This window comes from Arachis hypogaea, chromosome 9 (genome assembly GCF_003086295.3).
Source record: "Arachis hypogaea cultivar Tifrunner chromosome 9, arahy.Tifrunner.gnm2.J5K5, whole genome shotgun sequence".
NCBI classification, from domain to species: domain Eukaryota; kingdom Viridiplantae; phylum Streptophyta; class Magnoliopsida; order Fabales; family Fabaceae; genus Arachis; species Arachis hypogaea.
In genome coordinates this window covers 16,461,694-16,533,782 of record NC_092044.1, presented here as the reverse complement: position 1 = coordinate 16,533,782, position 72,089 = coordinate 16,461,694, and the positions used below count along the sequence as shown (strand labels likewise).

The window sequence follows — 72,089 nt, the reverse complement described above, 5'->3', positions numbered from 1 at the left end:
GGGTAGAATGTAAGGCCCAAAATTTTTGAAAAGTCTTTTTATGATCAAGTCTCAAAATCATATAGTTATTTATAGCCTTAATTTTAGAAATTATTTTATTAAAGGTAATTAAGGCAAGTTTTGATTTATTGGATTTGAGATGAGTTATGATTGATATCCAATTTTATAATTATTGGATTATTTTCTATATTCAAATTATGAAGTTGGCAGTTACGAAAGAATAGGGATTTTATATGATGTGGACTGAATAAATTATATTTTAAGGTATTAATACTGGTGCTTTGGAAAATAAAGGATTTAATTATATTATTCCTAATTATTTGATTTGGACATTTTATTGAAAATAAAGTGTGAAATTGATGAGCAAATAGTATTTTTATACACTATTATTGTTGAATTAGAATTTATTTCTAATTACTATATTATCCCTATTTTTAAGTGAAATTACAAAATTACCCTTGTATCTAATTTCACCCTAATCCTAAAACTCAACACACACAACCCTAACCCTGAAAACCCTACCCGGTAACCCAGTTCCCCTGACCTGGTACACACTAAGGTACCTAACGCCACAGCAGCAGCAGCTGTAAACTAATTGAAGGAAAGAAAAGAAGAAGGGGGAGGCAGGGGAGGGGTTTTGCAGAATCAGGGGAGAGGGGAGAAGAGGGAGGCGGCGCGGTGGGTGCCACTGCCACCATCGCCGCCGTCGCTAACAAAGGGGAGGGGAGATCTGAATGAGAAGAGAGAGTGACGCGAAGGAGGGAGATGAGGCCTCACTGCTGCCACACTCTGCCGCCATCGCGCCGTCGCCTGACTGAGGGAGAAGACCGTCGCGCCTCACTGCCTCGCCACCGCCGAACTCGCGCGCAGAGAGAGAGAAGATGCGCGAAAGGGAGCCACCGCGGGGAAGCCATCACCGCCTGTCACCGTCGCCGAGCGTGGGGCCTTCGCCGTTCTCCTCGTCGCCAACCAGCTTGTCGTGTCGCCGCTGTCGCGCCGTCACCGCGCCGTCATCCTCGTCACAGAGCCAGCCACCGTCGAGCTTCCACAGCCGCCGCGTTTCACCGCGGTTGAGGGCGTCTCCACCACCGCACCTTGGCCGACGGTGCTGCTGTCTGTTGCTCCGCAGTGCCTAACTTGAGCTTCTGTTGCTAATGACGGAGGTCGGTGATTGTCGGAAGACACAATTGTTGTTGCTGCCGGAGGAGAGAGAAGCCGTGCCGCTGTTCTGGCCGCCGGGAGCAGTCTTGTGGCCGCCAGAAACACCGCCGGAGATGCCGTCACTGGGGTCAGTCACTCCTTGGTTGCGGTAAGGATTTTGTTTTTGGCTTTGGTCCTTTTTGAATTCTCAGAATGCTGTAGTTACTGAATGTTGCTGTAGCCGCCCCTATCGCCGGAAACAGCCACCGAGTCCCCTGTTTTGGGATGTGGATTTGTGCTTGCATTCCGTGCTCGGAGTTTGCAGCTGCCTCGTTTTGTCGTTCCAGTAGAGCTATTTATGTTGCTGCGAAAATGTGTGGGACTTTGCTTTGAAGTTGCCTTTGGTTTGGGTTGAGACGAAAAGAACTTTATGAGGCGTTTGGACTATGGTTTTGCGTTGAGGTAGGGGCGCTTTCCGAAAACTATAGTTTATTATTGGAATTATTACATATGGATACTGATGTGAGATATTATGTATTTGGTGATTGTATCTGCCTTATGTATTATTTGATTGACTCGAATGATTATGGATGTTGGTTTGGCTGAATTGTTGTGCGGCTTTGTGAATTGTAATGTTTAAAGTCGATTCTTTAAGGATTTGAAATCTAAGTTTAATTCGTTGAGGATTGATTTGATTTGAGTTAATTATTTTGATGATTTGAGAAGTCGAATGCACTTTTGAATTCAGCCTGGTTTACTTTAATTGACTTGGTTTTGGACAAATGATTTGTTATTGAGCCATTTCTTTACAGCTTTGGAAATGAGTTAAATTGGTTGATATTGAGTTGATTTTGAAATGGTTTCCTTGAGATATGCCACTGAGGCGACTGTTGAATTTAGCTTGCTTTTGAATCAATTTCTGGTTTTGAGCTGTTAAAAAGGAGTGAGAAACGGTTTAGTTGGGACCCGAACCGGGTGGCAAAAGTCCAAGTTTTAGGGGAGGTGCTGTCGAAATTTCTACAAAATCCTAGTCTTATTTGAAAAGTTATTTAAAAGGGGTTGGATTTGAGAAACTGTATTATTTGATATATTAAGAGGATATCTATGTTTTCAAGCTTAATTTATTTAATGAACCTTATGCGTTGAGTTCGGCTTATTCAGAAATGAACTATTTTTACCGTTTGAATCATTGAAGGGAAGAATGGTGCTCTAATATTGATTTCAATATATAAAGGAGCTTTTAGTGGTTTAAAAGGAAATCAGACTTTTGATTGAGTAATTAAGCTTGAGGCATTCTGGAAGAGTTAGAAAAATGGGTTCCAAAAAGAAATCTGAAAGCAGTTTGATTCAAATGAACCGGTTCCATTTCAAATGAGTTGATTTTTGGACCGGGTTGGAACTTATAATTTTGTATGGTTCGGTTTCATAATAAATTCAGCTTTATTTACTTGAGCCAAGAATCTATGATTTTAAGAGTTTCAATGAATCTTAAAGAATTGTATAGATTGACCTTCCCTAAAGACTTGGAACTTTGTGAGGAAACTTTTGTTATAAAATTCCATTGTTGGATGGGTGATTTTGAATACTTTGAAATAAATCCTTAACTTGCCATGGTTTTGGAAGTTTTGGAAAGAGGATGCCGAGGGTGGCTTTGTTTTAAAAAGGGAACTCACTTTGAGTAAATTTGGCTTATGAGCTTGAGATGAATTGAGAAATGAGATCTTTAAAGCCAAGGCTGAAAAGAGTTAAAATTTGATTTCAAAGTGAAATGGCTTAGAAAAGTGATTTATGGCTTAAATGCCGATTTTATGAATTTGATGATGTCGAATGGTAGAAGTGCTATTTTGTTATGAGCCGAAATGGCTGTGTATGCTATTGAACTATGGCTGATTGCCGAATGAGTTGTGAGCCGTATGGCTGATTATGAATTATGAATTTAAGCCGAGGGGCTGTATTTATTGATAAATTGGCTGGTTCTGGATTGAACCGTGAGCCGGATGGCTGAGATGGATGGTGATCCATGGTTGAGTACAAATGCATGTATGCAATTGAATGAATTGTGAATTTAAGCCGGATGGCTGAGATGAATGTTGTATGCGAGTATGCTTGTGTTTTCTCTCTGGTTGTAAGGGTGACAAGGCACCGATACCCTCTAATGGCGACAGGGCGCAGATACCCTCTAATGGCGACAGGGCGCAGATACCCTCTAATGATAATAATGCGCAACAGAGAGACTGTGTCCGGGTTAGCTACCGGATACGTCGGGTTGGCTTGGTAACCAACAAATGATATCATCAGTCACTAGGACAGGCATGCATCATATGCATCTATGTGACATTGTTTGGGTGTGCATATTGTACTTGGTTTGCCTTTGTGATTAACTGCTAATTGTTCTACTTGCTGTAACTGTTTGTTTGTGCTTGAACTCCCTTTCTGTGTTTGCAACTGGGATTCTGATGGATTGTGGTGATTTGATTGATGGTTGGATTGCTTGGGCCTAGGGCCGTGGTTGGATTGAGATGGACCGACGGTTGGTTTCGGTTTTGTGTTTCTGGTTTGGAAAAATATGAAAGGCTATTTTGGTTCAGTATAGATAAACCTTTTGAAAGGCTTTTGATGTTCTTGAGAATTGAACGGTTCCTCTTTTAGAAAATATTTCCGACTTTACTTTTATTGTAAACCATTATTTTTTAAAAGAGGCATAAGATGATTATTAATCACTAGTACGATTTATCTTCACGTATCCTATTACAGTAATTCTCAAAAACCCCCTACTGAGAACCCTTTCGAGGATGATGTTCTCACCCCCTATATTTTTCCCCTTTTAGGATATGGGCGCGGAAGTCATGAAGAGTTTATTTAATTGTTGTTGAGATGCTCTATATTGTTTTAGCTTATTATTTATTGTACCATCGCCTTTCTCCTGATATACTTTGTAAGAGGGATATGGATTGTATTGGTTAATATTTGTAATGTTATATATATATATATATATATATATATATATATATATATATATATATATATATATATATATATATATATATGGATGTACTCTTTATGAGTTTTTGTAAGTTGTATGGCATGTATGGATGTTCGCTGTATAGTAAAAGTATTTTTGGGAGCGGTATTGCGGTTTAAAATATAAAACAGGCTCATATTTTAGTATTAAATAGAATAAGTGTCGTCGTAATGTCCGAGCTATCAGAGTTGCGCAGCCGGAAGCGTGAGCTTTGGTAGTTAGGGTGTTACATATACTCTACTTGTGAGTACCCAATCTGACTCTATTCGGTCGGGTAGGAATGTCAACCCGATCTGCAGTGGATAAGGTAGACTTCTTGTGTGGGTTGGGTGGGGTGCGGATTGAGTTTCAACCCTACCCAACCAACCCGCACTCTATATATGTATATATTATATAGTTATACAAAAATATGTTTTAAGTGGATGTTGAACGAAAGACCTCTTACTAAATTCAAAAGTTAGTTCTATTTTAAATTATCATCAAGTTATATAATAATGTTGTATCTTTTTTGTAACTCGCGGGTAGGATCGAATACTCGCGAGTTAAGAGCGAGTAGGATTAGAATTGGAATCTTTTTAACCCGCGAATAGGGTAGGATTGAATTTATATAAAAATCTTAACCCGCGAATAGGGTTAGGATTAGATCCAAACCCTACCTTACCCTACCCATTGCCACCCCTAGTTTAGCTCCACCAATTTTGACGTAGATCGAGCAAGTTGCCCTTCCCAATTTTCTCACACATCAGACTCAAAACACCCCCTCCAATTTTGTGTGTAACCCCAAATCCAGCTTGCTTTATAAAGATCACCCTAGTCCACTATATTCTTTCCATCTATTCCATCTTAATTCTTATGTCTAGTATAAAATGAACTCAAATTTCTTAAATATCACTCGTATCCCTTCATTACACCAAAAAGATTTAAGAAATAAAAATAAATATATCATATTTAGTTTTACTCGATCCATATTTGTTCACCTTCCAATTGAAGTCAATTGTCTAACAAGTTTAAAAATTCCATTATGCGCGCAATAGATCAACAAAATACAAAACAAGTGAAAAAAATATTAAAGATATCCGATAGGAATTGATGAAACTTTTTATTCCAAAAGGTATTATGTTGTTCATTATTATTATTCATAGAGTACAAAGCAATATTTGTTTTATAATTTGGATAGAACTTACCGTTGTTTCATATAGGTACTAGTTTCGCAATGATGGTTAGGTTAAGTTAGTTTTGTAGTGAAATTTCTGTCATCCAGCGGTTTATGTGTTGGAGATTTTTGTATTTGAATAATATAGAAAAAGAAAATTCTTCATATGTTAATTTTGATACCCAATCAAGTGCCACAACTAGAACAAATATTAGAAGAATAATGATTGATTTGAATACAACACTCAAGAATAGAGATGGCAATTTTCCTCAACAAAGCAGGTATTCGCGGCAATTTATCCGTCGGAAAATGCATATGGAAGAATTTTTCTACCCGTGGGGGACAAGGACCCATTAAATAAATAGGGTGTACGGGAACCCGGGGGGAGAAAAAGAGGTTCCCACTATGTGGGTATTTGTATAATACCTATTAATATACAATTACTAAATATCCCTTATATATATAGGTGTAGTCTATGGTGGCCACAAGTTTTGGTGCCTATGGTGGCTATGGACTTCACAAAATGATATTTTTAACCAAATAAAATGAAAAATTGAAGCACGTTTTAGTTTTATTAATAAATAATGACATGTTTATGAGTGTAAATAAAAGAAAAAATTAAACCATTTATCATATTTTTTGACAAAAAAAATGATCTATCGTTTTTTCTGGACTGGGGCTGGTATTGTGCTCGAGGCACAAATTCACTCACGCGTACACGTTCCTGACGCGTGCGCGTCCTTTTTTCCACACCTGGCCACCCACGCGTCCGCGCATTATGCGCTTCCGTGCCCTTACATTTCTCTCCATGCACGCATATGCGCACCGTAAGCGTGCGCAAAGATTGAGCCGCCGGCTTTCACGTTTCTCTCTTTCCTTCTCATCCTTATTCTCTTTCATTCTCTTTTGCTTACTGCATTTGCATACTTTCCTTCATTGCATTTTAATTTTATTCATATTTTTATCTCCTTTTCTAATTTTCTATTTTATCATTGGTGTTAAATATTTTTATTCAACTGTTGTATCTTTTCTGGTATTATTTTGGTGCTCAGTGACTTGTTTTACACTGTTGGGTGATATTATTTATCTGACAATGCCAATCTTTTATGATACCTATGTTCCTTTTGCATTGACATGAATTTATATTGTCTTTCCTTACCCACTCTCTTCCCCATTGTTGCAAATTTTGTACCACTGGTATGCCATGTGCTTCTATTGTTTTCTCACTTGCATGTTGTAGCTACCATGTAATTGAGACCCCCATTATTTGGCATTGACCCACCCATACTTCATTTATTTTCTTCTCTTTATTCCTGGGTTACTTTTTTTCTTTTTCCTCTTCTTTCAGGATAGCCACCGAGGAAGGGAAATGAAAAACCTTTACATGGGGCAACAAACAAGTTCCATCTGCACAAATCTTTGGAGAAAAGCATCAGTATAGCAACCAGTCCACTTGCACATCTTAGCTTGCACCGAGAACGGTGCAATCGTTAGGTGTGGGGAGGTCGATACCGATCTCCGTGGGTTAGTTACTCTCCACTCTCAACACCAATGTTTAATTTTCTTTGTTAAATTAGTTGTTGCATTTGTATATTTGATTGCATACTTTACCAACTACTTGGTTGAAGTAATATTTTTTCAAGAAAATTTTTAGAGCATTTCACTAATTTGAATTAAAAAAATTTTGTTGAACTTGTTTGAAGAAATATTATTTTGGAACATGGTTTAGAGCTCGAACACAAAAACCAACGAGATTTTGAGCCTAATTGATTGGTTGCATCTTATCAACCAATATTTTAATTTTGGTGTGTGTTGTTCTCTTTAAAATTGTGATCTTTGTCTTGCTTAATTCTATATTTCCATGGTTTAACGTATGCATATACTTATATGATTGAGGCTTTGTTTCACTTGGCTTACATACCCATATGGCCTTACCCTTTCATTATCCTTTGCAAACCAATTTGAGCCTATTTTACCCTATTTGTTCTTTACTTTAGCTCATCACTAACTCTAAGCGGAAAACAATAATGTCCTTAATTTGAATCCTTGGTTAGCTTAGACTAGCAAGAGTGCTCATGAATTAAGTGTGGGGAAAGTGGGTTTGGAAACGTTTGGTTTGGAAATTGAGTATGTTAGACTTTTTGTGAGAATGTGAAAAATGTTGAGGACATGTTTATGCATTCAATACCTTAATCATATGCATTGTGAAAAAAGAAAGGAAAAGAAAAAAATACAAGAAAAATAAAAGAAAAAAAAAAGAAAAAAAAGAGCAAGTAATAAAAAGGGGGACAAAATGACCCAAGTTAAGTAATAATATCAATGCATATGAGTTGTATTTAAATTTTGGGATGCATGAATATGTGGTGAACATAGTTAATAGGTAGTTGGATTTTGCATTGTAATTACATGGAATGTCTTAGGCTACGTGAGAAGTTTAGGTTAATCAAGGATTTGAATTTCAGTCCACTTAACCAAATACATTCCTACCTTGACCCTAACCCCATTACAACCCTTGAAAAGACCTCTTGATATGTGTATTTGTGCATTAAATTTTTGTTGATTGGTCGAAGAAGAGCAAGCCTTAGAAAGCAAGATTAGTAGAGAACCGAGAGACTCGACCCTTAAACACTTGAGTGATTAAAGTGTATACACTTCCGGTGAGGGTTTGATGCTCGATTCCTTGTTTCCAGCTTTCATGAGCTATTTTCTTCTGCAAGTCTATTTGTACTTTATTTTCATGATTTGAATTAGTGAAATTCAGTTCATATTTATTCTTGAAAGGTTTATTTGCTTTTAACCAAGTAGGTAAAATCATTTTTGCATGTAGTTACATTCATATAAATAAGTTGCATCTCATACCTTTTACCATTCCTCTTCACTCTTATAGCTTCTCTTGAGCTTAGCATGAGGACATGCTAATGTTTAAGTGTGGGGAGATTTGATGCACCACTATTTCATGGTACATCCTGTGCCTAATTGAGCAGATTTTATCCACTATTCTTACACTTATTCATAGAAGTCGCATGTTTTACATTTTCCTTCCTGATTTTGTGCTATGATTGAAAACATGTTTCTTTGGCCTTAAATTTGCTATGTTTAATCCTCTCTCATTACCATTTGATGCCTTGATATGTGTGTTAAATGTTTTCAGAGATTACAGGGCAGAAATGGCCTAGAGGATGAAAAAGAAGCATGCAAAAGTGGAAGGAATACAAGAAGCTGAAGGAACTGCAAAGCTGTCAACCCTGACCTCTTCATATTGAATCGATCATAACTGGAGCTACAAAGGTCCAAATGAGGCGTTTTCAGTTGCGTTAGAAGGCTAACATCCGGGGCTTCCCAACGATATATAATTTGTCATAGTTGCTTTGGTGTTTAGGGAGGTGCACGCGTAAAGCACGCGTACGCATGGATAGTGCGCAGACAAGCGATGCGTACACACACATGGCGCGTATGCGCGCATGAGCCACGTGCTATACGTATCAGAAATCGTCTCCAGCGATTTCTGGGCTGTTTTTCACCCAGTTCTCGGTCCAGAAAACATAGATTAGAGGTTGTAGAGTGGTGAAATCAGTGAGACACTTCTCATTATTCACAATTTAGGTTTTAGATGTAGTTTCTAGAGATTTAGGATTTAGGATTTAGGATTTCTCTTAATTTTAGGATTATTTCTTCCCAATTTCAAGTTCAATGTTCCTTTAATTTAGTTTCTCTTCTACTTTTATTTATTCTATTACTTTAATTTATGAATTCTCATGTTAGATTTGATTTCTCTTATTAATGCAATTTGAGGTATTTCATGTTTATTGTTTGTTTCTCTATTTATTGTTATTGAATCTCTTGGCTTTGGTTGAGCAATTAGTGACACTTGAGTTATCAAACTCCTTTGTTGATGGATAATTGTTATGTTTGCTAGTTGATTTGAATTTCACTAACTCTAGTCTTTCCATAGGAGTTGACTAGGACCTGGAAAATCAAATTGATTTATCCACTTGACATACCTTCATAGTTAGAGGTTGACCAAGTGGGAGCAATGAATAATTCTCATCACAATTGATAAGGGTAACTAGGATAGGATATCTAGTTCTCATACCTTGCCAAGAGCTTTTCTAGTTATTAGTTTATTCCTTTTGCAATTCACAATTCTTGCTTCTTATCTTAAAAACCTCAAAATATACCTTTACATAACCAATAACAAGAACACTTCCCTGCAATTCCTTGAGAGACGACCTGAGGTTTAAATACTCCGATTATCAATTTTATTAGGGGTTTGCTACTTGTGACAACCAAACTTTTGCACAAAAGGATTTTTGTTGTTTAGAAGCTATACTTTCAACGAGCTTTTATTTCTAAATTCTAGACCACACAATAGTCCGTTCGTCATCTCCCTCTGTACATTTTGCAATGCAGTCGTCGTACTCTGTTATAACATGTTCACTTTTCTTAGTCTCCACACCTTCCTCCACAGTCTCTGAATCTCCAGAATAGAGATGCCTCGCAAAATTTTAGTTGTTTCTAAATTATTTATTTTTATTTTCTAATTTTATCTTGTTATAGTTTATCACATTTCATATTTTGAATTTTGAACAAAATCTAAACTAACTTGCATTGTAAATTTATTTATGGGGTTGCTTAAGGCCGATGAATAAAATTTATATTCCTAGGGTTGCTACTAAACTTATTTTTATTTGGATCTAAACTTATTTTTTCATCTAATTTTTAGTTATGAATTATGTGTTCTTTCTACTGATTTTTGGGATAGAAATTTGGTTATGTTCTAAGTTTTGGTTTCTGATTTTCACAAATCAATGAATCAGACAATGTTCATTATCTCTGACTAGCTTTTTTTTTCTAATTTTTTCAATTTTTTCCAAATCTATGGGTTCCTTGGAGATCCAGATATCTGGCGGACACGGGTATCCCATTACTTGTCGTGGGTACAAGGAGTGTTTTGGGGGGCACAGGGGCAGGGGCGGGGGGCATGTCCCGTCCTCATGGGATCCTTGCCATCCCTACTCAAGAGTAGCATGAAGGATTCAAATTTGAATCTAAATGTGCTCCTAGATGAGTCTATACAAAGAGATTTCAATGACCAAAAGAAGTCTATAATTGTCATAGAGTCAAAGATTGATCCTTATCTAATAATTAATCCTATCTATCTATTTATCTGTTTATCTATATGTGTGTCTATCTATCTATTCGTCTGTTTAATTTATCTATTAATCTCTCTGTCTATCTATTTGTCTATTTGTCTGTATGTTTCTTTATCTATCTATCTATCTATTTATCTATCTATCTATGTGCGTATTTTGTGTATGCACGCACGCATGAAATGAACATTCAAATATGTTATTTATAAAAGTATAAGTGAACACAAGTCCTTTTTCAATTTATATGTATAATTAAACAATGAGTTACTTTAACTAGCTGATTGTGTTAATTAACATACTGATCTTAACTTTCTTCCTTCAAATATGTCTTACATTTATTATGAGAGTTTTGGAAGAAAATTTATTATATCCTATAAAATAGATCATTAAGATCTAATGAGTATATCTTATCACATTTTAAAAGTTAGGTATTATTGTATTAAGATGAGAAATTTTTAAAGTTTTATGAAAATTTTATCTTAAAATGATTATTTTTTGTGGACATGAAACTTGTTATATGTTACTAAAAAATATTTATATCATTTACTAAACAATATGAATTTCTAACAAAATGATCAGATAATATTACTATTGTAGATGAAAAATCATAAGAAAAAATATAATAATTAGATATAGCAAATTAGTAAAATTATAGCACCAATATTAGGATATAGATGAAAAAACAATTTTCTTTTTTTTTTGTCCACTAGGGTTTGGTTTCGTTGATCGACAGGAGTTATATGCTATGCACCCATGGTTCTAAGATCAAATAAATCGGCTTATTTAACCATGTTAATTGAGAATCAATCAATTGTCCGATCCAATTGACATATAGAACCTGTCTGTAGAAGATCGACAAAAAATTAATAAAACTAGAAAAAAAATGGCGAACTGTTCAAACCTACAATTATTTTTCTTTGGGTTTTGTTGGCATCCTATTTGCCATGCTTACAATGGCCGCCAATGGTCAATCTGTTCAACAAAACAAATTTGGGTCCTTTTTGGCCAGTCTATTAACATCATAATCTACTTCCATGTCGTCTTCTAGATTTGTATAATCTTGCTTTCACTACAAGAATTCCAGCAGATTGCAGCGATTCTGAAGTCAGATAGCAACAATTGGATAACTACTCCAAAATAAGACGTTGTTAAATCTTTAGCAGTAGTTTTTTGAAAATGAGACTGCCTAACCTAACTGCTTTAAAATACCACTAGTCTTTTAAAAATTTAGCGTTCTTTTTGCCCTGCAAAATTCTTTATTTTCATTTTTTTGTTGGTTTAATTGAATTTTTTTTTTGTATGTCATAATCAATGTTTTTGTATCTTTTATTTTGCATCATTCAAATGTTGGTATAATTTATTAAAAATTAGTTAAAATAAATAATGCTCAATCAAATTATAAAACAAATACTAGAATGAACAAATAAATAAATATATATATAATAGCAATTTTTCATAAGTGCATTAATACCTATAAACTTAAAAAAAATAATGTTAGGTAAATAAACAGTGAACACAAAAAAAATAAAATTCTATAGTATCTATTTCAATACTCATAGTTTTCATTGTTGGTCGTGATTGCAAGAAAAAGATGGCCGTGCGTGCGATAAAGTTAGTGCACTCTCCAAAGAATCCAGCTTTACGGCAACGTCAAGTGGAAAATTATCTCCTTGCTATTGGATTAGGTATCTCAAAAGATTCTCCATCGTCTATCTCTTCGCCTTCTCTTCTGCTGCCTTTGTCTTTAATTTGGGCAATTGTCTTCTGATATTTCTCAATTTGCACACCAGAGTCTGACTATTGTGCAGTATTACCAAAAAAATGGGTTGGGCATGGTCCAAAACCTAGACCATGAACTCGTTCTGGGTGCTCCTTTCCAAGAACTTGTGCAATTGAATCATTTTGTGAAAGCTCCTTGAAAGATTCATCTTGACTCTCAATATTCGCAATTGCTTCCTACAGACATACTAGAATTAGGTTATAATGATTCTAAATTTAGCAATATAAATACAAAAAATGAAGTAGAAAATTTTAAAACAATACTTACACCAACAACACACATCTCATCATGGATATACAAGTAATCATTATTTTTGCGAATCATATTTCCTATAACAACATTCGAATTAACACAAGCATATAACTAATAATTGAATGTTACAAAAAATGAAAAAATATTTAAAACAAGATAGAATTTGATTACCTCTTCATCTCTTCGTCTTGTCAATCTCTTGGAACCTCCAAGGTGTAAGATTGCTTCGAATGATTTAAAGCATTTTGTTCGTACCTCTCCTATAAATAAAGAGACATACAAATGAGCATGGATTAAATTAACAAAGCTTAAGGAGTCTTTTATGTAGGCATATTTGGGTTAGAAAAAAATTTAAAGTGAGGGTATTTTGGGCTTTAATAGTTATCACAGTCAAGTAAGCATCTTAAGCAGTAATTCAAAAGAGTTTAAAATTAGATAGAATGAAATACCAATTTATTTTTTGGTCTCTTTGGTAGCCGAGACAGCATCCTTGGCATCATTCAACAACACTTCCTTCTCCTTCTTCATCTTGGCAACCTCAGCCCTTAAATTCTCTGCCTCATCCAGCAAAGAAGAAGCCCTAGACTCGGCATGAGATGACTGCTTGTGTTCACCCTGGGAGAGAAGCGAAGTCTCCAACTTGAAAAGATAAAGAATCTCAGAAATGGCATCCTCAACATCTTTCACGACTTTCAAATGATCCGTCTCTGCCGCCTCCAACTTCTCCTTTGGCTTCCTAGATTCTGCCTGAGATGACGAAGCTTGTCATCAAGAGCCCTACTTGAGTCAACACCGGCTCTGCCTTACGGACGATAACAACTGAATGAAGAAGGGCCCAATACATGGACTTCGCCTGACTGGCGACATTGCAGTCATGGAGTGTCAAAACTCTGGTCCATCACGAACGGCACATGCTCCTCTTATTCCACATTCTCCCCGCTACTCCCCTCCAACGCCCTCTTCCGTTTCTTGCTGGCATCAGGAGTCGGGACCACTAGGACCTCCTCATCAACCTCAACACTGATTACCAAATCAAGAAAACACCATCTACCCCGCTCAAAACCATCTCCTAAGAGACAGTCTGGGAATCCATCTAAGACTGGAATTGAGGCGTTGATGGCGAAGCCCCACCACCCTCGCTCTCAGCATCATGGGTCATAGCGGCCTTCAGCCTCACAAGGGTAGTTAAACCGCCTACCATCTCAACTGAAAATGAAGAGAAGAAATCACATCAAGAGTCAAACTCGAGAAACAAAGATAAAAATTAAACAAAAGAAAATGAAAAACAAAAAAGCTACCAACATAAGTCCGGCATGCCACCAAATCACCCATGACATCCCAGGGATTCAATGGCTAATCTCCGAAAACTGACCACAAGACATTAGCAACGTCTTTGTTTTCGGGAGACAAACCCTCATAAGTAACTCTCGTCAAGTACGACGCACCAGCCCCAAAATTCTAGTATGTCGCGAACCGACGCTCCCCCTCTTGGGTCAGCCAAAAGGGATGGTGCCCCCGAGGTGGGCGCACCTTAAAATATTATCTCTTGAAACCATGAAAAGAATCCTCAAACATCCCAAAGATCTACCAATTTGGCTAGGCCTAGAACGACACGTACCATTTTTTATGCTTCCCTTCCTTGGTCGAAAGGGTGCACAAAAAGAGGAAGAGAAAAGCCTCCACCCAAGATGGGAGCTCCAGGTAGAATCAGGGTTTATATAACAAACCCGCTTGTCCACCCAGGCAAGCACAATCTCGTACTGACACTTTGCCTCACCACCTCCGCAAATCGTACCCTCGTCACGGAGTCTTTGGAGGCTCTCCTCCGTAACCCAGGATGGCGTTCCCCACACATCAAAAATCACCTAGTGATAAGCATTGGGGACACCACTATTCGGGACAACAGGAGCCCTAGCACCTCCATTCCTCTGCCAGACCATACCTAAAAAAGAGGGGAACCACCGTTACCCCACTTTCCAGGAAAAGAGAACCATCCAAAAGACTTTACTAAACACACCTAAAGGATGTCCAAAAAATAGCGGCACCTCCCCCATTTCTCTACCACTACCACAATCATGAAACTACATTAAAAATAGTGGCACCCTCCTGATTTTCCACTGTTCCTACCTAGGAAAACAAACCAAAAAAGAAGGCAAGCAGCAGCAAATAAACAAAAGAAAAACACATAATAAACAAAGCAGAAATGAAGGGAACATCAACCTGATTCTCGAAGTAAATAGAGAAAATGATACAATGTGAAACGAAGAACGAACGAACGTGCAATGCACAAAGGACCAGGCAAAAGAGCAAGCAGCGAATGGAGAAATAGGAGAAGTGACAGAAGAAAAAGAAGTTATGAACCAGAGAGATATAAAAAGAGAGATAAGCGGTTACAAAATAAAACCCCAAACGTTTCAAAAGAAATACAAAGGGGCGAAGGGCAAAATTAGAAAGAAAACCCAAAATTTTCTTTTGCATTAAAATGTCATTATGACGCTCAGAGAACCGCAATTGGCAAAACACCCTTTCGGGAAAGGCAAAAAATAATTGACGGGATGGCCAAGCAATCCCTGGAATTCCAACCTCGACCAGGGAACCCAGACGATGCCCTCCATGCCATGCTCGTAGCCGCATGGCAAGATCAAAGCCCCTTCAGTGATGAGACTGAGCCCACTCACTCTCTCACTCCAGGGGCAACCGCTCCGGTCTCAATCCTTGAGTCTTTCATCATAGCAGTTTTCGACCCAGTTGCCCAGGTCTGGGTCTCCCTCACGGCCCGAACCGATCCATAATTCCTAACCAATATTAAAAATCAAATATCTCTCTTATCTTAACTAATAAGATAAGATAAGATAACAAACTCCGACTATATAAAGGGCCAAGGGCTCCGTCAAATATGTGATACACTCTTAATTCACACATACACACCTCTAAGATCTATTTTGACTTGAGGGTCGGAGTGTTTTTATAGGTATTACACCTCGCCGCTTTAGAAGTTCGATCACATCACCCCCTTGGTCGGTGAGTCCCTGATCCATCTCATAACCCGTACCGACAACTTCTTGTACACACTATAAATTCAAAAAAAAATACATAGTAGGTCCTTGTAATTTCGCAGCGGTTTAAAAGAAAACTGCTGCTAAATAAACTAAATTAGCGAGTGTTGAGTCGAAACCGCTGCAAAATCTAAACAAATTTGGCAACCCGCACTTTTCCGCCACATTGATTGCCACCAAATATCTTTTTTTTGTAGTGGTTCGAGTCAAACTGTCGCTAAAGCTTCGCTACGTTGTAGTGTCGGTATAGTTCGCCGCTACATTTCTTTTTGCAGCGATTTCGGTGAACCACCACCAAATTTTTACCGCTATCTGCCGGATTTGTTGTAGTATTTGCTAATGTTGTATCTACTCCTGACTTTGTTCTTGTCGATGTCGCGATCTACAAAAGCTTACCTCTAGAAGCTAGTCATTGCCATATTTGCAAAAGCTCGCTATGAGCCACTATCAAAGTCCGAATCTGCTACTCCTTGCTCCTTTTCGTGATTTGCTTCTGGACTTGGCTTCGATCCTCTATTGTTCTTCTCATATACCTGTGAGTAGTAGAATAGAATAAGAAGGAATGGGAGAACGAGAGTAAGAAGACATGGACTAGTATAAAGAAGAAGAGCAAAAGGTAAGAGAGTGTGAGAGTGATACTGAAAGACTATAAATCTAAAAGAGTGATAATGAGACTGTGAAAGGGGGTGGATCTCATGTTGTGGCTTATGATTTTAGGGTTTCATTAATTAACTTAAAAATATTTTCATTAAATCAAGTTAAAAATTTTAAAATACTAGTAAAAATTGTTTAATATAATATTCAAAATATATTTTAATTTTATATTATTAGATTTTTAATATTTTTATGATGTATTTAACTAAAAGGATTCAACATGATCTAATTACAGTTAGATTGTTATAATATTGAATCTATTTTGACAAGTTCACTCACCAACTCAGTTTTTGTAATCTTGATATCATTAATAAAATTCAGATGCAAGTATTTGTAGTAATAAAAAAAACAAATAAATAAATTAAACAGATAAATAATTAAGGTCTTAACTTAATTGTTAACAAATGTTTAAGTGTTAAAAAATGTAAAATTAAAATAAGGAAAAATCTAGGGGGTTAATAATTTTTGTGTTTTTTGGCTAGCACTTAACTATCAAAATAAAAATGAGTGATCTCCCACTATTAAATGTAATCTCACACTATTAAAAACACTATTAATAACTAATTGATGGTTATAAAATACCAAAATTACTGACCTCTAGCATTCCTCTTAAAATAATCCTTCTATATTTGTTTAGCCAATACCTTTTTAATATTCTTTAGTTGAATCCCAAAAAAAAAAAGGATTTTAAAAGAAAAGGTGAAACCCACTTTTATGTGAATAGAAAGAGATTGATCTATTCCTACTTCCTAGGAGGGTATGTGGTATGCCTGACGTTATTGTATTGTATAATTTTAAAATACACAAATTGCTAAAAACCAACAATAATGTTGGTCCGAATAAATAAAAACATTGTAACTAAAAAACAAAATGAGACTAATCTGGATTGGTCCTAAAATATGGCTCCTAATCCAAAGAATGCCATGTTGAGACAGACTAGCAGTAACATTTTATTTGGATGTTTGATAGAAAATGAAAAGAAAAAAATGAAAGAAAAAAAATAAAAAAAATATTTTTTTTGTATGTTATTTGGATGTAGAGAAAATAAATAAAAAAATTATAATAGAATAAAATTAATTTATTACTCTTATATATATTATATATAAATTATAATTTATTAATCTATTTAAATTATTTTTTAATAAAAAAATTTTCAAATTATTTTTTAAAATTTTAAATATCATAAACAAAAAGTTATATATTTGTTTTTCAAACAAGTACATATAATAAAACATCAATTAAAAGAAAAAATTAAAGTGAGTTAGGAATTTTATTTTTGTTATTGAAAAGGTAAATATGAAATTTTAACATTGTTTATCCATCTCTTTTTAATTTTCATGGCAGCAATGAAAAGAAAAAAATTATATAAACCTCACACCTACTTTTAAGAAAAATAGATTTTTTTTATTCATTTTCTCTCCTTTTATTTCCTTCTTTTCAAAATCTACAGTTCTAAACACTGTGTAAAATGTGACATAGAATATCTGAATATATATATATATTCAAAAAAAGTTAAAGATCAGATTTTGATATAAATTTTTGTAATTATTATTAAAAAATATATTTTTATCTTTAAAATTTGATAATTTTATGTCAAGTGATTTTTTAAATTTTTCTTATGATCGATGACTTTTTTTTAAAAAAATATAAAAAGAAAAGTCATCTAGAGATTAGATTTTATTCTGAATTTTTTATACAAGTTCTAAATATTTATTTAAATATTACCATAAAATTCAAATCAAATAATAGATAAGTCATTTGTTAAATATAAATTTTTTGTCGTTTATTAAAACTATCATATTTATTCGATATTTTTAACACATTGTTAACTCATTTAATAACTGTTTTGTCCATAATTTATTTCAAGAACTTTTTTTTGTCAACGGGCTATTTCTTCCAAACACCAAATTGGTAGTTAACTATATAAAAGTGTATTTTATGAGGATAAAATTTTTATATGAAAATATGAGAATGTAACTCTAATTATTGAATTAATTTAAACAGTTAAAATTAGATATACCTAATAAAAAAGAAAAAATTAAGTGGTGACAAAATTTATAACAGGGTCGAATAGTATTTTATGATTCTCAACATAATTTATACTTTTCTTACTTGTTTGATATTAGTTCAAACTTTGTGAAAATTTTCTACTCTTTTATTATTATGCAATACATAAACAATATTTGTGGGAACGTTTGTCCATTAGATACAGTCTGCTGTTTCAAAAAATTTATAATAACTAATTATTTTTGTTTATAATATAAAAAAATCTATTACAAAAAAGTAAATGGTTGAAAATGTTTTTAAAGTATAGCTATTAAATATAATCCAATAGGTATAAATAATTTTGAGTGTAAGAACTAATAAGTGGAGGGAATGGCGATAGCATTGACCAATGACAATTCTCCGAGATACAATAGGAACCCTACCTGTTTTTATTTTCTATTATTTTTTTTAATGAGAATTGTATGGGGCATGGAAAGGGAAGTTAGAGAGCCTTCAAGACAAACCTCTCTGGCTGGCTGGCTGCCTATCCATATTCATGTGCATTCATTAATTAATATAGATGAAATAAAAAGCAAAGCAAACCCGCCAAAATGGGAAGAAGAAAAAGACATGATTCATGGGGTTTATGAGATAAGAGTTCCATTCTCCTTCTTTCTATATATATATATATATAAAATAATTTCATATATGTATCTAATTATGTAATATTATATGGTCAAAATAATTATTTACTCTCATATTAACTACATAAATAAATAATCATAAAAAACATAAATATAATTATATAATTATATAAAACAAAATTAAACTTTTATATATATATATATATATATATATATCAAGAATAATTTAACACTCTATAACTATTTTATTATTAGTAATTTATATTGATTTTGGATCAAATTCATTATGTAACTCTACTATGACTGGAGATGAAAATAAATCAGATGATTTACTTTTAACATATATATTAGGTTTATAATATAGTTAATTTTTAAAGCATTTAAAATAGATAAGAGTATTTATATAATAAAGCATAATAAATTTAAAATTTAATAATTTTTAATTATGAAAAAACATTTATATATTTATTTATATTTTAATAAACTACAAATCTGACAAGACTAAATAGATTTCACAGACTAATTAGACTAATTTTTAATGTTGAATTGAATTTATTAGTAAATTTAAATTTTTAAACTATCTTAATTCTGGACCTATTATTCTATGATAAATCAGACTTTAATTTGTAAGTCTCTGACAAATTATCTGACTTATTTTTACTCTTAACGATGACCATAAGTGAATTTAATATGATTATTTGATTTATGCATGTTCGACAACTATTTCTTAAAAGAAAAAAGATTTGGAGTTAATTTTTTCCAGCAGATAATCAATTAATATTTTTTTTTTACTGCTATTAATACTAGCAACTCAACCTCCTCCCTCAAATTAGAAGAATATACTAACGTAGTACAAATACTATGGTGAAGAGATCTGATGTTTGGTTTAGGGATTGCAAATATGTATGAGGTTGATTGACTTTCACAAAACAAATTGATAAACACGCTGTTTAGGATTTGTATCTACAAATGCGATGGTCAGGAAATGGATTTTTTTTACTACTAACACTTGAGAGAATAAAGTGTGATTTTTTATCTTTAATTTTATAAATGGGACTAAAATTAAATAGGAGAGAAAAAATAATAAAGGATAAAATCTTTTACTGGACACTATCTAATTTTTTTTCCACTGAAAATGATCCACTCCCGCAATGATCATTGTCATTGGTAGAACTACAAAAGAGAAGACATTAGCTATAGTGACAGGGCAAACTGCAACAACTTCTTATAGCACACCGTTTTTTTGCTTCTTATAGTGGCGACATTTTTATACCAATAAAATTGTGGCTACTGTATTTTTCAGTTAATTTATGTGACAATTATATCTATTTGTCATTATTATCGTAATGGCAGATATATGATTTTTGTGACTATCAAAAAATATTTTACGGGTAATTGTTATTATTGTTGAAAATCTTTTTAATTACAAAACATAAAATAACAAATGTCTAATATAGATAAATGTATTAGCGTTTATTTTTCCGTTAAAGAAAACAAAAATTGGAACTTATTTTAAAGCGACGGAGGAGAAACCGATGGTAGAAAGAAAGAATGAACAAGAGAACAAAGAAACCGCTTCTAGGTCACCTTAGTGAGAGTCGTAGGAAATCACTCCTGAGTATACATGTTTTTCTTCGGCGCAAACCTAACAATCCACAAACAAAATCAACCTAAATCCACTATACATGAATCAATTAGCATGAACTTTTATCAATAAAATTATTCATAATCATTGAAACTTAAAAATACAAGCTAGCCAACCAAATCAACCTAAATCCACTAAATAGAAATCAGGAACTTTCAGCAACAACCATAATTTTTGAAATAGAAAATACTAAACAGGAAACCAAATCAACCTAAATTCACTAGACAGGAATAAACTATCAGGAACTTTCAGCAACAAAGTTAACCATAATCATTGAAACTTCAAAACACTAACCAGTATTCATTCCTAAATCCGTTAAACTAGAATCAATTTTCAGGTACTTTCAGTGATAACCATAAAAAAGAAATATATGAGACTTAACTTGATACTTACCCTGTGTCGCCATCAGGCAAAATCTTCAACTGTACGATGGGAGGTGGTGGTGGGGCATCAACTACTGCCTCATTGTCGTGGCTGGAGTTCGGGGCCGTGGCATCCATCGCTGGAGGTGGTGTCGACGTGAATGTGAGCTGCTAAGCGATAGGAGACGGCGACGTCGCCGTAGACAGAGGCACGTAGTTGGGATTAGGAACTATGATGAGTGGCTAGCCTGCTAAACCCCCAACTTGTGGCGTCATCGGAGTGGTCGGAGTAGTGGGAGAGGAGCCAGAAGTCCTGGGATTACCGGAAGAAACTCTCCCTCTACTTCAACCACGGCTACGACCATAATCAGCAGCCTAATCCGCAGCACCTCTACCTGTCGACATGTCTATAAATATCAAATTATCAAACAATGTCAGCAATAATTTCTCAGGAAAACAGTCATCAACGTAGCAATTAACACAATTAGATAATTTCAAACACTTCAACGATTCAAAACCTAATGTGTATTGAATCTAATCTAACTTAATAAACCTAAATCCACTAAGATTAGAAAACTAAACTAAACTAACTTTAAAACCAATTGAAAATTAAAATTGAAATTCTAATCAAACCTAAACTAAATTAAACCTCAAACATTTAAAATTTAAAAACATCGGTCAATAAAAAAAATAAATCAAATTCCATCAATACAAATAGTCAAAATAAGAGGAGAACAAGCAATTATTTCAAGGGATTGACCAACATTTTCAAGAAAAAGCGATATTTATAAATATTTGGCATCCAAAATAGTAAATGACATAACTTAGCATTAACAAGTAATATTTGCAACACCAATTCACAAAATTCAACATCAATGATACAAAAAAAAGCTAGCACGTTGATAATAAATTTATTAGACAGTAGTCTAATTAATTCAAAATAGTAAAACAACAAAACAACAATTAACACAGTAAATGAGCACAATCAACAATTAACCAAATAAACTCAACAGTAATTTTTTCATTAATTTAATCATCAAACTCGGAATAGTTCCAGACACTTTCAGCAACAATTCAAAACCTATAAATCTAAACTAAACTATCATAATCACTTAAATCTACTAAAATAGAAAATTAAACTAACTAAACTAATTAAACCAGTCTAATAAACTAAAACTAACTAACAGGATTTGAAAAAAAAATATAATTCAAACAAAGAACTTTGAATGCAGGGTGCAGAAAGCTTCAAAGAAGGAGGGAGAAAAGCGACAGCACCGAGTTGTTGTCAGCGCTAGAGGGGGCGGTCGTGAGCCACCAGAGCAGGGAGCTAGAGGCTATGGGCTGATAAAGGCAAAAAGAGAAGGAGGAAAGGACCGTGGTGATGCCTGAGAGGGAGGAAAAGAAGGAGAAGAAAGAGGCGTTGGCAGTGGAGGTTGACAGCGACGGAGAAGGTGTGGCAATAGTGGTGGTCTCGATGGCAGCGGTTGGAACGAGAGAGAGAGAGAGAGAGAGAGAGAGAGAGAGAGAGAGAGAGAGAGAGAGAGAGAGAGAGAGAGAGAGAGTTGGTGGTGAGGGAGAAGGAGTTCGTGATTTGAATTTATCCCACTTTTACAATCGGATTTACCATAAAAAAATTCTGATGGTAAACCATTGCGAGTCACCAAAATGTGTCGTTTCACTAAATTCAGTTACCGTTGGATTAATCTGACGTTACACCTGATGGTAAAGGACACGCCAATTTAATTTATTTTTCCTTAAAAATTACTGGCGGATTTATCGTCGAAAAATAGAATCCGCTGGTAATTAAAAAGCCTTATGAATTCAACGTGGTTATTGCCAGTAAATCCGACGGTACTCAGCATTTTTCTTGTAGTGATAAGACGAGCAGAGATGGATCATGGATTAATATCTTTAATTCTAAAGAATTTTTTTTATAGATGTGTGCAGATAACTCTAACTATGTAGAATTATTTTTTTTAAAGTAGATATATGCTAATGATTTTAATTATGAAGAATTATTCTTATTAAAATTTGTCTATGATTGTACAATATTATTCTTTTGGTCATTGTTACTCTTTTGCTATTTTATTATATGTTTACAAAAATTTTATATGATTTTTTTTATCGTATGTAATAAAAAAGAAATACTACTAATTTTTAATGTTAATATTGTGTTTTTTTATAAAGTCGGTCTAATGACACTTGTCCTTAAATATAATTCAAGAAATTAACGATGCAACTTATAAGTAGTTTATAAAATTATTTATTTGTATTTGTTTGAGAAACTGTTCTACAAAATATTGTGTATTTGTATTGTTAATAAAGATAATAGGTTTAATTATTCTTTTGTTTTCTATAGTTTTATTAAATTTTTAATTAGGTTCTTATATTTGTTTTTAATTGAGTCCCATACTACTTTTAATTTTGTAATTATGTTCTTTTTATTATGTTAAAAATGTAAAAATTAACATAATACTTTTACCTAAATATATATGGTCAAGGATTTAATTAAGTTTTTTATTATAAATACCTTCAATTTGTAAATAAATATTCAGTTAACTCTAATATTTTTTACACTAAAAAAGACTTAATTACAAAATTAAAGCAGTATAGAACCCAATTGAAAAAAAAATATAAAAACTTAATTAAAAATTTGGTAAAACTATAAATACCAATAGAGTAGTTAAACCAAGATAATATATTAAAATATTAAAAGTTAAATTAAATAAATTTTTTTTGAGAAGATGACCTAAATACATTAATAAATTATAATATATATATATATAATATAGATAAGTATATTAATGTAATTTTATGTTTTTATAATTTTTTTTTCTTATTTTTTTTATTCAAACAAAAAAAAATTATTTTTTTCATATATTTTCTCTTAATTCAAACAACATACAAAAAAAAATCTACTTTTTTTGTTTTATTTTTTTCAATTTCTTTCCTATATCCATAGGAAGTGCAAATGAGTTATATAATGGACCCAGTCTGAATTTATTTTGTTTAGGAAATGCAACCTTGATAGGTCACATGGAGTGGGTTAAGATGTGATTTTTGTAATTTAGAACTTCATTGGGATAAATTCATCTTGAAATGTAAGTATCATATCGAGATCGATATTTTGCATCATGGTCTCTTTGTTTCATTATGTTCGAAATGAGCCTGACATGTTAGGTTTATGTACGAATAATGTTAAGTTTGTTAAAAAGAAAATATACTTTTTATATTTTAGTGTGTTTGATGAAATTTTAATACTCAAAATAAAAATACTAAAAAAATTAAAAAATATCTTTTTTATTTTTAAAAAATATTTTATCATCATAACTAAACAAAAAATATTATATTATTGAACCTAAACATAATTAATAAATAAAAATATATTTTTATACGAAATATTCAAATAACAAATTATTTTTATTTTTTTAAATATTTTTTTTAAATACTAATAAAATATTTTTTAAAAAATTTACCCAAATAAATTCTAAATCCATAAAATCGAATAAATATGCTTAAAAAGAAACTAGAACCATTTGTCGAAAAGAAAACAAAAACTTTGTATTTTTTTTTTTTTAATGGAAACTTTGCTCTACTTATTTTAGGTATTAGTTGAAAGATCATATGAAAGTAAAAGTAGGAATGTAGGATCATGACCGTGATATTGGGTGATTGCTGTTGCTGATGATCATTCTCGTGTTTCAATAATATCTACCTATTTATCAATCATCATAGCTCCGGTGATTATGGCGGTATGAAAAGTTGCAAAATCGGAACAATCATTAACGCGAAAAGCAAAGATTATTTATTTTCTAGTCTGAAATTGAATCCGTGATCAGTTTACATTTATTTTCTTGATACAGGATCCGATCCATTATTTATGAGCAATGATGATGGTAACAATGCCTGAAATTATGTTGGATATTTTTTAAAAGTAAAATGATTCTTAAATGAAATAGAACAATCATGTGGCTATTTATCAACTAAAAGGAACAAAATTAAACATTTTGTTAGACAATTTTGGCTAATATGTATCGTTATTTGTTACATAGTATTCAGCAATTTAGTAGAATCTAGCATTTAGATAATTAATCTTGAAAATCACATCACATGTGAAGATACTATTTCTTCACATATCTACTATATTCTCAACCTCGTTGAATTATTTGAGTTAACCATGGGTGTTATCCAAAAGAGACAATAAAATGATCAATTAATATGTGCTTTTTAAGGTACGTATTAAGATTATCATTAACGAAAGTTTTTAAATTTTTTATTAATAAATTTATAATAAATGTACTAAATATTTAAAAATGTGTTTATTTTTTATAAAAAAAATTCAATTATTAACCTTATTAGCATATGTTTTTGTGACATATACTAGCTGCTAGAGTCATACACGTATTGCCCATTTACTGAAATGGATGTACAAGGCAAGTAGGCAACGAACCCGAAAAGGCTAAAGCGATAATTTCAAGGTGGTCCAAAGTAACTATAAACATGTTTTTTTATATTCTCTTTAATTCTCGATGAATTTTGTTCATTAAAACACTTTACAGTCCTTTTTTTTTTCTTTTTGTGACAGTGAAAGAAAGCAAATGACCAAATGTTTATCCGTTTCAAATACAGCAGGGAATAGAACGCTCTTTAAAAAATAATTTATTATTAAAAATATATAATTTATTTATATTTTTAAAAAGATAATTAACACCTAATACACAGGTTATACACTTTTAAATCTCAACAGATATATAAATGTAAAAGATAAAGTTTAAATTAATTTAAATAATAAAAATTCCAATACTTCTTACCTGACACTTTTTTTTAGAGGTTGGAAAATGTTTACATGTTTTTTTTCAATAAATCTTTGTTAGATTTAATAACTCGCTTGTGTAATTCTAAGAAAAATATGGGAAATTAACTTTGCTTTAATTTTAAAAATTTTCAGGTTTTTAAAAAATTTAAAGATAATACATTTGATCTCTAAACTTGCACACAATCCTCAATTTAGTTCATAAATTTTTAATTATTTTTATTTAATCTCTATAACAATTTTTGACAAACAGAATGTTAATGTCAATAGTCAAAAGCCACTTTAGATTCATTATTTTAGTTTAGTCACGTTTGCAAAATTTAGTAAAACTAAACAAAGTCAATTGATATTTTAAGAATTAAATTGAGTCTTATATACAAGTTTAATGACGAAATTAAATATTAACTTAAACATTTATGATTCATAGTTTAAAGTTAACTTTATGATTCAATATCTAAAATTTAATATAAATAAAATAATTTAAAAAAAATTAATCAGTAACAAATGAAAGAAATTGACTCCTGATATTACTCTAATTTAGTCTTCAAATCACCATTCTTGACTTTTCTTTCCCCAGGGGTTGAATCCAAGGCCGCCCCGTGATGGCTAGATCACCGGATATATCCATTCAAAACCTTGATCTTACTTGCCTAGTGAACCAGTTGTATATGACAGGTACACTTAGTTTTGTTTTTTCTCTCTGTTATTAATTTATAATATCAATTTTATTTACCACTACTCTATAGTTATTAAGGCTTTAAACAGCTTTTGGTATAAAGAATAAAGTTCTAACATTTCCACGTATTTAATAAACTCAAAAGTTTGAAAACTTATTATTATCAAATGTTAACATAATATGCATTATTTATTAAGAAAATATAGTCATAAATTTTAGCGTCATAAACCTACAACTAACATGGCCATAGTATCGAAGTGGGTAAGAGAGATGGTGTAATACACTAATGCCAACTACGCATTTGAATGACGGAGGAATGGAGATTGGAGGCTTTACATAAGGGTCAAAGCTGTCAATATACATCTTTCTAGCCTTTTTTATTTTTTTGAAAAATATAAATAGACAATAAAAATACTAAATAATGTGAATAGGTGTGTAAATGGTTATTCTAATATTAAGATTTATGTAGGTAATTTAAAAGTGTAATATATTTTGATTTGATTGGTGGTTATTGATGTTGTTAAAAAAATTATTAGCTAGCATAACCTTTTTTTATATATATAATATAATATATCTCGCTCCTGTTATTTATTGATTAGTCTATAAACGAATATCATAGTGTGATAAGTTGTTGGGATATAAAACCCCTCATTGTTCTTCTCCATTCGCCCCTACCCCATCCTCCCCCTCATTCTCATTTTCTCTAGAAATTATAAAGCTGTGTTGGGGAAGGAGGAGGAGGAGGGAAAATAACCAAAAAAATAAAATAAAATAAAAATAGAAGAATAAAAGGAAAGAAAGACAGGGGAGGGGTGTGTTTCATATTTTGATGGTCCAAGATTGAATCTTGTATGCTACCAACGCAACAACGTTAACACCACCACCATCCACACTAACGTCACAACAATATGGCTGTCACCACTGAAAAGAAGCACTGGTGGCTCACCAACCGAAGGGTAGGAAAAAGGAAGAATTTCTTAATATTAATTAAAAAATAAGATAAAAAAAATATATTAGTCACTTATCATTTTTTTTTTCTTATTTGCAGATTGTTGAGAAATACATAAAGGACGCTCGTAGCCTCATTGCAACGCAAGAGGAGAGCGAGATCATTTCCGCTCTGAGTTTGTTGGACGCCGCTCTAGCCTTATCTCCAAGACTAGAGCAAGCGCTGGAACTCAGAGCGAGGTGTCTACTTTTCTTACGGAGGTTCAAAGACGTAGCAGATATGCTTCAGGATTACATCCCAAGCCTCAGAATTTCCGACGAAGATTCTTCTTCTTCTGATAGCGGTTTCTCTTCGCAGAGTCTTTCAAGAGAAGGCGTGAAGCTTCTTTCTTCTTCGTCCTTTTCTTCTTCATCTGATTCTTCTTCTTGTTCTTTTTCTCCTTCACCTGGTAGAGATCAGAGCTTCACGTGCTTCTCTGTTTCGCACTTGAAGAAGAAGCTCATGGCTGCGATCTGTAAGAGTTGCGAGAAGGAAGGGCATTGGAGGTAAGATAAAAATAAAAAAATTAGCTAATATATATTTTAAAAACACGTCATAAAATTATCAAAATTTAAAATTTTTTAATAAAAATAATATATCTAAAACAATTTTTTTTATTTGTAATAGTTTTTTTAATTTATAATATTAATATGTAATTTTAGAACTCAAAATAAATAAATTAAAAAAAATCTTGACGAAAAGAAAAGGAAATTTAAGTATCATTATTGCTTTTCATTGGTTTGGAATCTATCAGTTCTATTCTGAATTTTTATTCATTAATTTTTTTATTTTAGTTTTAGAAAAAAGAAAAATTACTTTTACTCCTCATCTTTCATGCAGCATATATTTTTTAGATCTTAATGATTTAAAATAATTTTTATGAGTTATTTTATTTTTTATTAATTTTCGAAAGAATTAATTCATGTTAAAAATTAATTCAATTCCTATTTTTTATTTATTAATATCTATTAGGATAAAAAAATCAAAATTATTTACACACACATACATATATATATATATATATATATATATATGTTAAGAGACGATTCTCTTTACTCTCCGTTGAGTGTTGACATTATTAGATAGAGTGAAATAAATAAATAAATATCACACCTCTTATTTTATAGATAAGCTTTCCGTGACTTTAATTTTATATTACTAAGCCAACTAAACTAACTTTTTTTTATATAATAAATCTATTTTTTAATTAATTAATTAAAGTTAGCTTCACTCCTAGCAGAACCGTTATATTATACATGGGGATCGAGTAAATGCTCGTGCCAGCTGTAACAAAATGCTTCCGAACTTTTGATACTGTTCGATAAAATAATCCAATTTAATTAGATTTTCCATAAAAAGTACAACTATACCATTTTTTAATTGGCTCAAACCCAAATCTAAATCTAAATCTAAACTTATGATATAAACATGGCAGGAGTTACTTTTGTCACATGAGGAAATTATTTTTTTTTTCAAAGGAGGAAATTATATATATAATTGCCTAAAAGGATTCCACAAAATAGCTTATTTCATAAGTTTATAGTTTGACTTTTTATTATTCTCTATAGATTTCTATAAAAAAAAATAGACTTTATATTTAAAAATAATTGGATCATCAACTTTAAACAATAGGATTTTACTGTCTTGTATCTTTAAAGAACATTTCAAAGTACTATAGAAAAAAATATTTTACAAAAATTATTAAAAAAATTTTAACTTTTTTATTAGAGTTTAGCTAATATATGTATATGATAAGTATATTACTAGTAAAAAATTTTAAATATTTTTATTTAATAAATACAAAATAAATATATTAAAACTTAAATTTTTATATTTTTAACAAAAAAAATTATTTTATAATTTTAACATTTTTTTATTATTATACCCTTAGAATATCTCCTTCAAACATAAAATAATTAAATCCTAAATAACAATAATAACAAATTCTTATCATCACAATGAACTAAAATAATTGTCTTGAATTTTAGTAGTGAAAATATTCTTTCTTAACTTTTAACTAAGTTTGTAAAGAAAAAAAAATATCAACATAAACATCTAATCTTCTCTCATTTCTATAAACTTTTATGTATTAGAGACTAAATTAATTTAAATTTACAGATACTTAGTACTTGGCAAAGCATGCTACCACTTAGGCCTAATGGAAGATGCAATGATTCTCCTCCAAACCGGCAAGCGCCTAGCTACGGCCGCCTTCCGCCGCGAAAGCATCTGCTGGTCTGACGACAGCTTCTCCCTCTCCCTCTCCACCGCCGCCGCAGCACCACCGTCCACCCCTCTTACCGAATCGGAGTCCATAACCCAGCTCCTGTCCCACATCAAGCTCCTCCTCCGTCGTCGGGCCGCAGCACTGGCCGCCCTTGACGCCGGGGTCCACACGGAGGCCATCCGCCACTTCTCGAAGATCATCGAGTCTCGGCGCGGTGTGACGCCACAGGGCTTCCTCTCGCAGTGCTACGCGCATCGTGCCTCCGCCCAGCGGCACGCATGGCGAATAGCGGACGCAATCGCGGACTGTAACCGCGCGCTGGCGCTGGAAGCGACGAGCATCGAAGCACTCCACACACGCGCGTCGGTGCTTGAAATGATTAAGTGCCTTCCTGATTCTCTGCATGACCTTGAACACCTAAAGCTTCTCTACAACTCCATTCTTCGTGACCGCAAGCTCCCTGGACCCGCCTGGAAGCACCACAATGTTAGGTACTCCCGTCAACCCACAACTGTCTCGTTTTCTTTTCTATTTTTTTTTTTTTTTAGTTTTCAGGATTTTATAAAAAAAATTATAAAATAGTAAAATTGTGTTCTCTATTGGACTTTTTTAAAAGTTGAGGATAAAAACTAAGAAGATAATCGGATACTTTAAAGTTTGTTTAGTTTCTATTGTTATTTTTATATTTAAGAATGTTTTCATAATTGTGTAAAAAGAAAAATGAAAATAAAGAATAAAAATAGATTTTTTTATTCTTTATTTTTTATATAAAATTTTGGAAATAAAATCAGTGTGAATGAAAACATAAAATATTTCCTTAAATCAAAGAAATTATTCATTTTTAAAATAAAAAAGATTTTACAAATAATAAAGCACCCGCTTTCTGTATTTTATTAATAAGATAATGATATTGTCACTCTTATTTTTTATACTATTATTTCATACATATCTTTTATTTTATATTTACATAAATTTAAAAAAAATGACATTATTAATATAAGAATAATAATATTCATTTCATGCGATAATAAAAGTATAAGAGTGAAAGTTACTTATAATTTTTGTTAAAAGTTTTAGATTATAATTAATTAATATATATTAAAGTTTCTGAAGAGACTAATATAATATAGGAATAGCAACGGGACAAAAGCGGGATATATCTTTCTGTTTTTCGTCTCCATCTCTAGATTTATTTCTTGTTTTTGTTTTAATTTTTTGTCGTGGAAGAGTATTATTTTCTATCTTTATTTTTTGGGATTTGGCTCCTCTGAAGTTGTTTATGTACTTTAGAGAAAAAAATAACGTAATCTAAGCCATTGATAACATAAACGATTTTGATCATCTTAAATAAATAAATAATAAATAAATACATTAAAATAATCTTAAAAATCGTGCAACCAAATTGTGTAAGTAGCAGTTTCTAAAACTGCGTGATTTTAATCTTTCATTTTTTTGAATCCTGAATAATTTTTTGAAAAAATTAATAAAAAAATAAAATTAATTAATTTAAATTGAGTCAAAAATATTTTTTTATTTTTTATTTTAATATAAAAAAATACTCATGTAAATGTACTAAATTTTTTTTAGATAAATGTACTCAAATTTTTTTGTAATCCATTGTTTTGTTTATATTTTTTATTATTTGTCTATTCTGATGATAATATATTTTTTTTAACCAGTCATACATTTAAATTTAAACTACAACATTAGACATAAAACAAGCATCATAAACATATAAAAACACATAAAAATATAAATAAATTAATTTAATGTATATCAATATAAATTTAGTAGAGATCTATTAAACCAACATCACATCATTAGTTATTCTAAACACTCTTTAGTTTGTTCTCAATTAGATTCTTATTTTAAGTATAAACAAAAAAAATTGAGTACATTTATCTAAAAAAAATTAGTACATTTATATGAGTATTTTTTTATATTAAAATAAAAAATAAAAAAATATTTTTGACCCAATTTAAATTAATGAATTTTATTTTTTTATTAAATTTTTTAAAAAATTATTCAGGATTCAAAAAAGATGAAAGATTAAAATCACGCAGTTTTGGAAACTGCTGCTTGCACGATTTGGTTGCACGATTTTCAAAGTTCTTTTAATGTATTTATTTATTATTTATTTATTTAAGATGATCAAAACCGTTTATGTTATCAATGGCTTAGATTGCGTTACTTTTCTCTCTAAAGTAAATAAACAACTTCAGAGGAGCCAAATCCTATTTTTTGTGGACTTCTATTTTCTGCAGAACTCATTCTTCATACTCCTATATTAATCATTTATATAAAAATTTTAATAAAATATTTTTTAAATTTATATAAATATAAAATAATTACAACATATAAAGACACAGTCATGCAGCGGTGAAAAAGTAAAAAGACACCGCGATCAGAGATAATGAGAAAGTGAAAGAGTGACGACACAATAAACACTGAGCAAGAATGGCAAAGAATATAGTTGTGAGGTTATATGAGATTGGATCGGATTTACGAGTTCTAGTCTTTTGGAGTGATTAGAGAGTGGAATGATGCAGTGTTAGTGTTATGGAAAAAAGAAAAGACACTTTTAAAATTAGGGTTAGATTTTTTACAATATATACATATATAGTATTTGGTATGTGAAATGACTAAGAGTTTTATATTAGAAATAAATAATTAAAGGCATTTAAGTAAATTTAATAATTCAGAAATTAGTGAAAGTGGATTGGAAATCTCTGCTCGAGTCTCCATGTCTGCCTCAAGAGAATTTTGGCCTCCATCTCTGTTTCCGCGAAAAAAATTTTCCGTTTTCAATCCCCATTTAAAGCAATTTCCGCGAAAATCTCCACATTTCAAAAGTTTTGTCATCCCTTATAATAACCTCTCTCGTAGTTTGAATCATTTTACCCTTTTCATTGATTATTTACAACTAACTTAAATGCTTTTATTTCAAAAATAATATTTGCACATTAAAATTAATCACTAAAATATACTACTAATATATTTATTATAAATATATGTGTGGTTTAATTTATTTTTAAAATATATTTTTATTTTAACATATATTTTATATTTATAATGGCGGATTTTAGTGTAAACTTTTGATAAATGTTTTATTTTTATACTAAACAGGTACGTAGAGATCCCAGGGAGGCTCTGCACTCTGAGCACCAAGATCAAAGAACTCAAGCAGAGAGTGGCAAATGGCGAAACAGGAAACAATGTTGATTACTACGCTTTGATTGGTTTGAGGCGTGGGTGTTCTCGGTCAGAGCTTCAGAGGGCACATCTTTTGCTCTGTTTGAAGCATAAGCATGAGAAGGCTCTGAGTTTCATTGATCGTTGTGAGCTTGCGGACAAACGAGACATTGAAAATGTTAAGGAAAAGGCCAAAATGTCTGCAACGTTATTGTACAGATTGATTCAGAAGGGTTATGCTGAAATTATGGCGAATATCACAAAAGAGGAAGCTTTGAAAGAACAGAGGAAGAGGACTTTGCATAATGATAATAGTAATGAAGATAGTAATGAGAGTGTGTTGTTTTGTTCATCTGCTTCGACTACAAATCCTTCGTTGCTTCAAGGAATGTTTTGTAGGGACCTATCTATGGTTGGAAACTTGCTTTCTCAAGCTGGGTTTAACCCTTCTATTCCCATGAAGTATGAGGCTTTGAGTTGCTAGCTAGTTCAATCATGGTTCGCACCAAAAGATTAAAGATGAGAAAAATTGCAGAAAGAATATCTGATTTCAATAACTTAACTATCTTGTATAAAAGGGTTGATAAATTTGAAGAGTACCACCGGAAAATTTTGTAACCTTTTGTTTTGTTATTTTATATTTATATAAGATGTTGTATAGAGTATATTTATGAATGAAATTGAAACGTAGTTTAATTATCATTTAATTTGACTTCTACTTTTAAAGATATTTAGGTATAGAATTTTATTTAATCGATTATTTATTATATACTATTAATTTTATAATTAAAATATATCATATGTCATTTTTTTATTGTAATTAAAATTAACTTTTTTTCTAAAATTAAAAAATTCTCTCATTTTCTCTTTTCCTTTTTCTGTATCTCATTCATTCACTCACTTTATCTTTTTTATATATCATTATCAATAATTAATTACAAATTTAATAATCAAATTGTGTAACATAACACTCTCTAATTGTAATTAAAATCAAACTAAAATTAAAATATTAAAATTCAAAGCTATATTACTAATTTGATTAACAACCAAAATATGTTACACGACACTTTTTAATTAAATATGAGATAAAATATTTTCTTCTAAAATTAATAAATTCCTTTTCTCTATCATTTCCACTATATATATATAACTTATAATTTATAATTTATATTTTATATTACTAATTTGACAAATCAAAATATGTTACGAAATATTTTTTATTACAATTAAAATAAAATATTTTCCTCTAAAATTAACAAATTCCATCTCTCCTTCTTCTTTATCTTTCTCTCTCTTTTCTCTCTTATTTTCTATATCTATCTACCTTTCTCTTTCACAAATAAATAAATTTAATAAAATAATATAATTCAAATAAATTCATAATTATAAGAAATACATTAAATTTAAAATTAAATATAACTAAAAAATAATTGTGTAATATTATTACATAAAAAATATATTACTATTATAATTATTATATACATACTATTTTAGTTTTTTTTATTAAGTTTTAAATTTTTATCATTTATTTTTTTATTCTATATATTTTTTTAAATATTTATTATTTATAATTTGAAGAGAAAATCTTGAAAATATAGGATACACATACAGACAATCCATTCATGTTCTAATTCTGAAATTACACGGAATCTGTTGGTTTAGATTGGGATATTTTTCTAGTATCATGGCTATTTAGTTGTCCACTCTAAAAAAATGCACACAACAAAATTCTAAAATCATTTTAGTTTTAAAAAAAGCATTGTTATTATATGTGTAATTTATGCACCACATAGACCTTATGCACATTATTTATATTAGAACTCCTTTGTTTATACTTTTTGAACTTTGAACCTTTATCATCAATTCTTGAATTCTACATACAAACATCTCATATAACATGATTAAGTAAGTATAATTTTAACTAAATAAAAATAAAATGTATATGTAATAAAATCTAAAAATAAAATATATATGTAATAAAATGGCCACAGATTACTATATTTGAAAAAAAAATATTTTTTAAGAAAGTTAAACACTTCAGGTTAAACAAAGAAATAAAGATAGAAAAAAATGGAAAAATAGAAAGTCAGGTTTATATATTAAAATCGACATTAACATACTCATTAGCCTTAACTTCATTCTTATTCTGTTGTATAGTTAATTCATTTGTTTCATTGTCACTAAAATATATGTAATGTATACTGTGAACATTACTTTTATGTTTTATCATTGTTTTGGTGATTTGTATTTTCCTGACAATAATTCTACAATATAATAAAATATATTAGACAATATTTAAATAAATAAGTAAAAAAATTTTAAAAATTTGATAAAACAAAAAATTAAAATTATCTTCACATCATTCAGATCATCGTTAGTGATGATCAGTATGTTAGATGCTTTTATTACATAACTCTAGACACCTTTAAATCGTATGACCACAACGTGTATAATGAAAACACTTACGAAATTTTGTCACTCAGTTATTTTGACGAGGAGATTCTTTTGTCTTCACAACAATATAATTCGATCACTGACCAAACCCGCATTAGAAAGAATCTTGGGGTCAGGATCACGTTTCTTTTTAAACTTTTAGATTAGTCCAAAAATGTCATCTCTAATCTCCATGAAGTCATCTTAGTTCTTTGATGCCAATTCATACAATGTGAAACACAATGTTACTAGAGCACCATATCTAATACCAGCAATATTTTTAGAGTCAGTATCCTCGAATGTCACAACTAGAAAATTGCTTAATACAGATAGATTTACAGACGTATTTGGTCTTTATTACAGACGGATTTTCGGTTACCGACGAATTTTGTCACTCTGTAAAGGCCTCGTCGAAAATTATTTACCGACAGATTTTTTTCGTCGGTAATTTACCGACAAATTTTTATCAGTTACTGACAGATTTTTTCTCGGTAAATTCTCCCCTCCATTTCCCTAGAACGTCAAACTTTCCGATGAATATTTTATCGATAATTAGAGACAGATTTTCTGATAGATTTTTCGTCGGTTATTAGAGACAGATTTTCCGACGAATTTTTCATCAGTAATTAGAGACAGATATTCTGACGGATTTTCCGTCGGTAATTAGAACCTTGAAAAAGTATTCCAAACTCTGAATACAAACAAAAAATCAGTTTGTAAATCCGTTAGTAAAATAAAATAGAATTTTTTATAGATTTTTTCATTACAAAATAAACCTGTTTTCATACAAAATAAATATAAATTTAATAAATACAAATTTTTATCTAATTTGTATTCGAATATTTATAATATTTCAAAAAATAAACAAATTCATCGTATTATCAGACTAAAAGAAAAGTACTATATACATGTAAGTCAATATAATTCAAAACATAAATAAAGTGTATTGATACATCAACTATAATTCTCAGTATATTATTCAACCATACTAAAACTATCGGCTATAGTTTTCAGTGTCATCTTCATCCTCATCATCATCATAGTCCTCATCCGAAGAGATTGAGGATGGCAGCCGTGGCGGTGGTAGTGGAACAGCACTTGTGCACATCATTCCGGCAAAGAATAAGATCCTGAGTAGTAGAATGAATGCATTGTTTGTTAGACCTAGCACTTGTAGAGTTTGTAGTTACTACGACTACTTATCAACCAAATTGGAAACTGAAGAACAAAAAGTACAATAAAGTTCAGGAAAACGATGTGTTATTAGTTTTTACATACAGATTATGGCATGTTTTAGTTTATAGCAACAGAAAATGAAGAATGAAAATTATTTACTTCTTTTGCAAATTGATACGCATCTAGACATTACACACCAACCTGGACTCAATCCTTTGTCACACTCATTCAAGTAGACTTCAAGCTACCATGTTAGAATAACATGTAACTGAGTAAATTTTGTCTGAATACCCATCATTCCTACCAACAAAAATTCATACGTTATAATGACACAAGTGAAGTACCAATATCCACCAAATAAAAGATAAAGATATCTACTGTGATACACAGCCAAAATGAATCTGGAACTTCTCAAGAACCGATCCTATAAGATTACTTCTCAGTACTCTGGAAACAATTCAACAATTGAGGATCAAAAAGGCATTGCTATCAGCTTTCTCCCATTGCTAAGAGCATTTCTTAGTGAGGCATTATTAACTCATAAAATAAAAAATAAAAAGAAAAAGAAAAAAGATGCAAGCCAGGGTCAGGGGATTAATATTGAACTTTTCTTTTATGGATTAAATTTTAATATGAGCAATATAGAGGACTTAAGAACCTGGAGAAACAAGTTGAACTTGCATCACTTAAGAACCTGGACCCAAGGTAATTAATTAAAGTAAATTTCCATGGTTTTTAATAATGAAAATTCTAGATCTAATAATTGAACTTGGGCTTAAATATTAAATAATCAGTGGAATCAAATTAATAATAGTTTTGTGTTTTATGATGGTCATCACAGGTTGTACTTATCATGAGGAAGCATAATCTATTTAAAAGCAAGAAGGAGAGTATAAGTACCTTGCTTAAATATTAAAATAGATATATTTTTACCCTTGCCAACATTGGATCATGTGTTTTATTGGGAGAGTCAGCAGACACTTCACGTTCTGTTGAAGGAAGAAAACTTCTATCACAAAATTAAATATATAGAAGATTATAGACAGTGACATTTTGCGCAAAAGCAGAGTTAACTTTCTGCTAACATGATGCTAACTAAAGAGGGAAGGAAATGCCATAAACTATTAACAATAACAATAACAATAAGCATAATATTTGAGTCCTATTAATTATTAAGGATAAGAACAGAGTGTAGTAAAGGCTGATGAAGAGACTGATAAAAGTTGAAAGGGCAGAAAAGCAAAGGCGCAGAGATAATTTAACTATTTAAGAATAATGACACACCAGATGCATTAAATAATTTTTCTGGGCCAATCCCTTCCATTATTGGAAAATTAGTAAATGGAATAGATCAAAGAAGTGGATAATTTTGGTGAATAATTATAGAATAATACAAGTTCTATTATTAAAGTTGCCTGGCCATATAACTATTCATAATTTTGGTGAATAAAGGGCTATTTAAGTTGCCTGGCCAGACAAACAACATTTCTAAAGCCAGATCCCATATAACTATTCATAGCAAAATTCAGAACTTAATGCTGAGGTAGAAAACATCACCTTTATGACCTCTGCCTCTGTCAATGCTGAGGTACCACCAATAATGTCAAAATCTCCCTGCGAGAAATGATTTCATAATGAAGGGTCTTAAGATACAATAAACCACCCCTCAAGAATCTTGTGTTTCAAGTATAGATATATAGTACACGTTGCATGCAAGCAGGATGTATTGACTTAGTCTTTTTCCTAAGATGTAATGTGTAGCTTTGGAAACATAACACATCCTTGCAGGTCCAATTTCCAACTTGAGAAAAATAAAATGCCTATTACAAGTCTTCCAAAGCACAAGCAAACCATCAAAATATTAACCAAAGATGTGTATAGAAAATGGTTTAGAATACCGAAAAAAATTATCTGAGAAATATGGAAGTACAGAAATACCAAGGTTGTAAGTGAAGGATTACCATGTGTTCATAACACGCAGCGGAAGAAAGGAAGGTAATCCTTAAAGATCTATTTTGTGCTTAAATTTTTATTTCAATAATAAATCTCATACTATATATAGGTATGCCAAGAGTAGAGGTAAACATGAGAAAGATAGAGAGAATAACAAGGGTTGTTATTCCTTTACCTCTATGCACATAAATGTATGTGAGACTAATTCTTAGAGAAGAATTTTATGGTGTGCAAAGAGTTGTAAGATGTTTCTCAATTTAGATTAGATGTCCATTGGTCAAGGGGTTGACAGCAAATGTTGGTCTCGGTGTGGATACGCATAGTGCCTTCGTACCATCGAAGGAGAAACAGATTTTTACTAGCGTACTCAGGTATTTAAATCTGATATACTATTATATTATATTATAGGAATAAAGTTTACGCACAAAATAGATCTTTAAGAATTACTTTCTTTTCTTCCGCTGCGTGTTATGAACACATGGTAATCCTTCAGTGGTATCAGAGCTTTGGCTTTTTGTGTTTAAATTTTTATTCCTATTTTCTTAAAGTTTGTGAATTAATATGATTAATTCAAATTATTTGTTAAGCATGTGATGTATTTATTTTCATTGAGATAGTTTTTTTTAATAAATTAATAGTTAATTTATTTTAATTATTTAATTGTGATTAAATGATCATTCTTTTAATATAAAAGTTATATTTATAATAAAATATTTTGTTTAATTTTATTTATTAAATTTTAGTGTGATTTTGATCACAATAAAAGGAATAAGATGCAAAATATCAAACGTTAGTACATGAAAAATCAAATTTTGATTTGATTGATGTGTTTTGAACACTATAATTTTAGAAATTAGTTTTTTCTAATATTCTTGATTATAAAGAGCGGCCTGACAACCAGGAGTTTTATTTTCAAAATAATAATCAGTGTATACATTTGATGTATTAAGGATTAAATTTTATTGTTTTTCCTAGACAACCTGGGAGTATAAAAATTTAATCCAAGAATATTGGTAGAAATTCTCTAACAATTGAGATAAATTCTAAAAGTTAGGATATTGTCAAAAATAAATTTATCTTTTATTTACAAGGAACGACCTGACAACCAGAAGACTTGTAATCACGGATAGAATTTATTCATATATATGATGATGCATAAGGAGAATTAATTTTATACTTGAACCTAGACAACCTAGGAGTATAAAGTATAATTCAGTTAAATAATTGTCTGACAACCAGATAATTATTTGAGATTATAATTATATGGGATATAATTTAATCATGTTTATTTGGAATAGGTATGAGTAACAACTTGACAACCTGACTCTGATACCACTGAAGGATTACCATGTGTTCATAACACGCAGCGGAAGAAAAGAAGGTAATCCTTAAAGATCTATTTTGTGCTTAAATTTTAAAATCAACAACAAATCTCATACTATATATAGGTATGCCAAGAGTAGAGGTAAACATGGGAAAGATAGAGAGAATAACAAGGGTTGTTATTCCTTTACCTCTATGCACATAAATGTATGTGAGACTAATTCTTAGAGAAGAATTTTATGGTGTGCAAAGAGTTGTAAGATGTTTCTCAATTTAGATCAGATGTCCATTGGTCAAGGGGTTGACAGCAAATGTTGGTCTCGGTGTGAATACGCATAGTGCCTTCGTACCATCGAAGGAGAAACAGATTTTTACTAGCGTACTCAGGTATTTAAATCTGATCTACTATTATATTATATTATAAGAATAAAGTTTACGCACAAAATAGATCTTTAAGGATTACTTTCTTTTCTTCCGCTGCGTGTTATGAACACATGGTAATCCTTCAGTAAGAACTGGACCGATCATTAAACCAGTCGAGTGACTGGTTTAATGGTTTAATAGTTCAACCAAGGTAAAAACTGTGATTGAACTAATTTAATTCAATATAAAATAAAATTATAAAATATTCAATATATAATTTCAAAAATTTAAATTTAATTATTTTTAAACTAACAAAATTTAAAATTTAATAATTTTACAAAATAAATTATCCATAATTTATCATTAAAAAGTCATAAACAATTTCAAATATTAAAGTTTATAACTAAAGAAAATCTTATCATTTGGAGTAACATTATTAGTTGATGAATCATTAGCAGCTTTAAGGGTAACGTTATCGCTAAGCTCTTTTAATAAAATTATTCTTTCAGAAAATAGCTCTTGAAACATATCATTAGGTAGAAAAAGTATTGCATATAGTGGATATAGATAAAAAAAAAAAAATTCAGCAATAGACTGTGGAATATAAAAGTCACTACTATCTAATAATGGATATCGATTATCTTTAAATAATTCTTCACTAGGATATCTAACTCAACTTGTTCTAATGGAACACATTCACAAAATTCTTCGTATGATTTGAAAAGTAGTGCAAATCATTCTCACTATTTTCTTGATTTCCCATATCTTTCATTGTTAAAAAAAAAATATAGCAAATTATGAGTTACTTGATGTATTGTTAAACAAAGAGGCAGACAAAGAAAAGAAGTCAAGCAATTGTAAATTATAACTTTTTTTTTATAGGATATGTATAAATATAAAAAAATTAAATTTAATTTTGTTGATCATGCAACAAAAAGATAAAGATAAAAATACAATAAGATAGTCATAACAAATTAAATTAAAAAGATAAAATCTTTTAGTTAAAATTTAAATTATTTTATTTTAAAACTAATTTATTAAATTATCTTATACATACACTTCATATAACGAAATTAATGAAAATGGTAACTTCCCATTTAAGTGATTGTTTCTCAACATCCACACTTGAAGTTGCAAACAAGACGAATCTACGTTGGAGAGTGTGGGGTGTCCCATTAAAATTTTATAGAGTTACATGTAGTATATGAAATAAAAATTTATTTGTCTCTACTCAATAAATAAATTTGACTCCTTTATAATTTTTTTTAATCTATCTTTGTTTTCATAATATATAAAGAAAAGATTTCACTATTTTATAATAGAGAAATGTTATTTGTCCTTTAAATTTTTTTGTCTTTAGTCGGCCTTTTAATTTAAATAATATTATTTAATTAATTTAAATACTCATTTTTATAGAAAGTTACTTATTTTTTTTAGAAGTTACTGATTTTTTAATTTCTCTTTTTTCTAAAGGTTGAATGATGGACACTTTTTAAAAATATGTAGTTGCACTATTTATAATAATATCGTATTGATATAAAAATAATTAAATAATAATAAAAAGATAATTAAAAATTAAGTCAATAATTTAAATTTAAGTACTAAAAGCATAATTTTTTATGCTCTCGAAAATTCTATTTTTTTTCTTATTGTTTGTTCTTGACTTTTTGCCTCTTAGTAAGACTCCTTAACTTCATTCTTTAATTTTTTTTTATTCAATGACAGATTTATTTTTATTTATTTATATTTTTTAATTCATTCAATTATTTTGTATTTTATTTTATAGTTATATTATTATATATTTTTTATTACATGGCTAAATATTATTGAATAATAAGATCCATTAGTAATTTAAATTTTGAAATATAGTAATATTAACAAACAATAAAAAATAATTAAAATAAAAAGTAAGATCTAAATATACGGATATCTATTGATATTTTTTCTTTCGAAGTTAACTCTAATTTTGTTAGTAATAACGATAGAAATTAAAAAAATTTAATTATAAATATTATAAAGAGTCAATTTCGTAATCTTATAAGAGATGAATTTTTAAATAATTATTTAGTGATATATATAAAAAATGAAATATTTAATTGTATTAACAATGAAAGAATTATTCAACATTTTTAAAATATCAAATTTAAAAAAATAAAATTCTAAGTTATATGTTATTATTTAAATTACTATATAAGTGTTTTAATTTATTAGTTAAATAGTTAGAAGATTAATTATAAAATATAATTATAAAATTATTATCATGTTACACATATTTTGTCTCCACTAATAAAATTTTTTGGATTCGTCACTCGTTGAAAAGCTTATCTCATTAAACAAGGTAGAAAAAATTGAGATTTTACGTGAAATAGAAAAAATAAATTAAGAACATAAGACGTAAAATCTTAATAAGATTTAAATCGTAAAATTATTAGATTTAATACAATTTGATAAAATCGATAAACTCATTTAAAATCGTAATATCAAAAAAATTTAAGAGTTAAATTGAAATTCTAACTATTATGTCATTAAAGTAGAAACTTTAACAGACAAATTATTATTACTCAAATCTATATAGATTACCCCATACCTACTAAGATCCAGGTAAAAATCACATGGAACAACATTTGAAAACAAACGCAAACACAAATACTTCGTTAGCTCACATTTAAAGGATATCTTTGCTTAAAAAAAAAAAAGAGAAGAGAATAAGGTAATACTTAGAACAAACAAGTTTTCATAGCAAATCACAACTCTTTTGTCATTCTCTCCCTTGTTGATTCATCTTTCTCTTATCTTTCTTTTTTTCACACAATATACAATTTTAAATAAATAATTATTTGTATCTATAAAAGATGAAACACTGATATATGTATTTATATTAGATCGAAATTAAACTTGTACCCACGCAAGATGCTTTTTGTGTGACAAAAGTATTCTACGTGGCACTCCAACCCTCCAAAAACAGGATACTTTTGTCGCACTAAAAACATCTTACATGAATACAAGTTTAGTTTAGATTTAATATGAGTACATATATCAACATTTTCATCTTTCATAATTGTTACTTTTTGTATTAAAATATTTAAGAGGAGTATTCTAAATCGATTCTTAAAAAATTTTTAGTTGAATAATTTAATTATTAACAAATTTTAATTCCCACATCAAATTTTGATATAAAAAAATGGTTTAATTACTCTGCAGATTCCTATAGTTTCACCGAATTTTCAATTAGGTCTTTATATTTTTTTTTTTCAATTGGGTCCCTATACCTTAATTTTTTTCAATTAAGTTCCTACCGTCAGTATAACGTTTGAGATAACAAAATATTCTTGATAAAAAAAGAATATTCTTGTCATCTAGTTGGAGTGACTAGGTGAACTAATCTGAATTTTTCCCAAATACCCAAAGAACTCCTCGCATTTCATTCCTAAGAAAACAAGGAAACCCTAAGTTGCTCTCGTCTCCTGCATCTCTTGCGTTGGTCCGTCGTCGGCGTCTGTGTCTGGCATCGACTGCAAAGGACGCTTGCTGGTGTGCTCTCTGTCGCCTTTCCTCTGTGATGGGCCTATCTGCGTAACTGCGTTGTTGTTGTCGGAGGTCTTCTCCACTGTTTGTCCGGTCAACGCGTCTCCGCCCCTCGCAGTGAAGCCCCTCGCCTGGAGTCACCGCGCCGTACATTGCCGAGCCTCCGAGCGCCTGGCCTCCCGTCCCCGCATTGTGTCTCTGCTCCATCCCCCTGCACTCGAACTTTCTGCAAGTAGGTGACAAAAAAAAGCCTCCTTTTTTCAGTTTAAAAGTTGATGTTTATATTTTTTTAAATATGGCATTGGTTGACTATTGTTGCTGTGATGGTGCTGCTTTAAATGGATTCTGCTTCTGTTTTTATTAAATAGATTCTGCTTTCAATGGAGATTTCTGAAAGTGTGATTTGTGAAAGTGTGAAAGTGTGATTTGCAATAGTTTAATTTTGTGAAGATGTATAAATTGACGGTTCCTTTTTCATGTTTTGGGTTACGGAATTAAGCAAGATAGGAAGATGTATCGCAAGATTTGAGCTGGAAATTTATGTTATGATAGGTTTCATGTTCAAATAATATATTGTGTTGATGGTTTCACACTCATTGCCTTGATTCTTTTCCATATTCTGGATGTATGCTAAACTGGGATGACTTCAATTCTGAACCTATTTTTCTAATTATGTGCTTGAATGGAGCTACTATGGCATTGGATGATGAATTTTATTTATTCTTGAATGTTGATTGTTGTGGCTGTGATGATGTTGTTTTAAATGGATTATGTTTCTGTTTTTAATACCTGTAGTGATGGAGGACTCAAATTTCACCATAGACATACATCATGGTGGCAAGTTTCATGATTTAGGGAACGAGCTAGGATATTTGGGAGGAAAGGTGTTGGAAGATATGCATTATGAGCTCAATGAATGGAGTTTGCAAGAAATAGTTAGTGCCAGGATCTGATACTGTGAACCAGACTGTCAATTGAGCTCGAATTTTAGAGAGTTGATAAGTGATGGAGATGCCATGAGAATGGGTAGGTTATTAGTGTCGCAAGCTGTTAAGCATTGCTCAGTGTATGTTCATACAACTCTAACACATACTCTATTTAAGAGTATCAATTGTCTCTAATAAAACCTGAACTCAAATGCAGCTTATTAAGAAATATCACGATAAACCACTCAATTAAAGCTTCAGCTGCGTGGTTATTTTATTTTATTTTTTATTTTTTAGATTTCTCACGGTATAAGTCAAGCATTAATCTGCCGCGGTACTGAGTTTTAGATTTCTCATGGTATAGGTCAAGCAACACAAAGTCTGGGTCCTAAACTTAAGAAACAAGTTGATCTGAAAAATACACCTGGACATGGATACAAGTTAGCAACACCCCAATTGATGCAGCTTAAAGCTGTTAAGCCTCCAAGGTAAATAAGCAGTTATCATATTCATAGTGTATCTATGTATGTTTTATTATGTTTTTTGGGAATTAATTGATATAAGTGCCTTATTGCAATGCTTTGTCTAGGAAGAAAGGAAAGGTTGTCCTTGGAACTCCTTGTAAACTAAGTGTTATTCTTGAAAAGCCTTTAAAGATTGCGAAGCCAAAGGACACAGCAAAGTCATGTCAAAATGATGCTTCTTCACCCACAAGTAACGGTGCTACTTCCAATTCAAAACTTTGTTCACGAGGAAGGAGGACTTTAACTGTTCCAAAGGAACCAAAGTTTCATAGTCTCCATGTACCAAGGAGCTGTACCATCAGGAATCCTACATAGGGGGCTCCTATGGGGTATTAGAGAGATTTGTTCAATATCATCATTGAATTTTTAGTGGTTTTGGTGTAATATTGAAGAAAAGGGTGAATGTGTGTTTTTGTTGTATCTTCATTGATTTGTGTAATAATAGGATTCTTTACAGTACCAAATTTACAACAATTTATGTAATGCCATTGATTTGTGTTTTGTGTTAAGTAAATCAATAGACCACATTCAGGATCATAAATTTATAATAAATTAAACTCTCTCCCATTTCCTTTCAAACAATGATGAAAGAAAATTTCGGAGTTATGGTGCAGTATGCTTAGTATTTTGAAACAAACAATTCCCAATAGGATAACAATATCATAAACCAGAAATGTTTGCAGCATGCGGATGATTAGTCTCCCGTTGCGCATCTTTTTTCTTCGTTTATTTGTTGAGTAACTTCAGTTCCCTTTATTCTTGATTATGTTTTTTAGTTTTGCATTTGCAGCCACTAGTTCAGCAGTTATCCCTTGTTCATTGGCTGAAGGTCCCCTTTATTCTTCGTTTGTTTGTTGAGTAACTTCAGTTCCTTTTATTCTTGATTATGTTTTTTAGTTTCTCATTTGCAGCCACTAGTTCAGCAGCTATGGCTGGTTCATTGGTCCCGCATCAGTAACAACTTGCTTCATAGCATGATTCATTAGACAGAATTACGATTAGAATTCAAAGTCTATACCGAAAAACCAATGCAACTAACATTCTAGTCATACCCTAAAATCTGCCTCTGTCCAAGCTTTATGAAGATTCAAGCTGACAAAATTATGAAACACTCTATGTAACAAGGTCTTTCCTTTTCCTTTGGCTACCCATTCTTTGCACCGTCATCAACCTCAATCCAATCAAAATCATCAATCCACTAAAAAAAGTTGCATTTTGGTATCTTCTCACAAGTAACATACCTCCTACCATGGTTAGAAACGGCTGAGAAACGGCGGACGGTTACTGCCTTTCCACAGAAACACAGCTTCCCAAAGAGAGAATGAATGATGTTCCGTAACTTTGAGCCATAAATTTGGGGAATATGAAAACTGAAAATGGAAAAGGAAGAAGAAGATAAACCTCAGATAGTTCAACGAGAGTGTTTATAGGGAGAAGACAGGGGTAAATAAGTCATTTCACAACTCCCTAATGTTTTTTTGAATGTTGTTAACAGGGACTTAATTGAAAAAAAATTAAGGTACAGGGACCCAATTGAAAAGAAAAAAAAGTATAGACCTAATTGAAAATTCGATAAAACTATAGGGACCTGTAAAGTAATTAAACCAAAAAAAATTTAGACAAACCAATTTATATTATTATTTGATAAAGATATAATCATTTCTAAATTTTTTAAAATTTTTTATGTATTTGAATCAAATCAAATCGATTAAAAATAGATTGGTTCGATTTGAGTAATTGGGTACCCAATAAAACAAAATTCATTAAAAAATGAAATTTTTAACTTAAAAATTTTGTAAATACAATAAACATGTAAAATCAATAGAAATAATCCAAATATGTTAAACACCAAACACATTAAAAACTAAACATATTAAAATTCAAATATATAATATTTTAAATTTTTATTTTTTTATTTAATTATCATATAGTCGGATCTAAAAGTTGGTTCGGGTTCCATACCTCCAGCAAACTAATTATTTAAAAGAGTCATTGTTTTGATTCGGATTTAATCTAATTACTAGTTAGTTTCAGAAAAATTTAATTAATTTGGTTCGAATTTAAACGAGTAATTAGATACTCAATATCCGGAATCACCTCTATTTTTTTGTCATATTAAATTGCATGCTCTTGTATTATTCATCACATTCATGTAAATTATTTTTATTGATGTAATATTATATAATTAAATATCGATAATTATTTTATAGTGTATTAAAATTAAATTATATTACAAATAAGACGTTTGAATAAAAAATATAAATTAAATGTAATTTTTTATATGTTAAATAAAATTATTAAATATTTATATTTATATTTTCTCAACTAATGTGTTTAAATATTCTGAGTAAATCCAGTTAGGTTACTTTTTAATTAAGTAAGTATTAGAATTTAAGAGATACCGTAAGAAGTAAAAAAAAAACTTTAACTAAATTCTAAAATTAATGTTAATTAAAAATAAAAATAATTAAATGGGTTTTCATAGTTGACCTCGTTTCATGTTTTTTAACCAAAAAAAAGAGAGAACCCACGTCCCAACCCGTCAGCACTAGGGGTGTTTAAAACCGATCCGGACCGAACTAAACCGACGAACTGAATCGAAATAATCGAAAACCGAACAAATCGAAAACCGAAAAAACCGACAAAAACTTATTTTGCTGTTTTTTATGCGGTTCGGTTCGGTTTTCGGTTCTTATCATGAAAACCCTAACCGAACCGAACCGAACCGGTTTAACAAAACCTTAAAAATTACCAACCCCACCCCCCAGACCCCCATCTCCCCCCAAACGAATGCTAGTGTGCTACTGCTGCAGCGCTGCGCGTCCCTAACCCTAACCCCCAATCAAAACCTAACCCAGCCTCTCTCTTCTCCAAATCTCGCCCACCGCGCACCCACCACCCAGCCATGGAGCCAGCCACCGATTGACCCACGTCCTTGAGTCTCGAGGCTGGCGGCACCCACGTCCCTCCCACCACCTCGAAGCCTTCCTCCGAAGTCCCAACGCCGAAGCCTTCCTCTTCGCGGACAGAGCAGAGATCCCCCACCGCCGGTGCACCACGAACACAAAGCCGTCGCAGGATAACGCCACTGACCCACTGACCCAACAGCCAGGATAACGCCACCACCCACCCCCAAACGAACCCTAGCCCCTCTCTCCCTACTCCCTTGGTCTCACAACCTCTCTCTCTGCACTATCCATCGCAGGTGAGAGACCTCCTCCCACTACCTCGCAGCTGCCGCCGACCTTCCTCCTATCGCCGCTCTTCCACTGCTCCCACCCAGGACCTCCTCGCGGACAGAGCAGCCTAGCACTATAGCACACAGCCAGCCACAGCCAGTGCCCAACAGCTTGGCACCACCCTTGCAAGTCGCACCCACCACCACCCTCAAGTATGTAACTTGACTGAAATTGCTGTTCTGTTTGTTGTTCATTTCCAATTGCTTCAACTGCTTCTGGTTTGTTTTTTTTTTTTGCTATTCTGTCTTATTATTGAATTAATTTTGAAGTGAATTACTGAATTACTGAATTGCTGTTCTGGTATTTTTGCTGTTCTGTTGAATTACTAAATTGTTGAATTACTTTCTTGTGTTATAATTTTTAAATCTGTTAAGACTTGAGAGTTGATATATTATTCTGATGTGAAGTATTATGTGATTTATGATGAATTCTGATATGACAATGACCATGATGCTGTAATATTGTTGGAACAAGTCACTCTCTGATCTTCAATTATTCAATTATACTAGATGTCAAGTGTAAGTTCCAATATAATATCTTCTTTGAGCAGAAGGTGGTGTTAGGGGTAGTTAATTTACTAGATTATCATAATCTGTTAGCTGATTTATTATATTTCCATTGATTTTTGAACTATAAGGCTCATGTTTGGGGGTAATTTTGCTTATGTTATGAAGGACGTAAGCTTGTCATTGAAACAACTTATCTTAGAGATTATGGCATCAAGGATGGTGACCAGGTTAATGAATTTTAAGGCTTACAATTTCAGTGAGGGTAGCTGGGATGCTGGATTGATAGAAACATGAATGGTTAATTTTTAATCTGTTATTAAAAAGAAGTTTGATTAAAGTTGTACGTGAATATCCCCATGATTTTATTCAATTCTGATACATTGTTACCCTGCTATTAATCCATTCATCTCAATGTCTGTTGTACTTACTCCATTTCTCTTGAATCATGATATCTATATATTCAATTCTAATACATTGTTACCCTGCTATTAATCCATTCATCTCAATGTCTCTTTATTATTAGAATGTATAACTCATCTCAATGTCTCTTTATTATTAGAATGTATAACTATTAGAATGTATACCTAGATTAGAATGCTTTTTCACTAGTGCTATATTATTATTATTACTATTACTATTGTTAGCTATTGTGTATTTGTGTTTGTCGATTTCAATGTTATGACTTTGTGAAAAGTATGGTAGTATTTTTTTTGAATTGATTGAAAAAACCGAACAAACCGAACCAAACCAAACTGAATTTAATTGGTTTGGTTTGGTTCGGATGGCTTTGAGAAAAAAACCGAACCGCACTTTAATTAAACGATTGGATCGGATGATTTTTCTTTCAAAAACCGAACCAAACCGCACCGCGAACACCCCTAGTCAGCACCCCCCTTCACCCCCCTCATTTGTGAACTCACCCCCCCCCCCCCCCCCCCAAAACTCCTCTCTGAAGCAAAGCAAATTAGTACCAAACCAAAACCCTTCCGTAGCTTCCCTTGCACTCAAAGTTCGCCGGCCATCCGTCTATCTAGCTTCCATCGTGCTCCAAGTCTTCAACCCCTGTTCGCTGTCACCGATCGTAGCTGCTTCTTTGAGCTCGGCGTCTGTCGTCTTTGTCTGTTCAGCCGCGCTTCAGCCACCGTTTGTTTGCCGCACTCAACATGTTTGATGAAATGCTTTAACCATATTTCTGGTTGGTTTTATAATTTCTAGCTTTTAGAAACTTAGTAAGTTGATTGCATGTGAACTTAGAATAATTGGATCTTAGTAATTAGGAAATTTTAGCTGCACAAATAGCATTTTTGCAGAAAACATATTAGCATGATGATTCCACTTGCATTAGTTTCTTCTGGTAAATTTTAACTGTTATTGTGAACTTGTTAATTTGCTAATTGTTCTTGTGTTGTTGTTCTTCTGTTATTTTTAATTTTTTTTTTTGTTTTTGTTTTTGTTGTGATTTTCTGTTCTTGAACTTGTTAAATTGATAATTTGCTAAATTGTTGGGATGCTGTTGTTTTAATTTGCTAAATTGTTAGGTTGCTGCGATTTAATTTGTTGGATTTTCTATTTAGGTCTTGTTCTTGTTTATTTGCTAAATTATTGTTATGTATTTATTGTTGTCTTTGAGATTATTGCTGGATATTGGTGATCATTGATTTATTATACGCTTCATGTTTTCATTGTTTTCTTCTTCTGAAAAAAAAAATTCAGTTTTCATTGTTTTGATGAGTGTTTGTGTTGTTTCAAAAATCAATTTTTTGTGATCAGTGCTCAAACTTTGAATGCTGTTCTGCTGGTTTTGCTGTGTTTATTTTCTTTCAGAAATCAATTTTTTGTGATCAATGTTCAGACTCTGAATGTTGTTCTGCTGTTTTTGTTTTGTTTCAGAGATCAATTTTTTGTGATCAATGCTCAAATTCTGAACCTTGTTCTGTTGATTTTGTTGTTTCAGAAATCAGTTTTGTGATCAATGCTCATACTCTGAATATTGTTTTGTTTTGTTTTAAGGCTGTGTTTGGAAGAGGTGATTGATTTCTGAATGTTGTTTTGTTTTTGTTTTAAGGCCGTGTGTTGTGTTCAATTTTCATTTTGTAAGAAATTCTGAGGTATATAAGAATTAAGGAGGATTATTTCAATGGTATTACTCTGGTGATTCTGGTCTACTACAAGCTTGAAGATAGAATTGAAGAGAGAAACCCTTTACTATTTCATCATTGGCCTATTTTTGGCATTGCATATCATTGTAGTTTGTTTATTCATAGAACTAGTTGTTTATGATCCTCTTTTGAAGTAAAAAAATGCAGGAGAAGAGTGTTTAGAACCAGTTGCTTTATTCATTGAATTTTTATTGAATCAGGTGTTTATTATAAACGGTTTTTCCGGTTGAACCAATGAACCAGTAATTAGAGTAGGTTGATGACCAGTCCGATTTTCATAACCTTGATTATATGAAACTGAAAAACTTTGAATTTTATTAACTTAAAAATCATTGAAATTTAATAATTTAATTGTATATTTAATTAAAGTAGTTTAACCACGGTATGACTTACCTTGTTCCTTCCTCTATTTCATGACTACTCATTCGTCTCTCCTGCAGTAGGAGCAGCAGCAGCATCAACCACGCAACAATGGCTACCAATGATTCAAACCGGGTCGGATTAGTAATATCCACCACCGAATCAATTAGGGTTTTCCTCTCTGGAGCCTCTCAAGACCCTAATCTCTCCCACCACCTCCGACACACATCCGCTGATCTTCTCTCCCAATCTGAGCTTTCCTACGAGCCTCTCCGCTCTGTCTGGATGGCCTCTGATCCATCCACCCGACCCGAATTGACCCAACTCTTCTCCGGCACACGATTCGTCTTCTCTAGCCCGAAGCCCAGGCAGAAGGTCAAAAGTCAAAACTCTAGTTCCCATTTTTCAATTTAATTTCTCAATTTAAATTTCGATTATTATGGCTGTCCTAATTTTTGTTTCTCAAATCTTCCAGCTTCAAAATTTGTACTTGATCTTGTTTAACCCTAAAAATTGTTACTTAGATAGGAAGAACAATTGGAATTTCGAAAATTAGGTGGTGCATTACTGTATTTGTCTCCAATTCATGGTGAAATTTCATCATATGAGTGATTATTGTGTTATTCCTTCGGTTTGTGAAGAGTGAAGAATTGAAGTCAAGGCTGAAAAAGTTGCAAGACTTGGCTGAAAGGAAAGCTTATCAAGAGCTAGTGAAGGACATTGCACCAAAGAAGGAAGTTGAGGAACCATTCTCTTCTTACAAGGACCAATTAGGGTTCGGTAATTACCTTTCCAATTAAGTCTTATCTCTTGGACTATAGTTTGTAATATCATAGTCTAGTCTAGTGTTTTATGTAGCTATAGATCCTTCTTTGTTTGTTAGTTTTGTTATTTGTGAAATGAGAAAGTATTACTTTTGCTTTCATGATTTGCTTCCCATGTTACTAAAATGAAACATGGATCAATTCAACTGTTTAAGTTGTGCCTTTTGAAGTTGTGGAAGCTTTGGTTTTTTAACTTACTCGCATGAATGTCTTTGGTGGGATACTTGGATTTGGTAGTATGATTTACCTTAAAATCCTATTTTGGCTGTAATTGGAGGTGAAAAGGAGCTTGGGGTACTGGATTGCCTTTTTTTTCATTGGATTACGTTCAAGATAATTATTTGTAATCTAATAGCTGAAAACTTTCGGAAGGATAAAACTTTAGACAAATGCTTAGTGACAATTTCACAAGTTCAAATACGTTCTGTTTAGTTTACTTTCGATATTTGTTCCTTTTCCATTATAAGATGACAATAACTTTTCCCTGTCGATTCAACTCTCTTTTGTGATTGGGAGTTCTGATATTATTTAAAAATTAGTCCCTTGAATATTCTATTTGTTATACTATGAAATAAGGAAATAAAATTTAGATGACCGAAATCTATAGTTTTCTGCCTTTTCTTTTAAGCATGTTATTTGGCAAATATTCATCTATACATGTTGTATTACTAACCATTTATTTTTTATTATTGAACATTTTTTCAGGATTACATGTGGTTGTTACCATGTTTACCGGCTATCTTGTTGGTTATGCTGCATTTAGAGCATTGTTTAATCACAGTCCTGCCATGGTACCCTCTAAAATCTGTTTTTCATTATTATCCATTTATCCTCAGTAAGTTTAGTTTTAGTCGTTAGCCAAGTGGAATCTCCTCTTGACTATCCTTTTTCTTTCTTCCTCTATTGTCTATGTTACAGAATGCTGCTGGAGGAATTCTTGGGTTAGTGGTGGCCATGCTTGTTGAGACTTTCCTTTTCATTATTAGAAGTTCCAATCTGGATGCCAGTAAAACAAGGTCCAGTCAAACACCGAAATCAGCCTTTTCCGCATCCAGTCTCAAGAAAAACCAGTAGTGTTGATCAGGTTGGTTGTTTCCAACTTTACATTGATATGAAAATTCACCAACAAAATTATATAGCTTAGTCCATTGAGATTATACTGTTATAAACAGAACATGAAAGTGGCTGTTACTCGATGAATCATGGCATGCCTTCTTGGTTTTTGTCCTGCCAAGGCTTAAAATATAGTTTATGAAAGTGGCATTTGCCTTGCATTCGACGAAGGATATTCTGTCCTATCTGGTGAACACATTGCTCCATTACCATATCATCCAATCACCTCTTAAGAAATCATCTTCACTTTTTAGACCGATCGAGGATTTCATGGGATGTAGCTACTAAGGATTACGCATAGGATTTTTTCTTTTCTAGTTTTCCTATCTATTGATACTGGATTGTAATTAGAGAGTTACATGAAATGCATCCTTATTTTGTCATCATTAGTTTTGATAATCAACCCTTGCACATAGCCATGTTTCTCGTACTGATTCCTGTTGTGTTTTTACTTTTTAGTTAAGAAAGCTGCGCCAATGTGCAAATACTGCTATTGGTTTTTGAATATCCAATACATGTTGCCTCTTTTGATCAATGGCTATAGCATACGCATCTAATCGTTTCCTTACACTTCTTGCCAATACCCTTGGACACATCAGAAGATCAAAAACCAAGTTAATATGAAACAATCTCTAGGGTGGATTGGCTTTTGTTTCTATTTTTTGTTTTCATTTTCCGTTTTCAGGATTTTGTGAAGTTAAAAGAGAAAATAGGATTGTTTTTACTTCTTGTTTTTATCTTTTATCTTGATAATTTTAAAAATAAAAAAAGAAAATGAAAACACAAATTAAATGTACCTAATATTGTGAAAAGAGGTCTATTACCTCAATGTAGCTCCAACCATCACTTTGAGGAGTTTTTCAACTCTAATGTTGTCACAAGCACAGTTGTGCTCCGACTGCAAGACTCCAACTAGAGATATTCAATTTTGACATGTGACAATCAAAAGAACTATACAAACCAATACAAATGCTATGAAATAACAAATGAGATATGGATTGTAGCAGGAGGAAAATAACGCGCTACAATAGCCTCCCATAGTCCAGAAAGAAAGCTGGAAAAGTGGAGTGGCCGTTGTCTAGCGGGACTAGACAAAGACGACAAGCTGGCAACCCCATGAGAGGAACAAGGCTTGGAAAAGAATCAAATGAATGGTGGCGCTGGGGTTCATGAACAAGAGATGGGGATATTAAGGTTACCTATATAGGGATTCACCACATGAGGGGCTCTAAATTGGTGATAGTCTCTGACCATATTGTCGTCGCCTCTGGCTCGGCAGCCACCACTGCCTAGAATTGCTGTCTCTAGCTCGTCAACCTCCAGGACCGGAGCACCACCACACCGGTTCTGCTTCTGCAATGCCCTTTTTAGAGGGGCTCCTGTGACTTTTTGATTCATTTATCTATTTTCAATTGTCTAAGGTTATTATGGTTGCTTTTGGGTGAATTTTATACTTTGTTGTTTGCGGAATGGAGAATGAAGACCTGAGTGGAAGTGAGAAAGAGAAAACCAACTGGATTGAAACAAGGAGACAGAACATTCGGAGAAGGTAAGAATGTAACTGTTGTTGATAGCTTTAAGAGATGAAAGAAAGAAGGGCAAAGAAAAAAAAAAAGCTTAAGAGAAAAAGTTATGGACATTGATAGAGATTCTAAGGGCGACATGGACTTTATATATGACAGTATAGAAGGTAACGAAAGAAATGAATCTCTCAAAACATAGAGAACTGGATTTTAGCTAAATTTGTACTATTGTAAAGAAGAAGCAATAGTGGAGTATCTTTTTTAGAAAGAAATGGAAGAAGGAAATAGGGATGTCAACGAGGCAAGGTGGGGGCGGGGGACGCCTCCCTGCTCTCTATCCCCGTCCCCATTCCCCGCCGTGAGGGAATATTGCTTTCCATCCCCATTTCCCATGGGGCCCCATTCTCCGCGAGGACCCCATTTCTCATTTATCTGATAGTTCTAACTAATTATTAATTTTCATATGATTAGAGCTGCAAGTATTCATCATATACAAAAATAGCAAGATTTTATACAAAAAGTCTAAATGACACGATGGTAACTTCTTTCGAAATGACGCAATAGGGGGATGCAACGACGAGTCAAAGGACAAAGCAGTGGACGAGGTGGGAGACGCGGCAACAAAGAGAAGAATGGATACGACGGCAGAGTTACAAAAATGAACGCCACAAATAGAAAGCACGATGCGGTGAGGGTGATGACATAGTGAGGTGTGACGATGAGAAGGGAGAGTGGCGAGGGGTGGCTGCAGAGAGGTTAGATGGAGTATGAACAGTGTTAGGGATTTCTGAATTAAAGAAATGTTATGTAAATGAATATTAAGAGTTTTGGGTTTATATGAGAAATGACTAAAAAATATATATATGAGAAACAAACTATTAAAGATAATTCAGTAAATTTATAAATTTCAGGAAATAGCGGGGATGGGGCGAGGATCCCCGCTTGGGTCCCGCGCTTGCCTCGGGAGAACTTTATCCCCATCTTCATCTTCGTTGGAAAAATTTTCCACAGTCGGATTCCCATTCAAAGCATTTTCCACAGAAATTTTCGCGTCTCAGGATGTTTTGCCATCTCTAGAAGGAAACAAGAGGAGATTAGTATTGATATAAGAGCAAGAAGAAGAAAGAAGGTATCTCAATCCAGCACAAAATAAATCATAACGTGATTCTGGTAACTTTTGGTGGTTTTGTTTCAGAAATAGTAAGAATGCTACTATCGTTTTTAGAGGTTGAGAATATTTACCAACTATTGAAAAAAATACGCAGGACTCCAAATACAACATAAAAAATTAAGTATGTCAATGATAATAATTTCCTAAAAGAAAAAAAGAAAAAAGAAAATGATAATGGATTCAGTTTTAAAATTAATTTGAGTGTGAATTTGTGGTGACAAATAATAACTATAAAATTTTATTAATTAAATCTTATAAATAAGTTACAGCTCTCATAAGCTCTTAAAAAAAAGTAATATCTTAAATCAGTATTTGAGAAATTTTAGCCTAGATACTTTAGTCTCCAAATATTTAAAATATACAAATTGATTCCTAAAGTTAGATAAAATAATGGTTTGATGGTCCCAATAATATTAAAAACTTATTGTATGAGTATTATAGTTTATTTTCAAATTTTAGATTTTTTTTAATATATATTGATATTCATGTAATTCATCAAATTGGTGATAGTACATTTTATGCTACATCTTTAGTTCTTTTGGTCTAGACGATGAAAATGGAAATAAACGTGAAAATGATCATAGTGAAGCAAATCTCCAGCTATTTTTGCGGATTTAATTTTGACGATGGATCAAGTTCTTCTAAAATGAAAATTTGATAAAATAACAAAATAAAGATCTAATTAGTTTTAAATTAAGATAATAAAATTCACATCACTCTTAACTCTCATTTTATCATTTTAATAATATCTTTACTCTAATTTTTTTCCTTTCAATAATTGATGATAAATTTTTATATTGACTTTCGATATTTGGCTATTCACTATATAAGTCTTTTATTGTGTATTTACATGAGACTTTAGTTGATACTTCATTTTTAATTAATGTATTTTTAGAATTTTATTTTAAATATATATTTATAATTTTATATATTATTTTATTATAATTCAATCATTCAGTTAAATCATAATTAAATCAGGGCCATAAATCAGTTGCACTTTTGCATCATTAATCACAACAATTCGATGAACAATTCACTTCTCACTTTCTCAGAACCCCACAAACATAAGGTCTTGAGTCAGAAAAATTTAAAAGTTGATGTTTGAAAGAAAAGGAACATTTAAAAGAGGGTTAGTCGTGGCCAGATACAAAGGTGCTACTGGCATCATGTGATTTTGAAAGAGATATGAGTGGCAATGGCCTTCTGTGTTGGATGAATTATCTGACAAATTATTGTCACATTATCCATTTCAATATATAGTCATTCATTATTCTTTATTCTAACTAATAATGCAATGGAAGGATTGGTTGTTTTTTTATTCTAAGTTTCTGGGACGTGGAGAACGAATCGAATTTAATTGTTAATTATTAAAATAAATAAAATAGAGATGGATTTTATTGAGATCTTGAGTCTGATGAGTCACCTGTGATTCCGTTAACATAGTTACATGCATGCAAGCTAGTCTATCCAATTAATTCGCTAATTAAGTTATGAGTAATTATTCAAATCAATCTCTAAAAATTTTAAAAGTAGACATTTTAGTCTTTAAAAAAAATTAATACACAGATCAATTTTTAATTTTTTTTTGTCGGATATAACAATTTATAATCTATTTTCTGACGTGACCCACTAACATAGAACAAAACAGTTATTGGTAGTGAGGACAAAACAATCTCTAATAACTTTCTTCTTCCTCCTCTTTTTCGTTGTCATCACCGTCTTTTCAGTTCAGAAATCATTCAAACCAAAAGTACACGATGATGTTGTCATCGTCTTCGAATACGGTGTTGTCTCAGTTAACGACTATAACAGAGAAATCCAAAACAAAAGGTGATTGCAGTGGGAAGAGAGGGATGAAGGACAATCCAATTTGAGGAAGAAAGTAGAAATAAAGGAGAAGAGAAAGTGCGAAACGGTGATGTTTTGGCATGGGTTGAAGCCGATAGTGAATTGTATGGACACGCGTCTTCGTAGCTCGCCACCGGTGGCAGTGTGGGTGACGGTGTTGTATGGTATGAGACCGTAGGTGTTGTTGTTGCATCCTGGGCAGGGAGGGGCATTTCTGGTGCCACAGGAGGTGAAGCCGGCGAGGAAGCAATGGGCGGAGCCACAGCGGGCAGCCAGTAGGTGGAGGAGACGTAGTTTTTGTCGCAGTAGTCACTGGGATGACCAATGCTTTTGGTTTGAATAATTTCTGAGTTGAAGAGACGGTGATGGCGCGAAAAAGAGGAGAAAGAAGAAAGTTACCAGAGATTGTTTTGTTCTTCTTGCCAGGAACTATTTTGTTCTTCGTTAGTGAGTCACACTAAAAAATAAATTGAAAATTATTATGTCAGACAAAAAAAAAAAAACATTGAAGATTGATCTATGTATTAATTTGTTTTAGGAATTAAAATATTCGTTTTTAAAATTTTTAAGAATTGATTTAAGTAATTACTCTTTAAGTTAATTATTTTCGAAGAATAATGGTCTAAAGGACTACCGTGAAAAATAAAACTAACGCCTATGTGAATTCAAATCTCATTTATTAATATCTCAGGATATGACTAATAAAACAAGAATAAGCAAGGTTTTGAAAACCAAATCAATTATCGAACCGTTTTATTTATTGATTTATTGGTTTAATTGGTTTGACTGTGGTTCAACTAAAAAAATTGTTTTATAATAAAATAATAAATAAAATATAAATAAATATACTAAAATATAATTCAATATCCAAAAACTACTAGTAATCCAATAACAATATCACAAACTTACAGCAACTCAATAATCTCAACAATCAACATAGATAATTACACAATAAACAAAAATAACAACAAGGTTCTATTTCCAAAGATACAACAACAGCAGCAGCAGCAGCAACAACAAAGTTTTGTCCCACTAGGTGGGGTCGGCTACATGAATCAAACGATGCCATTGTGATCTGTCATGTATCATGTTTACAAAGAGACCGTTTACATGTAGATCTCGTTTGACTACCTCATGAATGGACTTCTTAGGTCTTTCTCTGCCTTTCACCCCTTGTCCATCTTCCATCTCATCTACTCTCCTGATTGGGTGTTCTATCGGTCTTCTTCTCACATGTCCAAATCACCTGAGACGCGATTCAACCATCTTTTCCACAATGGGTGCTACTCCAACTCTCTCTCTTATATCTTTGTTCCTTATTTTATCCAATCGCATATGACCACTCATTCATCTCAACATCTTCATCTCTGCCACACTCAACTTATGTTCGTGCTCCCCTTTGGCCACCCAACACTCCGTACCATAAAAACATAGCCAGTCTTATAGCGATGCGATAGAATTTACCTATAAGTTTTAAAGGCACTTTTTTGTCGCATATAAAATCAGATGCACTCCGCCATTTTGACCAACCTGCTTGGATCCTATGATTTACATCCTGTTCAATCTCTCTATTATCCTATATGATGCACCCAAGATACTTAAAACTTTTAACTTTTTGTAGGATGTTTTCTCCAATCTTCACCTCTATATTAGGGTTTTCCCTTCTCAAACTGAACTTACATTCCATATATTCTGTCTTGCTACGGCTTATGCGCAAACCATACACTTCTAGAGCTTCTCTCCATAAGTCAAACTTCTTATTTAGGTCTTCCCTTGACTCTCTCATAAGGACGATATCATTGGCAAAAAGCATGCACCATGGCATAGGCTCTTGGATGTACTCTGTGAGTATTTCCAAGACTAATGTGAAAAGGTATGGACTTAAGGATGATCCCTGGTGTAATCCTATACCAATAGGAAATTTCTCTGTCACACCACCTTGAGTCTTTACACTAATTGTGGCCCCATCATACATGTCTTTAATTGCACGAATATATGCGATCCTTACTCTCCTCTTTTCTAAAACCTTCGATAAGACCTCCCTTGGCACCTTGTCATATGCTTTTTCCAAATCAATAAACACCATATGTAGATCCCTTTTATTATTACGATACCTCTCCATCATCCTTCTTAATAGGTATATCGCTTCAGTGGTAGATCTTGTAGAACCTATGCACAATTACTCAAGAGGGGGGTGAATTGAGTAATGCAACAACAATTTATCTTTTTGCGAAATTTAAAAACAATATATAAAAGTGTTATTGTACTAGTATTTTTCCAAGAGCTTAACTCAATTGCTAAGCATTTATAAGGAGCTTTTACTTTCCAATAGACACCGACTCAAATAAATTGATCAAGATTTTCACCAATCGGACTTAAGCCACTCCTTAAGTACTTACGAAGCTACTTTTCGATCACAATTTATTTGCTCAAAAGTAAAGAGACAATATTATTGAAAAGATGAGTTTAGAGAGAAGCAAACGCTATTTAGAGTGGTTCGGCACAATCTTTGTCCTACGTCCACTTTCTTTCTCAATCGCAATTGAGAAGTTCCACTATTGCCAAGCTTCAAGGTGCTCGCGCAAAACCTTTTACAATCTGAGTCCTTAGTTTCTAACACCTCACGGTATGTGATCACCACTCGTATACTAACCTACTCCACTTAGAGATACCTTCTCTAAGATTTTCCTTGAGTACTTAGTATACCTTTTTGGTATCCTCACCGACTATAGTGTTTATAATCCTTGACTCAACCTTGGAGATCACACTCCAATTCACAAGGTGTACAAGAAAAACAATTCTCAAAGAATTGTTGAGATGAAGTGAGTGCTCTCTAGAAGAGTGTGTGATTACAAGTTTTTGCACTATTGAACCAATAAATATTACTCTCTCAAAATGTGTATTAAATCACTTGAAAATGTGTAGAATGTAAGAATATGAATGAGGTATTTTCCTAAATAAAAAAAAAACGTTATGAAATAAGGCTTCAATCCATCCATTTATAGATTTCCCAATCCTTAGAAACGTTGGGGAATTAATGGGATGGAGCATTTATGTCAAAACTAGCCGTTTTTTTTTTATGTTTTTGAATTATTTGCATCGATGCATAACACTTTGCATCGATGCAAATGTGTCTTTGATGCTGAAATTTAAAATTTCAGCTAGGTTGCATCGATGCAAGCATCTTTGCATCGATGCAACAAGTCGTTGCATGCTTTGCATCGATGCAAGATGAGTGTGCATCGATGCAAACCTCAAAGAATGGTTTAAAAACACTTCAAAATGCTTAGGATTGAACTCAAAACTTGTTGGAGTCAATTCCTATGCTTTTGTACCTTTGAAAACAAGTTTTTAAAACCTTTTGGCTAGCATTGAATTGCAAGATGTGCATCAAAATATTTTGTGAGTGTGTGTTGAGAGATTTAACAATTGGTTCTTAACAAGAAGTTACCTAAGTCCTAAGACTCTATACTTGTCTTCAGAAGTTGTGGACTTGAGTTTCTTGTTGTTTGTTGTGTTTGCTTTCAACTCTTCATGTTTGTTCATTCAAGATGTTTGTTGATTTGTCCTTTCATGTCGTTTGTTTGGTTTGTCATTCATCAAAACCTACGAATACAAACTTTGCATACAAGCAACATGATTTACAATTTCCCCCTTTTTGATAATGACAAACCAGTTTTGAGGATATGTATTTATAAATGATTTTGAAAGCAACTATAATGCACTTGGTTTTATAGAAAACTTTGGAGAAGACCTTTTTTAAGAAAAAGAAAACTTTTGCAAGAGTTCCCCCTAAATATGTGCATTTGTTCTTTTAAAAGGGTGTTTATTAAAGGAAAAAGATTTTGATATCAAAGTTTTAGCGGAAGTCCTTTTTGAAATCATTGTTTTGCAAAATTTTTCCTTCTTTTCAATTCCTCAAACTTCTCTCCCTTTTTAAATCTTCAAATATTTCAAATCTTCAAATATCCTCAAATTTTTCTTCCCCCTTTTGACATTATCAAAAAGAAGAGAGTTTGATTTCCTCTTTTTTATATATGATAAACATGCATATTTCCCCCTAAAGAAGTGAAATATATCAAAGCATGCATATTAACTTAAAATAGGGGTACCAAGCCTATTTTGAGTCATTTACCAAAAAAAATACAAGCATTAATCATTAAACAGCTATCAAAGTATTAAATCATAAAAAAAAACTTTAGCTTACTAGGAGTTAGCTCAACAGTTCATATAATCATTAAAACATAAAGCAATAAAAAAAAATGACTTGATGAAGAGGAGATAATCAATCTTGGTCTTCATTATCATCAGTATCCTCTTCATATGGTAGGTGGATGCCAAAATGCTCATATAAGTCATCAATACGACGATCCAAGCGACCCGTGCGATGATCTACACGAGACACACGACGATTAAGTGCTTCAAGTTGCCTACCATGCTCTACTTCAATCCTTTGGATGTTTTGGTTGATGGATTGTAATTCTCTCATGACATCAACCAAGGAGGGTGGTTCTTGAGCTTGAGGTGCTTGTGGAGGAGCTTGCTCTTGAGGATCTTGCTCATCAACATTTCTTCTTCCCATTTTATTGAGAAGATGAGTGTTGATACAAGATTGGGGTGGTACTTCCTTGGCAATCTCATTTGATACATCAATACCAACATAATCGAAGACTTTAGACCATAGGCAAAGGAATCCTAATCCACCATTCCTATCCTTCATCTTGAGCCTAATCATATGTTGTAATATAAAGTATGGCCAATTAATCTTAATCCCATTTATCATAGCCCACATGACAATCAAATCTTCATCAGTTACATTCGCATGCCCGGATATTCTAGGTTGCAATACATAGGTGACTAGATATAGCAAAGTTCTATGTTCCGCACTCATTGAATTGCAACTAATTTTAGAGTGAGCTCCTTGTACAAGGTTGAGCAGATGCATGGCATTTTCCTTAGAATAACCCCATTCATCAATTGGGGTTTTACCACCTTGAAACAGGTCACCTTGATTTGGCAACTCCCAAATGGTGGCTAACTCATCATTATCTAGCCTATAATCCTTTCTTCCTATCTTGAAGAACAATGTGAAATTTGATTCATCTCCTTCAACAATCTCAATCATGAGTGTACTATAGGCTATGGCAACTAAATCCGTATAATATTTACTCTTAATTTGAACAAAATCCATGAGACCTTGTTGAACTAGAATAGCCTTAAGAGTATCAAACTTATGAATGACAAGAAGGGTCGGATCCAAATACCTCGGAGGAATTTCCTTTCTTCCGGCGAGCTTCTCCTCATAGAATTGAAGATCTTCATTAGAAGCAAAGTACCTTGCCAAAGGATGATTACTTGGAGGTGGAACCACACTTGAAGAACCTTTTGACTTCTTCATGGTTCTCTTGATTCTAGGCATTGTTGATGATGTTGTTTTATGGGTTTTGTAGAGGAGAAAGTGGGGACTGCAAATATGTAGTTTGTTTGTAGTGGGTATCAAGGTTTTGTGAGTTGTATGAAAGTATGTGTGAGTTTGTTTTGGAAGTTATGGAGGTTTGAATGTGGGGATATGAGTTGTGAGGTTGAAGATGATGAAAAAGGGGGGTTTGGGTTTTCAAAAAATGCCAAATTCACGTGTCTTTGTGTAATTTGGGCGAGTTTGCATCGATGCAATAGGCTTTGCATCGATGCACATGGCACGTCGTGTGCTTTGCATCGATGCAAAGGGCTTTGCATCGATGCACATAGTACGTCGTGTGCTTTGCATCGATGCACAGCTTGGTTGCATCGATGCAACATGCATCATTTGCCCAAAAACACCAAAATTTCATCCTTTGGAGGTTCTTTCTTCAACCCTTTGAGTTCCATCATGTATATACTCACTTTAACCCATTATAAACTTCAATTTATTGATCCTCCATTGTTTATAATCTTCAAATTCTTCAATCTACCTCAAGATTGATTATTCTTTCATCAACTCATAAACCTACAAAACAAAGGCTAATTGGATATCTCCAATGCTTAAGTTAGTAAGAGATACAAAAAATAGCAACATGAATACAATGAATTTAAACAAATCATATTAGATTAGAATCCAAGATACCAAGTTCATTTCGGATGTTAAAAAAGCTTTCTTTACATAAAGGTTTAGTGAAGATGTCCGCTAGTTGTTTACTAGTTTCAACAAATTCAATAACCACATCACCCTTTTCAACATGGTCTCTTATGAAGTGATGTCTAATCTCAATATGCTTGGTTCTTGAATGTTGAACCGGATTCTTGGTTAAATTTATTGCACTAGTATTATCACATTTGATGGGAATGTGGTCAAGCATGAGTCCATAATCCATAAGTTGTTGTTTCATCCATAAAATTTGGGCGCAACAACTACCGGCGGCTACATACTCGGCTTCGGCGGTAGACAAGGCTACACTTACTTGTTTCTTACTATACCATGAAACAAGAGAGTTTCCTAGTAAGTGACAAGTGCCGCTAGTGCTTTTCCTATCCAATTTGCAACCGGCAAAATCGGAATCGGAATAACCAATCAAATCACAGGTGGATCCTTTCGGATACCACAATCCAACATTCAATGTTCCTATGAGATACTTCATAATCCTTTTTACCGCACTTAAGTGAGATTCCTTAGGATTAGCTTGGTATCTCGCACACATGCATACACTAAACATGATATCTGGTCTACTTGCCGTTAGATAAAGCAATGATCCTATCATCCCTCTATACTTCTTTACATCTATGCTTTTACCTTGTTCATCTTTGTCAAGGTAGCAAGTAGTGCTCATTGGTGTGTCCATTGCCTTAGCATTGTCCATTCCAAATCTTTTGAGCAATTCCTTGCAATATTTGGTTTGACTAACGAAAGTTCCTTCTTTTCCTTGTTTGATTTGAAGACCAAGGAAGAAGTTGAGTTCGCCCATCATGGACATTTCAAATTCACTTTGCATGAGGTTTGAGAAAAACTTGCAAAGTGACTCGTTAGTTGAACCAAATATTATGTCATCGACGTAAACTTGTATCAAAAGAATATTTTTGTTTTCAATCAAGATAAATAAAGTTGTATCAACCTTCCCTCTTCTAAAACCCTTTTCTATTAAAAACTTGCTCAAACGTTCATACCAAGCTCTTGGAGCTTGTTTAAGACCATAAAGGGCTTTCTTAAGTTTAAAAACATGATTAGGATTTTCATAATCCTCAAAACCGGGAGGTTGTTCAACATATACTTCTTCTTTAATAAAACCATTAAGAAAGGCACTCTTAACATCCATTTGATAAAGTTTGAAGTTATAAGAGGATGCAAAAGCAAGTAACATCCTAATAGCTTCTAATCTAGCTACGGGAGCATAAGTTTCGTCATAATCAATGCCTTCCTCTTGATTATAACCTTTAGCTACTAATCTAGCTTTGTTTCTAACAATTGTACCATTTTCATCGAGTTTATTTCTAAAAACCCATTTTGTTCCTACAATTGTTTGATTACTTGGTCTAGGCACCAATTCCCAAACGTCATTTCGTTTGAATTGGTTAAGCTCCTCTTGCATTGCCATAGCCCAATGTTCATCATCAATTGCGGACTCGATGGTAGATGGTTCAATTTGAGAAACAAAAGCACTATATGCAAATAAATTTCTAAAAGTGGATCGAGTTGTTACCCCTTTCGAAACACCACCAATGACGTTGTCTAGAGGATGATCCTTTGAAGTACGCCAATCCTTTGGAAGTGCATTTATTTGTGCTTGTGATGGTTCAATTTCTTCAATTTGAACACTATCTTTTGTTGAGCTTGTAGAGGCTTCATTTAAATCCTTTTCTTTGTCTTCACCATTCAAATTTAGTGAACCAAGGTTTTCTACATTTTTGTCAAAATCTTTTCTAGCACAACAATGGTTAGTTTCATCAAAAGCGACATGAATACTTTCTTCTATAGTCATGATGCGTTTATTATATACTCTAAAAGCTTTGCTAGTTAAAGAGTAGCCTAAGAAGATTCCTTCATCAGCCTTAGCATCAAATTTGCCTAAGTTATCTTTTCCATTATTTAGAATAAAGCATTTACACCCAAAGACGTGAAGGTGGGAAATATTTGGCTTTCTTCCTTTGTACAATTCGTACGGTGTTTTCTTAAGAATAGGTCGAATGATAATCCTATTCATAACATAACACGCGGTACTAACCGCATCCGCCCAAAAGTACTTGGGAACATTAGCCTCATTGAGCATAGTTCTCGCCATTTCTTCTAAATGACGATTTTTCCTTTCAACCACACCATTTTGTTGTGGTGTTCTAGGAGAGGAAAAATTATGCTCAATGCCATTTTCTTCACAGAAGGTTTCAAAAAGATTGTTTTCAAATTCTCCACCATGATCACTTCTAATAGATGATATATGCAAATTCTTTTCATTTTGAATAACTTTGGCTAATCTTTTGAATGCTCGAAATGCATCACTCTTGTTTGCTAGGAACAAGGTCCATGTAAATCGAGAGTAGTCATCAACAATAACTAAAGCATAGTAATTGCCACCAAAGCTCATAGTTCTAGAAGGACCAAATAAATTCATGTGCAAAAGTTGTAATGGCCTTGTTGTTGAAACAATGTTTTTGGATTTAAAAGAGACCTTTACTTGTTTTCCCTTTTGACATGCGTCGCAAAGGACGTCTTTTTCAAAACGTAGCTTTGGTAAGCCAATTACTAACTCTTTAGAGACCAATTTGTTAAGATGGTCCATGTTAGCATGGGCTACTCTACGATGCCATAACCAAGTTTCATCATTTTTGCTAACAAGGCATTTCACATCATTTGAGGAAACTTCATTTAGGTTAATCATGTATACATTGTCAACACGGTGCCCAATTAGCACAATTTCATTTGTGTCTTGCCTTTTTATCAAACAACATTTTGAATCAAAGGTGACTAAGTTTCCTTTGTCACAAAGTTGGCTAACACTAATGAGATTATGTTTGAGACCTTTGACAAGTATAACATTATCTATGGAAGTGGAAGGATTTTTACCAACTTTTCCAACGCCGATTACTTTGCCGGTGTTGTTATCTCCATAGATCACGTTTCCTCCGTTTGTAGGCTCTATTGCGGTGAATTTTGATTCATCGCCGGTCATGTGTTTGGAGCATCCACTATCAACATACCAATTTGTATTCTTAGCTCCAACACGTACCTACAAAATAATTAAAATTGGGATTTAGGTACCCAAGTGAATTTGGGTCCTTGATGGTTAGTATGAGCGTAATGCCCATATGGTGCCCATATCATATCTTGACTGCGAAAGTTTATATGATTAATTCTAGTAAAGCATACGGGTGCTATATGACCTACTTTATTACAATAATGACATATGACATTTGGATTATGCATCCTATGCATGTTTCTAAATGGTTGCCTAGGTTGTTCCCTAAATGCAACATCTTTTGATCTATATGCATTGTGATTATGATTTCTAAAAGAAACATGTTGAGAAGGATGTTTAAAGGCTTTATTCCTTTTAGGCATGCTTACCTTTTGGGCTTGCGGTTGCCTAATAGGAGTCTTAACATTTTTAAATTTTCCTTTTTCAAAACTCAAACCTTCCTTATTATGAACATGTTTTTGGTCTTTCAACATTTTATCTAAGTTCTTTGACGATTCATTGAACTTAGCTAAAGTGTTCTTAAGATTTGTAATTTCATTTTCATGCATTTTACAAGATTTGTATGGATCACTACTTGTGCTACACTTGTCTTTTCCAAGATTGATATTCTCGTTTTTCAACATCTCATTTTGTTTTGAAAGTTCCATATTCTTTTTCTTTAGGAGAGAATAATCTTGGGTAAGTTTTGTGTACACCTCAAGTAAGGCATCATATTCATCTTGTAAATTAAAGGAAGTGGGGTTGTCATTACTAACCTTTTCTTCGCTTGCCATTAAGCAAAGATTTGCAACCTCGTTGTCATCGGAGTCGGATTCATCCTCGTTTTCCCATGATATGTATGCTTTCTCCTTCTTCTTAAATTTCTTGTTTTTGTCCTCCTTTTGAAGTTTTGGACAATTGGGTTTGATGTGTCCAACTTCTCCACACTCATAGCATTTTGGTACCTTTGTTTTGCTCTTGAAGTTTTTCTTCATTGCAAACTTATTGAATCTTTTTAATAAGAGTGCAAATTCTTCATCTCCTTCTTCTTCATTATCATCACTTTCTTCTTGCAGCGATGTTGTTTTAAGGGCGAGACTTTTCTTCTTGCTTTCTTCACCTTTCTGTCTATTTAGCATAGTCATTTCATAGGTGAGAAGATTTCCTCACAGTTGATCAAAAGTAAGTTGATCATAGAGCCTTCCTTCCACAATGGCGTTTACTTTGGAGTTCCATTTTGGTGTGAGACTTGTAAGCACCTTGGTCACAATTTGTTTATCATTGTATTTTGTACCAAGCATGCTTAGATTGTTGAAGATCTTGGAGAGTCTTTCAAGGGCTTCTTCAATGCTCTCTTCATCTTTCATTTTGAAGTTTTCCCATTCATGAACCAACATAAATACCTTTGATTCTTTAACGTGGTCGGTTCCTTCGTAAGTGATTTGGAGTTTATCCCAAATCTCTTTGGCGGTTTCACATGTAGAGATCTTCATATAATCATGCTCGTTAAGTGCACAATGAATGAAGTTGATGGCTTTATCATTCATTGCCACTTTCTTCCAATCATCGTCACTATATTCATCTTCTCCTTTTGGTACTTGCTTTAAGACGGAGACTCCTTCTTCTTTAGTGCTTGTTGTCTTTGTTGGAATGTGATTTCCATTTTCAATTACTTTCCAAATTCTCACATCTTGAGAACGGATCCAAATTCTCATCTTATTTTTCCAATAAGAGTAATTTGTTCCGCTAAAAAGAGGAGGTCTAGCGGTTGAGTTACCTTCGCTAGTGTTGTTGTTGTTAAAGCCTGTGCTTGCCATGATCTTTTCCCTTAAACGGTTAAGTCTTTCAAAGGGTTAAGCTCTGATGCCACTTGTAGAACCTATGCACAATTACTCAAGAGGGGGGGTGAATTGAGTAATGCAACAACAATTTATCTTTTTGCGAAATTTAAAAACAATATATAAAAGTGTTATTGTACTAGTATTTTTCCAAGAGCTTAACTCAATTGCTAAGCATTTATAAGGAGCTTTTACTTTCCAATAGACACCGACTCAAATAAATTGATCAAGATTTTCACCAATCGGACTTAAGCCACTCCTTAAGTACTTACGAAGCTACTTTTCGATCACAATTTATTTGCTCAAAAGTAAAGAGACAATATTATTGAAAAGATGAGTTTAGAGAGAAGCAAACGCTATTTAGAGTGGTTCGGCACAATCTTTGTCCTACGTCCACTTTCTTTCTCAATCGCAATTGAGAAGTTCCACTATTGCCAAGCTTCAAGGTGCTCGCGCAAAACCTTTTACAATCTGAGTCCTTAGTTTCTAACACCTCACGGTATGTGATCACCACTCGTATACTAACCTACTCCACTTAGAGATACCTTCTCTAAGATTTTCCTTGAGTACTTAGTATACCTTTTTGGTATCCTCACCGACTATAGTGTTTATAATCCTTGACTCAACCTTGGAGATCACACTCCAATTCACAAGGTGTACAAGAAAAACAATTCTCAAAGAATTGTTGAGATGAAGTGAGTGCTCTCTAGAAGAGTGTGTGATTACAAGTTTTTGCACTATTGAACCAATAAATATTACTCTCTCAAAATGTGTATTAAATCACTTGAAAATGTGTAGAATGTAAGAATATGAATGAGGTATTTTCCTAAATCAAAAAAAAAAACGTTATGAAATAAGGCTTCAATCCATCCATTTATAGATTTCCCAATCCTTAGAAACGTTGGGGAATTAATGGGATGGAGCATTTATGTCAAAAGTAGCCGTTTTTTTTATGTTTTTGAATTATTTGCATCGATGCATAACACTTTGCATCGATGCAAATGTGTCTTTGATGCTGAAATTTAAATTTTCAGCTAGGTTGCATCGATGCAAGCATCTTTGCATCGATGCAACAAGTCGTTGCATGCTTTGCATCGATGCAAGATGAGTGTGCATCGATGCAAACCTCAAAGAATGGTTTAAAAACACTTCAAAATGCTTAGGATTGAACTCAAAACTTGTTGGAGTCAATTCCTATGCTTTTGTACCTTTGAAAACAAGTTTTTAAAACCTTTTGGCTAGCATTGAATTGCAAGATGTGCATCAAAACATTTTGTGAGTGTGTGTTGAGAGATTTAACAATTGGTTCTTAACAAGAAGTTACCTAAGTCCTAAGACTCTATACTTGTCTTCAGAAGTTGTGGACTTGAGTTTCTTGTTGTTTGTTGTGTTTGCTTTCAACTCTTCATGTTTGTTCATTCAAGATGTTTGTTGATTTGTCCTTTCATGTCGTTTGTTTGGTTTGTCATTCATCAAAACCTACGAATACAAACTTTGCATACAAGCAACATGATTTACAATTTCCCCCTTTTTGATAATGACAAACCAGTTTTGAGGATATGTATTTATAAATGATTTTGAAAGCAACTATAATGCACTTGGTTTTATAGAAAACTTTGGAGAAGACCTTTTTTAAGAAAAAGAAAACTTTTGCAAGAGTTCCCCCTAAATATGTGCATTTGTTCTTTTAAAAGGGTGTTTATTAAAGGAAAAAGATTTTGATATCAAAGTTTTAGCGGAAGTCCTTTTTGAAATCATTGTTTCGCAAAATTTTTCCTTCTTTTCAATTCCTCAAACTTCTCTCCCTTTTTAAATCTTCAAATATTTCAAATCTTCAAATATCCTCAAATTTTTCTTCCCCCTTTTGACATTATCAAAAAGAAGAGAGTTTGATTTCCTCTTTTTTATATATGATAAACATGCATATTTCCCCCTAAAGAAGTGAAATATATCAAAGCATGCATATTAACTTAAAATAGGGGTACCAAGCCTATTTTGAGTCATTTACCAAAAAAAATACAAGCATTAATCATTAAACAGCTATCAAAGTATTAAATCATAAAAAAAAACTTTAGCTTACTAGGAGTTAGCTCAACAGTTCATATAATCATTAAAACATAAAGCAATAAAAAAAAAATGACTTGATGAAGAGGAGATAATCAATCTTGGTCTTCATTATCATCAGTATCCTCTTCATATGGTAGGTGGATGCCAAAATGCTCATATAAGTCATCAATACGACGATCCAAGCGACCCGTGCGATGATCTACACGAGACACACGACGATTAAGTGCTTCAAGTTGCCTACCATGCTCTACTTCAATCCTTTGGATGTTTTGGTTGATGGATTGTAATTCTCTCATGACATCAACCAAGGAGGGTGGTTCTTGAGCTTGAGGTGCTTGTGGAGGAGCTTGCTCTTGAGGATCTTGCTCATCAACATTTCTTCTTCCCATTTTATTGAGAAGATGAGTGTTGATACAAGATTGGGGTGGTACTTCCTTGGCAATCTCATTTGATACATCAATACCAACATAATCGAAGACTTTAGACCATAGGCAAAGGAATCCTAATCCACCATTCCTATCCTTCATCTTGAGCCTAATCATATGTTGTAATATAAAGTATGGCCAATTAATCTTAATCCCATTTATCATAGCCCACATGACAATCAAATCTTCATCAGTTACATTCGCATGCCCGGATATTCTAGGTTGCAATACATAGGTGACTAGATATAGCAAAGTTCTATGTTCCGCACTCATTGAATTGCAACTAATTTTAGAGTGAGCTCCTTGTACAAGGTTGAGCAGATGCATGGCATTTTCCTTAGAATAACCCCATTCATCAATTGGGGTTTTACCACCTTGAAACAGGTCACCTTGATTTGGCAACTCCCAAATGGTGGCTAACTCATCATTATCTAGCCTATAATCCTTTCTTCCTATCTTGAAGAACAATGTGAAATTTGATTCATCTCCTTCAACAATCTCAATCATGAGTGTACTATAGGCTATGGCAACTAAATCCGTATAATATTTACTCTTAATTTGAACAAAATCCATGAGACCTTGTTGAACTAGAATAGCCTTAAGAGTATCAAACTTATGAATGACAAGAAGGGTCGGATCCAAATACCTCGGAGGAATTTCCTTTCTTCCGGCGAGCTTCTCCTCATAGAATTGAAGATCTTCATTAGAAGCAAAGTACCTTGCCAAAGGATGATTACTTGGAGGTGGAACCACACTTGAAGAACCTTTTGACTTCTTCATGGTTCTCTTGATTCTAGGCATTGTTGATGATGTTGTTTTATGGGTTTTGTAGAGGAGAAAGTGGGGACTGCAAATATGTAGTTTGTTTGTAGTGGGTATCAAGGTTTTGTGAGTTGTATGAAAGTATGTG

General features: G+C 32.5%; 3 protein-coding genes and 1 long non-coding RNA gene across 13 annotated transcripts; 3 read left to right on the top strand and 1 right to left on the bottom strand.

Moving 5' to 3' along the window:
* The first annotated feature begins 26,610 nt into the window (after positions 1-26,610).
* On the top strand, positions 26,611-33,447 carry LOC112710529 (uncharacterized). The gene is made up of 4 exons (XM_025762779.3): positions 26,611-27,289; positions 27,382-27,827; positions 29,440-30,039; positions 32,675-33,447. Exons 1-4 carry the CDS (start codon positions 27,242-27,244, stop codon positions 33,222-33,224), a joined length of 1,644 nt encoding a protein of 547 aa, XP_025618564.1. The 5' UTR covers positions 26,611-27,241; the 3' UTR covers positions 33,225-33,447.
* Positions 33,448-36,030: 2,583 nt separating this feature from the next.
* Positions 36,031-36,682, bottom strand: LOC140174946 (uncharacterized). The gene is made up of 2 exons (XR_011865098.1): positions 36,551-36,682; positions 36,031-36,303 (listed from the first exon to the last, which is right to left on the bottom strand). It is a non-coding gene; the product is annotated as an uncharacterized lncRNA (long non-coding RNA).
* Positions 36,683-36,744: 62 nt separating this feature from the next.
* LOC140175071 (uncharacterized) lies at positions 36,745-45,504 on the top strand. The gene is made up of 4 exons (XM_072201980.1): positions 36,745-36,871; positions 43,440-43,745; positions 44,804-44,927; positions 45,029-45,504. The coding sequence occupies exons 1-4, from the start codon at positions 36,745-36,747 to the stop codon at positions 45,276-45,278; spliced, it is 807 nt and encodes a 268-aa protein (XP_072058081.1). The 3' UTR covers positions 45,279-45,504.
* A 2,227-nt stretch (positions 45,505-47,731) lies between these two features.
* LOC112710528 (uncharacterized) lies at positions 47,732-55,578 on the top strand. Of its 10 annotated transcripts, none has more exons than XM_025762777.3 (6): positions 47,732-48,354; positions 51,311-51,605; positions 51,872-52,010; positions 52,760-52,845; positions 52,973-53,138; positions 53,227-53,550. In XM_025762777.3, the coding sequence occupies exons 2-5, from the start codon at positions 51,342-51,344 to the stop codon at positions 53,126-53,128; spliced, it is 645 nt and encodes a 214-aa protein (XP_025618562.1). In that variant the 5' UTR covers positions 47,732-48,354; positions 51,311-51,341; the 3' UTR covers positions 53,129-53,138; positions 53,227-53,550. The 10 variants fall into 10 exon arrangements, with proteins under 10 accessions (XP_025618562.1, XP_072058737.1, XP_072058738.1 ...); XM_072202636.1 differs by lacking the exon at positions 53,227-53,550 and adding an exon at positions 55,255-55,578 and having other exon boundaries at positions 47,734-48,354; XM_072202637.1 differs by lacking the exon at positions 53,227-53,550 and adding an exon at positions 53,627-55,578 and having other exon boundaries at positions 47,734-48,354.
* The last annotated feature ends 16,511 nt before the right edge of the window (positions 55,579-72,089 follow it).

Coding starts and splice junctions, on each gene's coding strand:
- LOC140175071 (XM_072201980.1), top strand. CDS start 36,745: ATGAATCTGGAACTTCTCAAGAACCGATCCTATAAGATTACTTCTCAG. Junction 36,872..43,439: donor ATTGCTAAGAGCATTTCTTA/GTGAGGCATTAT, acceptor GGAAACCCTAAG/TTGCTCTCGTCTCCTGCATC. Junction 43,746..44,803: donor TGCACTCGAACTTTCTGCAA/GTAGGTGACAAA, acceptor CTCATGGTATAG/GTCAAGCAACACAAAGTCTG.
- LOC112710529 (XM_025762779.3), top strand. CDS start 27,242: ATGGCTGTCACCACTGAAAAGAAGCACTGGTGGCTCACCAACCGAAGG. Junction 27,828..29,439: donor GAGAAGGAAGGGCATTGGAG/GTAAGATAAAAA, acceptor TTAAATTTACAG/ATACTTAGTACTTGGCAAAG. Junction 30,040..32,674: donor TGGAAGCACCACAATGTTAG/GTACTCCCGTCA, acceptor TATACTAAACAG/GTACGTAGAGATCCCAGGGA.
- LOC112710528 (XM_072202636.1), top strand. CDS start 51,342: ATGGCTACCAATGATTCAAACCGGGTCGGATTAGTAATATCCACCACC. Junction 51,606..51,871: donor GCCCGAAGCCCAGGCAGAAG/GTCAAAAGTCAA, acceptor CGGTTTGTGAAG/AGTGAAGAATTGAAGTCAAG. Junction 52,846..52,972: donor TTAATCACAGTCCTGCCATG/GTACCCTCTAAA, acceptor TCTATGTTACAG/AATGCTGCTGGAGGAATTCT.